Source organism: Megalobrama amblycephala, linkage group LG10, assembly GCF_018812025.1.
Source record: "Megalobrama amblycephala isolate DHTTF-2021 linkage group LG10, ASM1881202v1, whole genome shotgun sequence".
NCBI lineage: Eukaryota > Metazoa > Chordata > Actinopteri > Cypriniformes > Xenocyprididae > Megalobrama > Megalobrama amblycephala.
This window is the reverse complement of record NC_063053.1, coordinates 37,574,303-37,633,265: the sequence shown is the minus strand read 5'-3', so window position 1 is coordinate 37,633,265 and position 58,963 is coordinate 37,574,303. Positions and strand designations below refer to the sequence as shown.

The 58,963-nt window shown below is 38.4% G+C and overlaps 3 protein-coding genes across 3 annotated transcripts; 2 read left to right on the top strand and 1 right to left on the bottom strand.

The window, feature by feature from the left end:
* Window positions 1-9,185: 9,185 nt before the first annotated feature.
* foxg1d (forkhead box G1d) lies at window positions 9,186-11,917 on the bottom strand. The gene has a single exon (XM_048206022.1). The coding sequence runs from the start codon at window positions 11,590-11,592 to the stop codon at window positions 10,618-10,620; it is 975 nt and encodes a 324-aa protein (XP_048061979.1). The 5' UTR covers window positions 11,593-11,917; the 3' UTR covers window positions 9,186-10,617.
* Window positions 11,918-21,294: 9,377 nt separating this feature from the next.
* Window positions 21,295-46,222, top strand: LOC125277556 (inactive phospholipase D5). Its single transcript, XM_048206021.1, is given in 11 exon segments — window positions 21,295-21,537; window positions 31,031-31,167; window positions 37,767-37,944; window positions 38,121-38,229; window positions 40,689-40,747; window positions 40,749-40,817; window positions 42,049-42,246; window positions 42,906-43,042; window positions 43,202-43,370; window positions 45,105-45,195; window positions 45,290-46,222. Coding segments are annotated over 11 exon segments (1,368 nt in total). The 5' UTR covers window positions 21,295-21,531; the 3' UTR covers window positions 45,505-46,222.
* Window positions 46,223-50,099: 3,877 nt separating this feature from the next.
* Window positions 50,100-58,417, top strand: cfap36 (cilia and flagella associated protein 36). Its single transcript, XM_048206020.1, has 10 exons — window positions 50,100-50,352; window positions 50,434-50,498; window positions 50,575-50,673; window positions 52,387-52,501; window positions 52,910-52,997; window positions 53,674-53,830; window positions 55,883-55,964; window positions 56,054-56,166; window positions 56,618-56,755; window positions 58,030-58,417. The coding sequence occupies exons 1-10, from the start codon at window positions 50,250-50,252 to the stop codon at window positions 58,111-58,113; spliced, it is 1,044 nt and encodes a 347-aa protein (XP_048061977.1). The 5' UTR covers window positions 50,100-50,249; the 3' UTR covers window positions 58,114-58,417.
* The last annotated feature ends 546 nt before the right edge of the window (window positions 58,418-58,963 follow it).

The following is a 58,963-nucleotide window of genomic DNA, read 5'->3' as shown; positions in this document are numbered from 1 at the left end:
AACATGAACCTGCACTAATCAATATTTATATTGTGCCCTAATGCTGGTGAAATAATGGAAATGCATGTTTGGAGATTTAGAACAGATCGATGGTGATTTAGTGCTCTTTATAATAATTGGTAAATGCTGTGAAAATAGTTTTTTATGTTTCTGAAATGATTCTCTGTCTATAAAACCAAATAATTCTCCAAACAAATAAAAGGCTTCAGCATTTTGTTTCTCTCTGGTATGAATGATCATATTGTCTAATGTTGGTCTTTTCTTCTCTATTGTGACCTATATGGGCCATTCTACAGAATTGGTGCAAACTGCTGTCCCACAACCAAAAAACACATTTAAAAAGCATTTAATTATTCAAATTTTAGATGTTTACTAAGATCCTTCTATTATCTATTGAATCCCACAATAAAATGTAAACTATCAGTAACCTTATTTTATGTAAAATCATCATTTATTGGGTACTTTCAATTGGGATGTGTCTGTCCTGAACCCTAACCTCTAAATTTCAACTTTTTTTGCAATTTTTTCCATGGTTGTTTTTAATTTTTTTTTTTTTTTTTAAGTGGTTAAAAAATATTTTATGTACAAAAAATGTGTCTCTCATGTTCATGTCACTATCGAAACAGAGTGTGTTTTAGTGCATTGTCTGAGACTGATTTTAACACACTTCTACATTTCTGATCAGGAAATTTTCCAGTGTTCCTCCTCTCACAGCCTCTCTTTCACAGCAGATAGATCATCATTCTGAGTTAAATGTGTTCAAAAGCCTGAAAATCTGTGAGGAGCTTTAAGAACGTCACTAACAAACACCTTTTTCTGCAATTAAGCAAACTTTTTTTGAGTGTTATTCCATAAAATGTAGTTTTTGTGTGTAAAACTGTTCAGAACTGTGTTAGATAACCATGTGCTGATTATCATCTTTGAGCGGCTCAAAAGTGTCTAAAATTGTCATTACTGAAACTTCACCACATGTTTTGGTCGTGACTGTTTCGGTAGTGACATCATTGTTTTGGTAGTGACAAAAAGGAACACATAATCATTTATTTGGGGGAAATAAACAAAATTAGTGGAGTTATGAAAATCAATAGAATTTTAGTATGTTTTATTAATCAAATTATTAGTGTTTTATGTGAGTTAAATTGTGTCATGTGATGTGGTCACTACCAACACATTACTGTCACTACTGAAACATGGGATGATTTGTCAAAAATAAAGTATATTGAATGATCAGCTAAGATGTTATTATAATGTTTGGTTCAATGTTTATTCAAACTAATGAATCCTTCACTTTGAAATCAGTTTGATAAACTTTATGACTTTTACAAAGAAAGATTGGATTCAAAATACAACAAATCTCATTAATTACACTTGAAATATTGTTAAAATTGTAATTGTTATTGATTTACATGTGAAAACTTTTTTAGAAAATAGCAAAAAATATATTTACAAGGTAGACGTGAACAAAATCTTAATAGGTCAATGTGACCCTTCTTATTAAATTATTATTGTGTTTCGGTAGTGACAAATTTGGGGAGAGGAAAAATATTCCAAAACTTTCTGAAAATACAATATGAGAATTAACTGCACAGTTACTAGAAATGTGTATCTTGGATATTATACAATTTGCATTAATACAAAATTTGTGGAAAAAGACATTTTTTTCAAGACGTTTCCAACTCTGACTTTGAACCAGTTCTGCAGAATGATCCATATCAGAGTGAAAAGCTTCTCAAACAAGAACAAATGTAGGGCGGGGCTTGATTTTGTCTGTGGGGAATTGATTGGATGGTTGTGATTTGCTATTGGTGGATCTCATGTGAGTGACAGGTTGCCCCGCCCTCATCATCAGAGAAGAGAAGAGATGCTGCAAGAGGAAGATATTCTGATTCAAGATTATGAGGAACATGAATTTAATACAATAATGATGGGCACCCATAAATCATTTAGAATAAACACTGCAATATTCATAAAAATAAGAATGATCGATTATGACTTCATAGTGACTTTAAAAATACTATGATAAAATAAGCCTTTTTTACTGTAAAGCCGGTCAAGGGATAATGGACTGTTATAGTTTAGCAGCTTTCCTAGATAATGTTCAGGACAGGGTTAATGCAGCTCCACAATATCACTGTTCATTCTGTTTGTTGCAGTGATGGATGAACACAAACCTTGAATGACGCGCGAGTAACGGCAACATTACCAGATTACTGTCACAGAACACCGCTGTTTGCTTAACCTCCTGACTGGCGCTCGGGCAGGGGCAAAGGTTGAACACACAGTGCTGTCGTTACACTGATTACTTCACGATTCATCAGGCACACCAGAGACGCGCATCAGGCGCGCGCTTCACCACACTGAGCGGAAGGTGTTTTGTGCGTGAGAACTTCAGTAGAGTCAGTGCATCACCAATGAGAACATCTTTCATTCTGTCAACTGACTGACCACATGAGCCACGAGAGCTTCTCTGAAGAAGTTTCAGTTCTCTTGTCACATGTCGTCTGGAGGTATAAGTGAGAAGGCTTTCGGTCTATGAGCACTATTACTGCCTTCAGATGTGTAAAAGCACAACACTGGCACACAACAGCATCGGTCACACTGTGCTCTTATTCACAATAATGAAGCTGTCTTACAAGTTTATTTGATAGAAATCCCCCGTCAGGCGCTTCATATTGAACCTTTTTAGCGGTTCCTATCATGAGTTTATCATTTTATGTATTTAGTTTTAATTCAGTATTATGAATTAAGCAGCTCGTAAACATACTATCACTAGAAAATCCATTAAACATACAATTATGCAATGATTTAAGACATTTCTCCTTATACCTTTTCTTTAAAATTGAGTCAAGAACCCTAGTTCTACACAACCCCACTGAACTTTTACTGAAATAAACCTCAGAGTCGTTGAACAATTAAGATATCATTATCTGTCTCCATGTTTGGACAATATACAGTACAATGTTATCTACATGAAATGTGAAATAAAAATAATCTCTTCTCGAATTGTGTTGAAAGAATAAAAATATATTGGAGAGAAGGCTGTTTTCATTGCTCGTGTCAGGAAGAAAATACTGCAGTATTAAAGCACAAACAGAATATTAAAATCCACACAAACACACTGTATTAATGTTATAGGCTCAATTTTGCAGCGTTGTTATTGTGTATTGCTGTGTATATATAGTGTGTGATCTGTGTTGAATTGTATCAGTAAGTTGTTTATCAGTGGATACTGAAGTGAATTGTTGCAGTTTTTCATTCTTTGTGCATCTGTGTCTGTGACAAATTAATTTAATTTAGTACATAACTATTATTATTTAAATCTTTAGACTGATTTTGCAACACCATGAATTGCATATTTTAAATACTAGGTTTTAATTTATAAATTATAATATATCATATTTATAATAATTGTCATCACATTATAATAGCCTGAATGCATATTTCATTTTTGTGCTTCTTACACATTCAGAGAAAAGCTAAAAGCACAATATTGTATTATTTTAACATTTTATTCTGCATGTTTTTGATATTATAAAGAAACCTTTCTTTGTACAAATGAAATTTCTATTTACATAAATATGGAAATAGAACAAATTTCAGACTGCAGTATTTTGTTGATTATATTTCTAATGTGTAACATTAATTCTAACAAATGGTCATAAGATTTGAGATTTATCAGCACATTTCAGACCAAAATGTGTTTTGGGGGGAAAAAGGGAATTTTGCCCTAACTGCCTGAAATAATGATAATATACATGACTTCTGCACAAATGCTAATTTTAGGATTTTATTAGTCAAATGAGCAGTGCTATTATACATTTGAAAGATTATTTGATAATGGAATTTCTGTTTGTTAGAAATCATTAGTTGTAACAAATCATATGCATTGAAGGCAAGCACGTTTATGTTTATGATTATTTATTGCATTATATTTTAAGCCGAGTGATTTTCACACTGTAAATTCAAAATTCTTTTTTAGAATAATTATTGCATGACATGTGCACTTAATAACTCCTTATCTTGAGCAAAATAAGCAAGCTGACATACAGTACAATCTATATCTTTTATTTCGAATACAAATGTCATTTACGTAAGTCTTCTAGTCTGTCTACTAATAAAGTAGGCTATAGCTACTCATGAACGAGCCTATGATTAAATCTGGAAATAAAGCAAAATAACTGAGAAAAATGAGAATTAGACCTCAGATGCCATGTCCGTAATTGATAGCCAAAAAAAATAAAAATAAAAAATCTAGCATTAATTCGATCTCACCACCTGCATGACACAAATTTGCGGCATTACTTATTCGGGAAACATTCGTGACTAGCTAGCTGATTTCTTCAACAATACATCGTATCGTACTATATGGTAGTGAACAGCGAGTTACGTCATTGTACGGCACCCCAGATGAGCTGATGAACTCAGAGCCAGGAGAAGATAACCATAATTAGAAGTGACTTCTAGAGCCAGTGATCCATGCAGGTTATTAGTGTTGTCACGAAATGTTGCAGATGCTCCTGCGCATGCGCACTGTTCGACTGCACCCTTCCTCTTCTGACAAGGTCAGCTGTTACAGCGTTTCCCAAAAATTCACCACTGAACAGCCTGAAGAGAGCAAACAGAATAAAAAACCTGTGCAATGGAGTGAGTTTAGTGCCTTTAGATGGAGAACCAAAGATCAAAATGTCCTTTGCTGATCCTGGTCAGATTACACTGAAACAGATGGATCAGGCCTTCCAAGGTCTGTTTAGTCTTAGTTGTGTTTTCTTGAGAAAAATCTACTAAAGATACGCCTACTGCCAAGCATTTTCATTTTGAGAAACTGGCCCATTCACACCAATGACAGGAACTATAATGGCAGTTCTAAAAATCCTCCTAAACATAGACCTGAATAACAGCAGGGTTCACAGCCGGTGGTGTGCGGTGGAGCGTTAAAATGAGGAAGCAATTTTTAATATATGAAATGTAAATTTATGTCCCGGTATGTTATACTTCATTTTCCTGATTAAATAAACATTACATAAAAAAGAGACCAAATCTATTTTGTATTTTTACACTATGTAACATTCATCTCATCAAGTTTGTGTTTATGTGCATTTTAACATTTATTCCCAAATAATAACTAAAGGCAGTAATAATTTAGACAATATATATGATTTGTGAACTAAGTTCAGCTTTTCTTTTTAATAGTCAACTTATTTTCAGCAGTCATCAAGCCTGTCGCGTCAATTACGCTTTCTTTGTAACTTGAATACAAAAGGTCTGGCAGAAGATAGATATTTTACTTCATAACTTGTTAAATATGGATATATTTTTTACACAAATGCATCACTTCCCTTCAGAAGGCCTTTATTAACCCTCTGGAGCCGTGTGGAGTACGTTTATGATGGATGGATGTGGATGGAGACACTTTCTTCAGCTCATACTCATTGATCCACTCACTGCCATTATAAAGCTCGGATTTGTCAGGATATTTATTAATATTTCTCCAATTGTGTTTATCAGAAAGAAGAAAGTCATAAACACCTAGAATGGCTTTCGGGTGAGTAAAGCTTGGGGTCATTTTCGTTTTAAACTGAACTAATCCTTTAAGACTTTAAAATGTCACATTTTGTGATATTTGCGTTGTTATATTTTAGTAATATCCTCATCCAGTTTTTTGAGGAGACACTGCCTCCCTTGCCTCCTTAAAGGAAAGAATCACATAATTAGCATATAACAATAATGGCACAGATTTACTTGCAATCACTTTCAGAACAATTTTTCCAGCTGATGAACGATATAAACATTGACAGCCAATCAGAATCCATCCTGCTTTAACGAGCTCGAGCATTTAAAGCGACAGACAATAAAACTACAGCACACTTATAATAAACAGAACAATATCGTCCGCTGGTGTGGATGCTAATATAGTTATTGGACACTAACATTGTTAGTTATCTTTATAGTTCTTAAGGCCCGTTCACACCCAAAACCATAACTATAAAGATAACAATAACTATATTAGCGTTCACACCAGCAGACAATATTCTGAAGAGCTTCAATTTTGAGTCTGTCGCTTTAAATGCTTGAGCTTTAAAGCAGGATGGATTCTGATTGGCTGTCGATGTTTTTATAGTTCATCAGCTAGAAAAATCTTTCAGAAAGTGATTGCATCGTTTCTCGGTGCAGTTATCGTTATAGTTGTTGCGTGAACTCTGCTATTCTTTTGTCATAGATGCAAACTTCTCACCTTTCGGTGAAAATTGACCTTTTTGAGATCAAAATAGGTCACGAGATTCGCGCAGATCCGATGAGAAAGTGTTTGGAGGTGTCTGAGAGGACAGTCTTGGTGAATGAAATCATGAGAAACACACCTTCTCACTTCCAAAAAACCCTCCATGGTTTTGCACGCGCAACGCTCCTGCGACGAGTGAATGCAGGAGCACGACTGAGATCTCCGCTAGATCTGCCCGCAATAGGGGTGATTCTCTACAGAAACATTTTTTGTTGTTGTTGTTGTTGTTATCCACCTTATTTTTCAACGCAGAAGGAAGTTGTTTTCTGCGAATGTGAGAGACTTCCGATTTATTAGCCGCTATAGGAAAATAACGAGAAGAATATCAACGATGAAGCACATCTGCCACATTTTTGCAGACCCTGGCCAGATATAAACACTTATGTTGCGGCAGCGATAAAAATGAGTTGTTTCGCTTCAAATAAAGATTCTATTACATTGTTATGCCAGTAGGTGGCGACCAGTGACTGTTAAAATGTATTTGACAGAGATTCGTTCAAAAACTCTGGATGAAACAAGTCTTCATTCCGAAATTTCAAAAGATTTTTAACACTAAGGAATTTATTTAAAATAATACATATTTTTAATAGATTAATTTATCACATTTTAGACATTTATAATAGACTCACTTATAACATTAAATAGAACATTTTTTCAGAACCTCAAGTAAATTACATGTTATTTTGTTTAGTTGTCTAATGTTTTGTTTTCAGAACCGTAGGAGAACAGTGATCTGTATTTTTTTTTTTTTTAAATCCAGATTATCCAGAATCATAAATTAATCTTAAAAGAATATATAATATGTTTGGTATCTAACTTATACTATTAACACTGTTTCTAATATTAAAATGTGCTATCTTAAAGACTAGAATGAAGTCTTTATGCACATGAACAAGGCTTTGGGACAATCATGCATTAAATCCAGGATTCTGAAATGTTTTCTTATTTTAAAGACGCGGCATTTCGCATCCAGTGTGAAGTTCTGCAAACCACTTTATGTATATGTGCTCTCTATGACAGGCTCAAGACGTCATAATGTTATTACACGCGATGACGTGGATCATTAGGTGACTATAATCTGCTCTATGGATTGAAATTCATTTCAAGCAACTGACTGTCCTGCTATAAACTTCACCTGCCACTGGAGGAAGAGGAGGAGGATGAAGAACGCTATTTACAGTATATGTATTTATTAAGCCTTATTTATCCCAAAAAAACATATAGCAATTTGTAATAGTTAAATTTTTAAAACAATGGCAAATTTGCTGTTACTGTGCTTTTGCTAGTTGAACTGTAACTGTAAAAATTTGTACTGTACATTGGTTTTGAAAATCAAAATGCATGATGTAGTTTATGTGTCCAATTGTCTCTGGAAAAAACCCTTGGAAAAAGCCCCGGGCCGGGCGCTCCCGAATCTGATAATGCCGGGGAAATTTTTTAAATTAAAGTATCAATATATAGGCCTATACATAAATTATTATATAATATGATATATTGCCTTTAAACAATGTTGTGTTGCACCTAGACTTGGCCAAATGCAACCCAATGCATTTTCCCATTTTGGGTTTGTTAGAGTCGAAAATGTCATCATGGAAATATAAAACGGGAAATTAACAATTGGGTGATTAGATATTATGATTATATATTATTAGCCGTTTCTTTTTACGTTATTTTATATGTACTTAATTAAAAGACTGCTCATTGATTATTAGGCCTATTTAATTTAATAAATAGCCTATTTTTTATTGTATCTACAAAACGTTCTTTTTGGCTTCAGTTCATTCAGTTCAGTTCATTCATTCATTATATTACCATTTATTTAAAATGTTAAATTATTCTGAAATATATTTCACGGATTGCCAGACAAAACACAAACACGCGCTACTGAAATCACAGGCCTTCACCGACCTTGACTTTAATTATTTTATAGTAAACTATATTTTAATACCAAGATCTCATTACAAACATCCCTCATTGAAACCTTTTTGCACCATGTTGGCATATAGATCGAATATGTTCATATTTTTCGGAATTTCATTTCGTGTTAATTTTTTGCACAGACTATTTTTGTTCCATTTATGTTTGTCAACTACTTTTAAATACCTGAAATAAAAGGTCCTTTACTGTCTCTCACGTGTCTCTGTGATGCTCTGAAAACAGTCAAAGGAGCAGCGAGAAATACAAATGAATAAATAATTAAAAATAAATGAAATAAAATAAAACTGTCATCATTTACTCGCCTTCATTTCAAACCAAACCTGTAAGTCACACACATTAAGACAAAATATCATCTTTTGTGCTCCACAGAAAAAAAATATGTAATAATTAGTTTAATATCGTCGGTCTGTAAAACGAGAACAATTCTAACGTTTCTATGAAAATAGTTTTTTTGTTTGTTTGTTTGTTTTTTGTTTTTTTAATTTTTTACATTTTAGGTTGGGTTGCAAAACGAAATATCAAAACATTGATTTCAGTTTAGCGACAGACAGCTCGTTAAGTGCATGTTCTTAAACCAAACTAATGTAATTGATTTTACTCATTTATTATTGTAGTAGGCCTACTCTGGCTAGTGTTGTAAACCGGTCTTTGAGCTGTTTAATTCATGTAGCCACGTTAAGAAACATATTAATGATTAATCATAAATGATTGAGTGTGTGGTAATATATTCTGTGGTTATAGAAACAGATCTACACAAAGGACTACAAAAGACTAAAACTAACTCAATATGTCTTGTTTTATGTGAAAATGCAATCACAAGAATCATAGTGTGGGCTTGGTATTTTTAATGATTTCCGACTATGTAGCCTACTTATTAAGAAATTAGTTGATTTTGAGGTGTTTATTTATGTAGCAGTAAACAAATATTACAGCTAAAGGTTTCAAATGTTTTATTGTTGATCCACCACATATAAGCCAAAAAACGCAATGAGTTTTTCGCAAATTAAACAAACTTGTTCATATAGGCCTATTATACATTTTCAGTTTGAAAATAGAGACACTGTAAAGAATTCTGTTAAAACATTTATTGTTTATTAATTTAGTACAAATTCTTCATTTTTGTAAATACAAAAGCGTTTTTGTTCTGTCAGTGCTATAATGAAGAATCTCTTTTTTAAAAAGTGCAAAGATTTTAAAGCAACAACAGAATGGAGTAATAATGTCGGCTCAAACTGATTCCACACGTGAGCTTTATAGTCTTACTTTTATATTTGCGGCCCGTTTACAAAAAACAAACAGCACTTAAAACTTTCGTAAATTATCGTGAGCCTCAGACCACCAGCGAGCACCAGAAAGTGCTTTAGATGTTTGCATAGTAATTCAGCTCTGGATGTATAGCCTGTAGGTGAGTGTTTCGTTAATACTTTGTATTGTGTGTTGTTTAGCCTATAATGTATACGTCTGTTTATTGCACTGTATACCTATGTTAATTGGTTTGTTTTTTTAAGCTCTAAAATCATTTGACTAGCCTGCAACTAATGTTTAAATTGTGTAAGATTAGGCCTATATGTAAAATGTAATATTTTAACAAGCTGTGAGTGCAGTCTAGGTCCAAGGTTCTCCTTAATCTACAAATGTTTCATTTATTTGAAAAAGACGGATAAAGTACGGGTAAAAGACGTGCTAACATCACTATGGGACTGTTTAAACACTGATTGACATGCATGCCTCTGTGAGCGCCACATTATCGTACATCCCATATTTCATTATAGTGTGTGTTTGCAGACTGTATCAGAGCTGAAAAAATGAGGATGAATGAAAGCCTTAATGAGTGTCTCTCACAGACTCCGAGTTGAGTTTACTGTCGAGACCCGCAACATATATAATGTCAGTAGGACTGCATAATAATGGAACATGGATGAATACAATGGCATCAAATACATTTAAGAGATAAAATATAAATTAACTCGACTTCGAACACTATATAAATAGTTAAATCGCATTAACCTTTGGCAATTTTTCCACCAAAAGGTAAGAAAGCTGGCGCTTTCGAAGCACATAAAAATGAAAAACAAGTCAATTATATTCATAAAATTGTATATGGAAGCATTTAGTCTACATGGAAGCTTATTTCCGAAACGGAAAATGGGTTTATCTCACAATTCCGACTTTTTTCTCTCGCAATTCCGAGTTTGTCACACGATATGGCGAAAAATAAGTCAGAATTCTGAGATATAGGCTTCAACTCGGAACTGCGTCCGAATTGCGAAGTGGCTAAACTCGCAATTGCAAGAAATAAAGTCATAATTGTGAAATAAAGAGTCGCAATTACCTGTTTTTATTCAGTGGCGGAAACAAGCTTCCATAAATGTGATTTCATCGCATTCGACGAAATCATCAGTTTAAAATGAATCTGGGGAAACTCTGTCTTGATGGGACAAAACTCCAGGTAAGCCACTGGAAACAGCAGGTGAGAACGAAGAGAAAGATGTCCTTAGGGTGTCGGTGAGTAATGTCTGCTGAGAGCTGAAGGTGTTTTGCTGAAGGCCCGGGGGGTGCAAGTATCCTGACGGGACGGACAGTAACCCGACGGGAGACGAACTCATCCCGTAACCGCTAGAACTCCCCAGAATGGGTCGAGTCGCATCCCGGCTGCCCAAATGCTCTATTCCAGGGACGAAAGAACTGTAACCATGACCTTGATTCAGAAATCCGTGCGACGTCCCGTTGTAATGCGGGTGGTGTAAAGATAATAGAGGCGATATTTGCCAGTATAGAGGATTATTCGCTGTCTCGTTAATTCCCAAGCCCAATGGGGAGAATCGAAGTCCTCGCTTAATAGCCAGCTTTCCTCTGGAAGTCGCCGAGCGTCTCCGGAGTTTGCCCGTCGTACCGCCGATAAAAACATCATCGCTCGAAGGGTCCAACATCCAGTAGTTGCCTTTCCCCGGGTCGTCGTAATGTCTCGGCACTTTAACAAAGCATTTATTGAGACTTAAATTGTGTCGAATGGAATTCTGCCAGCCCTGCTTGTGCTCCCGGTAAAATGGAAAGTTCTTCATGATGAATTCGTAGATCCCGTTAAGCGTTAGTCTCTTCTCCGGGCTTTGTCTAATTGCCATCATAATCAGCGCGTTGTAGCTGAACGGCGGTTTGTCGAGCTTCACAGTTTTGTTGGGTTCTTCTGCATCTTTGACCTTCTCTGAGTCGGACACCATCCCGGTGGGCTCCGGAGATCGTTTCGGGTCGGTGCCCGACAGCGGTTTGTTCTTCTCTGGAAGTGCTGTGCCGTGTTTCTCACTTTTAGATGGAAGCAGTAGACTTTTGATACTGAATGAACTCAGTTTTTGCAGAGCTGTTGATTCTTTCTGATCCATGTCGCTTAATCAAACCGCAGCGTGAGTTTGTTTAAAAATAAAGGTCTGGCGCTGTCGGGACATCCTATGTAAGAAAAAGCACTTGGCGAGTAGAAGAGCCAGAACTGGAAACAGAAATTCGCTAATTAAGGAGGTTCCTAATGGGAGGAGCCTCGACTGGATGGTTTTAAGAGCCAGTTGATCCTGATCTGTTACGTGTTTCTACACTAGACGGAAGTAAATGCTGACCACAGTTTTATCACTGCATGCAAATCACGCACACATGAAACCCATAGATTTTTATAGCCTACTGTACAAACTGTATATTCTATTCCCCTACACTAAACCTTCCCATCACAGAAAACTGTCTGCAAAAAAAAAAAAAACATCAGTTTGTATGAATTATTATAAGCTGTTTTCCTCACGGGGACCAAAAATGTCACAACAAGGACAATGATTTTGAATATTGCCATCTTTGTGGGGGGGACATTGTCTCATCATAACTTAAAATATGCTGGGTTAAAAATGGACAAACCCAGTGGTTGGGTTAAATTTGTATAATGTCCAACATGGATGGGCAGTTTTATTTAACTCGACTATATTGTTTAAAATTACTTATTGAACCCAAAGTATGCTGAAAATTAAGATTTATTAATATGTTTAATAAATGAACACTTATTAATGTTTAATGAATAATAATTAAACAATAAATATTTATTAAATTGCAGTAATTATGCAGTAATTATGCATTTATTAAATTGCAGTAATTATATTTTTAATTTCCATCCTATTTTGGGTTCATTTTAAGTCAGACATATAATAATTTTTAAACAATAGTTAAATAAAACTACGATGTTGGCCAAACATTTAACCTAACCTCTGGGTCAAAACAACCCAATTGTGGAGTTTGTCCATTTTCAACCCAACTTGGATTGTTTTTAACCCAGCATTTTTCGGATTGTAGGGTTAGGACCACACACACACATACGCGGTCAGACACACACACACTCTCTCTCTCTCCCTCTCTCTCTCTCTCTCTCTCACACACACACACACACACACACACACACACACACACGCTCTCTCTCGCTCTCTCTCTCTCTCTCTCACACACACACACACACACACACACACACACACACAGTTTGTTTTGCTATCTTAGTGAGGACTCTCCATAGGCGTAATGGTTTTTATACTGTACAAACTGTCCATTCTCTCCCCCTACACTAACTCTACTCCTAAACCTACCCATCACAAAAAACTGTCTGCATTTTTACATTTTTAATAAAACATTGTTTAGTATGTTTTTAAAGCTATGTTAAATATGAGGTCTCATGAAATGTCCCCATATTTCATGTTTACTTTGTAATAGCAGTGTAATACCCATGTCATTATACACATTTGTGTCCTCATAAATCACAAAAATGCACGCGCGTACACACACACACACACACACACACACACACACACACACACTTCGGAAACACATGCGTAGTTTGCAGTGATGGGAAAAACGGCGTTATAAATAACGCGCGTTACTAACGCCGTTACTTTTTTCAGTAACGAGTAATCAGACGAATTACTTTTTCTCCCGTTACTGACAAAAAAAATGCCGCGTTACTATAATTGAGCTTACTGAAGCGGTTTTCATCCGAGTAAGCTCTCTCTCAGCCATAGGACCTGCAAAGTTTTTTTCTCTGGTGTGTGCTGCGGTAAGTCATACACAAATATAATTTTAAACTGATGATAATGTATGATGCGCTGTGTGTGTGTGTCTGTCAGAGCATGCGCGCGAAGCGCGAGCTCAAACCAGAATACCCTTTTTGATGCTTGATCGAAAATATGTGAAATGAGTTTTTTTCTAGTCGACTATTAGTTGACTATTCACATTTATATTAATTGAATTTCTTAAATACTGGAGAGAATAAACCATAATAAGGAGCGTTTACATAGGCTATATAGCACTCAAGGGCACGCATAATTGCCATAAAGAACCGGCAAAAGTAATGATTATGAGTGTGACAAAAACAGCAAGGAGACATTTTAATTGTTTATTAATAAAGTAATGTTTTCTGAATCAGTGTCGGCTGCAAAGATGAAGTTGACATTGCTGATTCTCACTGCTGATCATCTGCTCATATGGACGCGCCTATAGAGAGATAACGCACATTTCATTCGGATTAGGCTATATAATCAGAGTAGCCTCTTTCTTTTCGTGTTTAATTACTTCATTTTCGTTAAAGTAGATATTTCAAGCATTCTATAGATATATTTCTCATGTCTGCGAGGCAAGCAGCCTCTGAGTTTCGGTTCATTTAGCCTATAAGACACGCTCCAGTTCACGCGCCAGTGATCGCGCCCGCGCCTCCATGTCATGATTTTATTGTCTGCTATATTTGCTTGTTATATATTAAATCCAATCAATTGGTTGATGAAACATTGATTAAAATTAAGATACAATTTTTACAAAACGAAATTCACTTTAAAGAGAGGCTTTCTATAAAACAAAACTTAATGAAGTGTTTAAAATCATGTCTGACCCACTCCATGTCTCCCGATATATTTGCGCATCTTATGATGCATCTTATACTCACGCTGTTCACTTTTCATAATCGAATAAATGGATTTAAAACATAACATAGGACTATTTAAACATAAATATGAAACTACTTTCTTGAAACTAATATTTTAATGGCTACCAACACAGTAGCTACAGAGAAATTTAATGTCGTGAGCAAGAGCGGATCATGAGTCAGGAGTCGCATCAAGAATAATTTATTCTTAGACTTAAATGTAATATTGGGGGCATTCAATTTATTTGGCATATTTTTATTTTTTTATTTTTTTTAAAGTAACGCAATAGTTACTTTCCCTGATAATTAGTTACTTTTATAATGATGTAACTCAGTTACTAACTCCGTTACTATTTGTGAGAAGTAACTAACTATAACTAATTACTTTTTTAAAGTAACGTGCCCAACATTGTCTATCAGTGATCATAAACTTCTGGTTCCAGCGCCCCAATGTCAATAGATGCATCTGATTTGAATATGCATTCCTCCCAAATATAGGCAGAAACAGCATGTGAAAAGACTAGTGTCCAACGTCTGAAGTCACAGTGGGCAGAAGGTCCGACGTGCACATCTTTACTATCCCATGAGGCCACAGGAGAGGATTTGTGAACGACAGTGAAGCGACGCAACTGATGCTGGCAGGTCACATGATAATGAGAAAATGGTGGATGTACTGTAGTATGTACGGATTACATTCATATTAACACACATTCATAGTAAGCAGAATGCACATTTTTAATGGTGGCAAAATAAGTACTTATTCAAAAGAAGTACCTACTCAGAGAGTTTGTGATTTCGGACACAGCCGGTGGGTTTTTTGAATGTGTTTTGGGGTAAATGCCTGAAATATGCTCTGTGGTCAAGCTCAAATTTATGAGACATTTCACATTTTATTACTGAAAAATGTGAGTTTGGCAAGCAGTTTTTGATTTGATTTTGGTATTTTAAAATAATTAGAAGTTGGTCTTCATGCCTGAAATAGTTGCCCAGAGGCAAATAAGGCTGCCGAGTGAACAGACTTTTCTTGAAAGGGTTTGGCTCAAGCTACTTCAAGAAAAACAAAATCTTTCCAATCACCGCAGAGAGATGATGTTGTCAGAGCTGCAGGTCCAGATGCTTGAGCTGAAGTCATATAAACCACTGTGAGTCTTGAAAATAAGTTCACATGCATCTTTATGTGCATCTTCTCAGTGTTCTAGTGATTATGTTTGAGTACCAGACAAAACAAGGTGCCACTGGGAAACTGAAGTATCTTATGCAGAACTCACTCAATACAATCAAATCAAAACTGTTTAACTTGATCTGTTTCATTCCCAGGCACAATATCCACACGCCTCTTTCTCCTGCAGCTACTGCAATAATCACAGGAATGAAAGAGAAAGAGTTCAGTTAACATGAGCAGAGTGACATCTACTGGACACTCCAGGACATGAGCTAGGCCTACAATGAATACAACAATTTTATAATGTTAAAAATATGTTGTTGTTGTTGTTGTTGTTTTGTACAATTGTTTGATTACTCACTGATATATTAATTTCATTATCTTTATTCTGTGTCATAGAGTATCTCAACGCAAATCCACGTAATATATTCAAGGCTGTCTTCACATAAACACTTTTTTCACACCTAGAGTTGACAAGTTTTTGCTCCCTCTAGTGGACGAGTAAGCCTACAAGTAAGTATATAAATAAAATTACACCATTAAATGTTCAAAATTTCTACTGTTTGATTTTACGGACGTTTTATATCCTAGTTCTGTGTGCGTTTCGTTGCTTTAGTCCTTGACTCTGAGTACTGTCTGCATCCCTGAATCCACCTGCTGCCTCTTCAAATATTATTATTATCTGAATATTTCTGAAATCACGTCTGGCCCTCGGTATCATTTCACTTAGCTTTTATTATGTTTTACGCATGCGCAGTAAGATGACTGTTTAGACGCTTCCACGTGGACGAGCAAGTTCTGTAAAACGCTTGAAAACAAATTCACTCGTTGCCAGTAGGTGGCACTCATGGAACAGCAAAATTATAGCAGTTACAAGCAGGGACGCCTTTTAAACACGTTATTGCAGGCTTTAGGTTATATGGGGGAAAAAATGCCATCAAAACTTTCCTGGCCGAAATAAGAATTTATAGATATGATATAAACACCATAATTACACAAAACATTAATTATTCATCATCAGTTGTTCGATCGAAACTATCATTTGGCATAAAATGTGCATTATTTGGTGATTGCAAACTGCTTTAAAGGCGCAAGAACACGCAACAGCACTTTTTACGCGTTTTTATTTTGAAACATGCTATGCTCACATTTAACTAAACCATATCCTTTTAAAGCTGCAGTCTGTAATTTTTTTCTTGTTAAAAATGATCCAAAATCAATTTTTGAGCAAGTACATAACCAGCCAGTGTTCAAAACTGTCTTCTTACCTCAGCCTGATTCACAACGGTAAGCATGTAAAGTTTATTATAATGTTTTATTATTATAAACATTATAAATAATGTTTTATTATCTGTAAAGAGATGGACCACCGAAACAGAGTGGGCTTTACAAGCCTGTTTCGAATGGACTGATTGGAGTGTTTTTGAAGTTGCTGCCACCGATCTGGACGAGCTCACAGAGACTGTTACATCATATATCAGTTTCTGTGAGGATCTGTGCATTCCTACAAAGACTCATTTATCTTACAACAATGACAAACCCTGGTTCACTGCAAAACTCAGCCAGCTCCGTCAGGCCAAAGAAGATGCTCGCAGAAAAGGGGACAGAGTCTTGTACAAACAGGCCAAATACACACTGGAAAAGGAGATCAGAGTGGCAAAGAGGAATTATTCTGATAAACTTCGGAATCAGTTCTCTTCTAATGACACAGCTTCAGTGTGGAAAGGTCTGAAAGACATCACCAACTACAAGACAGCATCCCCCAGCTCTGTGGAGAATTAACAACTGGCAGACAATCTGAACGAGTTTTATTGCAGGTTTGAAAAATTCACCTGCCTGTCTGAAAACTTGCGCTGACCAGCTGGCCCCCATCTTCACACAGATCTTCAACAGATCACTGGAGCTGTGCGAAGTCCCCTCATGCTTCAAACGCTCCACCATCATCCCCGTCCCAAAGAAACCCAAAATTACTGGACTAAATGACTACAGACCTGTGGCTCTAACGTCTGTGGCCATGAAGTCATTTGAAAGACTGGTTCTGGCTTTTCTGAAGGACATCACTGGACCCTTACTGGACCCCCTGCAGTTTGCTTACCGAGCAAACAGGTCTGTGAATGATGCAGTCAATATGGGACTGCATTATGTTCTCCAGCATCTGGACAGACCAGGGTCTTATGTGAGGATCCTGTTTGTGGACTTCAGCTCTGCTTTTAACACCATTGTCCCATCACTCCTCCAGCCTAAACTAACTCAGCTCTCCGTGCCCACCTCTGTCTGTCAGTGGATCACCAGCTTCCTGACAGACAGGCAGCAGCTAGTGAGGCTGGGGAAATTCTCATCCAGCACCCTCACCATCAGCACCGGCGCCCCTCAGGGCTGTGTGCTCTCCCCACTGCTCTTCTCCCTCTACACCAACGACTGCACCTCTAAAGACCCCTCTGTCAAGCTCCTGAAGTTTGCGGATGACACCACACTGATCGGCCTCATCCAGGACGGTGACGAGTCTGCTTACAGACTGGAGGTTGAACAGCTGGCTGTCTGGTGCAGTCTTAACAACCTGGAGCTCAACACGCTCAAGACAGTGGAGATGATCGTGGACTTCAGGAGAAACCCCCCTGCTCTCCCCCCACTCACCATCATGAACAGCACTGTGACTGCAGTGGAGTCATTCAGGTTCCTGGGCACCACCATCTCCCAGGACCTGAAGTGGGACAACCACATCGAGTCCATTGTGAAAAAGGCCCAGCAGAGGTTGTACTTCCTTCGCCAGCTGAGGAAGTTCAACCTACCACAGGAGCTGCTGAAACAGTTCTACTCTGCCATCATTGAATCCATCCTCTGCACTTCAATTACCGTCTGGTTCAGCTCAGCTACCAAATCTGACCTCAGAAGACTACAGAGGGTAGTCCGGTCTGCTGAGCGAATCATTGGCACAACCCTCCCCACTCTCCAAGAACTGTACTTATCCAGAGTGAGAAAAAGGGCAAAGAAGATCACTCTGGACCCCTCACATCCAGCACACTCCCTCTTTGAACTGTTGCCATCCGGTCGACGCTACAGAGCCCTGAGCACCAGAACGACCAGACACAGGAACAGTTTCTTCCCTCAAGCAATCCATCTCATGAACACTTGACAAACACGGAACACACAACACTATTACATATTATTTACTTAAAACACTTATTTATATCTCAATTTGCACACATAATTGTACATACAATTGTCTATAATATATATTGTCTTTTGCTTTTTTTGCACTTTGTCTATCTTGTAAATTTGTATATTATTATTTTATTCTTTTTATTATGTGTCTTGTCTTGTCGCTGTTACTCTGTTGCACTGTGAAGCTTCTGTCACTAAAACAAATTCCTAGTATGTGTAAACAACATACCTGGCAATAAAGCTCTTTCTGATTCTGATTCTGATTCTGATTATAATGTTTTATAATAAGAGTGTTACTGGTGGGTTTCCGCGGGAAATTCGAGTTTGCCTTTGCGTCATTACATCACGTCTGTTTACATAAAGAAGGAGTCCCAGACAGACCATTTATAGCCTTTTCTCACTGCAGCTGGAATAATTGAATGTATTATTTGATGGCGGATTGTAATCCAGAAAGGTCCAAATGACAATCAGTGACAACTGGAGATTCACCCGTATTCAAAAGCAAAAGACTTTGGACTGCAGAGTGGCTACAGAAACTGAAATCTACAGGTAATGCTAATACATACTAGATCATGCAATGATGATGTTGTTAACATTAACAATTTGAGAACAAACAGTAATAATAATTTGCAGGGTTTGATGTGATATGATCTAAGCGATCGTTAGACATTGGCAGCACAATTTAATGCTTTTTTATTGTAATGCTTTTTTTTCCCTCAGTTGGTCAGAACAAAAGTGGCAGACGTTACTTACTTGTTCAGATGATATTTTCCAGTGAAAATTCTTGTTTTGGTCATACATCCAAGACGTAGAATCTGTTTCCGAAGTACAGTATCCACCGAAGTGATCACTGACGGCAAACGTTAGATTCATCCGCGCTGAGGAACCGTGCCGATGCACAACCCACGTACAGATGATAATTCCACAAATAACTGCAATTGCAGGTTTCAAACAGAGATGGCGACAAAGGGGAAAAACTTACAGAGAGCGGCTTTAAAGTTTAATTATCACATTTAAGCAATAACCTATTACAATTCCTGTTTTCTGTCCCCAGATTTAAAACCTCCTGAAATTAAAATTGAGACTTTGAATCAGCACCTCCGATGAAACACAGATGACTGGATGTAAAGCCTTCAGCTCATTACCATGGAAGCGGCTCTCAAACTGCTGACCCTACACTGTAAAAAAAATCCCGTTGTTTCTACGGAAAAATACCGGCAGCTGTGGTTACCAGAACAATACTGTAAAAATGACATCAAACCGTAAACAATTACGGAGTTCATGTGAATTTTACATTTAATCTGTTAAATTTACGGTAAAATACGTATTTCATTAACTGATATAATGTTATTACCAACAATGAAGTCTAATATCTGTTTTGTACCTTTTAATACACTGACAGTCACCAAACCAGTGGTGATGAGAGTCCATGAGATCAAAGTTATCAAACAGCTTTTCCACAAGCTGAGAAGGACAAATAACATAAAAGGTGCACACAGTGTCATTCACACACACACTAAACACCATCATGGTAACATGCATGAAATTTTAAAAATGCAATAAACATTAATTTAACAACATTAGAGTAACATAAAACCTAATGTCATAACTGATTAGAAAAAAATGAGAAAAATAAGAAGAAACAGAGTTATTTCAGAAAATATATCAAATGTGAAGTATCACAGGGAATTGTGGATGTCAAAACGGTTTTTCACTGTAACTTTTCAATGAATTGTTATTTTTCACTTCCAAAAACTGTGAATTTAACGTTATTACGTAAAATTACATTAAATGTACCGTTGATCTATTACAGTTATTCACCGTATATAGCGGAAACTTTCTGTAAACCAATCAACAGTTTTTCACCGCAGCATTTTTACAGTCTTTTACTGTTAAAATCACGGTCATTTTTTACAGTGTACAGAACACTAATGTCCGGTCTGGTTCCATTCACACAGCAGGGCTTAGTTCGCCGAAAATGCAGTTTCAAGTCCTGAAAATGTATGAGAGTTTGTTTATAGAATACTGTGATCACTGCTGCAAAGTCCCATAAATAATTATTCAAAAAATATAATTTCCATCCCCAGTGTAGGCCCCTGGAAGCCGTGCGTTAATGCGCTCCTGCACACAATTCTATCCATCCTTTATGTGTAAATATGATACTTCAGCATTATTTGTGCAAAATACCCCTTTTTTATGTGTGCTTGGACACCATCTTAGTTTTTCTAAAACGTATTGGCTACGACATCTCCCTCGGAGGTCAATGAAATGCAGCACTGTCTGTTAGTGGAAAACAGGATGATCAAAGGCAAAAATAGTAGAAAACAAACAAAAAAAACAAAACAGAAATATCCTACATGTTAGTATGTATTGCTGTTTTTTATGTTTTTCTCAGTCAGAACTTGTAGAAAGTTCAGAGTTTACAAGTTTGTAAGAGTCTCATCTCTCACAGAGCTCAACACAGATCAAACGGCGCCTCCTTCTGGAAGTACTAATGAATCGCATCACAGGACATAAAATGCTGAATAGATGTTTTGCTTTCAATCTGTCTCCAAATAATCATCTTGATTTGAAATCAGTTAATCGACGGCTTGGTTTTATGCCTTTTTATGTTGATACTAACTATTGTTTTAATTGCTGCATTTTCAGGGTAATTAGAGGAAGAATATTTTGCTTATATATATAGTTGTGTATGTGCTTTTCACAAATATTCAGTTTTTAGTTCAGCATTCCTTTTATCAGCTCTTGTGGTGGACTCATATCTGTGCGTGTGTGTAACTGATACTCTGATGTGTTTCTCAATGAGTGTTTCTCTGCTTGTGGGAGGGGTCGGACTGCAGCTGCGTTCTCATTGGCTGGACTGGTTGAAGAGGTGTATCTTGCACAGGAGGGATGGAGGGATCAGTCTCATGCTGAGGGTGGAGAGCTCACAACACTGGAGCTGCTGGAAAACTGTGCCTTTACAAAATCAATAAACAGCAGCAGGCGTTCAACTGCGTCAGTCCCTGATCAGAGACCCTGAGTTGAGCTTCACACGCTGTGCAGCGACACTCACAGTCCATCATGAAGGTGAGTCTTCACCCATTAATCAAGTGCATGTGGAGGTGGCATCTCTTCAGCATCAGATGCTCAGAAAGGGATGCAAAGAACTGATGAAGATTTTCATGTTGAAAGTATTGCTTTCACAAGAGAAAATAAATGATCTATGGTTTAATTAAAGGAGTAAAGCCGCTGGATGTGGTCTTCAGCATTACTCTCTGACACTTCAGCTCCTGTAATCTCCTGTGGGGTTTAATTAATTGTCCATTATGGTGAAGGTAAGTGTGAGTGATGGAGGGTTAGTTTGAGACGAGGTATTTCAGGCTCTGGCGCATGTCTAAGTTACAGTAGTTTCTTAAAGGTGCAGATTGAAGGATTTTACACAGACTGTGCCAATGCACCGCCGGTACAAAATACAGGAGAGCATGTTGTACTCGTGCAGGTTTCTCCAGGTAAGCAGAAGAGTTTTCTGGACATGTACTGTATTTGTGAAACATATACTGTAAAGGGTGAGACTTTCATACGCTCAGTGAATGACACGTACAGTAACTGCACTGAACTAGACTGTGAGATCTTCTCTCTCACGGCAGAACATATGCCTGATTTACTGATCAGATGATAAATCAGGTTACATCTACATCCAGCAAGAAAACAAGAGCAAGCAGGCAACAACTAACACTTTATGATGAGGACAACAGATCGGTCATAAAAGCATGTTTTCTCAACAGCTGGCTGTTTTGATCTTTCTAGTCATTTAGCTGCATGTTTTATTCAAACAGCTTTCAGCTTATTAAAGTTTTGCTCCACCAAGTTTATTGTTATCTTGCGACTGCTATAGTTCACGAGTGTCGGCGCTGGATTGGCTGTCGTCAGTCTTGACATTTAATTGGGGTCAGTAAACGCTGGTCTTTCCTGGGGCTCTGCTGAGATTTCTGCATTCATTTCAGGACAGGGACAGTATGTCAAATGTAATACCATTTTTTCCTGACCTTTGCCCAAGTGGTTTTATTTTTATGATGTAAACACACGTAATAGCAGCCGTTTCCTTTAAAAGCCAGTCGATCACTCTCATGCCTTTCTCTTGTTCAATCTATTGAAAATAAAGAAAAAAGTTGCATTAGTAACAGTTATGAATGGCTGATGTCACTGCGCATAGGAACAAGAATCATCGCCCTCTGCTATCGCACCTGAGATAAGTGATTTGAAAACAATATACACAACTGTCATTTATTGGCAAAACTTTGTGAAAAGGTGTACTTGTGCTTTGTGATGCTGTCAGATCCTGTACAGTTGGCACTGATTCATCTTTTAACAAAAGTTACTTTGGATTTACAAAAAATTCACAGTGAAGTGCATCAAAAAAAAAAAAAAAAGAATCCTCAGATGTGTTTTAAAATAAACCAGCAAAGCAGGAGGGCACACACCGTCCTCCGGTCATCTGTGAGCAGAATAGGTTTGGAGATAGAAAAGGAGAAAAAGACAAGAGCACTAGGGGGAGCTGTAATATAGCCACATATTTATCATAAAATAAATTTGAACCATATATCTACTGTTAGCATTACTAGTTTTTTATAACCTGTAATGATTAGGCTAATACATTATAAAAATATTCCTCTCCTCCCCTTAACCGTGCATCATCTCCCCCGTCTCCTCTCCATCTCTGTACCTCTCTGTTGGTGGCATTGTTATTTGGTGGCAAAATGTACATACGTCTGTTTACATCTACAACACTTTCATTACTGCACAGATTGGCTATTAGCAGTGAGCAGACAGTCAATCAATGTACTGGAGAAAACAGCAACCAGAAATGTAACAAAGTTGGGTCCCACTTTATATTAAGTGTCCTTAACTACTATGTACTTACATTTAAAGTAATAATTTAATGCATTGCTCTTATTGTGTACATACATGTTTTTACATTGTACTTATATTTTAAAAACACCTGCATGTAATTAGATCTGTAATTAATTTCTGTAATTAGATTTATAATTACACTGTTGTCCCAACCCTTACACCTACCCATACCACCAAACCTGTCCCTAACCTTACCCGTATTCCACCTCAACAGCAGCAAAAGTGTTTTGCAATTCAATATGAACCCAATAAGTACATTGTACTTATTTTTAAATGTAAGTACATAGTAGTTAAGGCCACTTAATATAAAGTGGGACCCAAAGTTGCTTGTCAGATTTTCCAACCATATTTTTTAAAATAAGCCCAAAAAAAAACGTGCAAACCGCGACCCCTGATTTTTTTTTTTTTTTTACGTGACTTACCGCAAAAAGAAGCCCGAAGTGGTGTATTATAAACGGACTTGGATACTCTGCTCGTAGGTCGACAGGAAGAGAGTTCTGTAGCTTGGGACGGAAATGACTAAAGACTGACCCGCTAATATTTATCTGTGTTTTTGGTACAACCAACAAGTTACTATTGGATGTTTGGAGTGATCTTGCTGGAGTATATTTATTTAGCAAATTATAAAGATATATTGGGACAGTAGCATCAAGACATTTAAAAACTAATAAGAGGATCTTTCATTCAATCCTGAATGACAGGCAGCCAGTGAAGGGATCTGAGTAATGTGATTTCTAGTTTTATTCTGAACTCTTTGTAAGTGTTTAACAGAGCTCTTTGGTAACCCAGAAAAACCCCTATTGCAGTAGTCAAGTCTAGATGTAGCAAATGCATGTACGTTTGGAGATGTTTCTGAAGTGACAATATGCTGTTTTAGTAACATCACTGTCAAACATGATTTGAAGTTCTTGGCCTTATTACTTCTGGATTTTAATGATAGAGAGTCAAGATATGGAGCAATAGACCCTACCTGCGCCATTACAGATAACAAGTAGCTCTGTCTTATCTTTGTTTAGCTGTAGAAAGTTCTGTGACATCCACAGTGTTATGCTCTCTATGCTGTCCAGTAGGGTGGAAATTTAATTGTGGGCATCTGATGCAAGTGAAAGATAGAGTTCATCTGCATACTGGTGAAAGGAAATATTGTACTGATTAATTACACCAGCTAAAGGAAGCATGTATAGGTTAAATAAGAGAGGACCCAACATTGAGCCTTGAGGAACACCACAGGATATGATGTAATGGCTGGAGCTGTAGGCACCCAGTGTAACATAGTATTCCCTGCTGCTTAAGATCTGAACCAGTCTCAGACAGGACCTGACAGACCGACCCAGTTCTGAAGTCAATTGAGTCGAATCGCAGAGCAAACACACAACAAAAATGATGGGAAAAGAGCAGTTAAGAAAGCATCTGATCGTAGAGATGTGGATATGTTTACATTAGCTCTGATATTCAGCACTCCAGTCAAGTGAAGTCACGCTTATTTATGTTGTGATTTATACAACACAGATTGTTTCAAAGCAGCTTAAGTATTAAACAGGAAAAACCAGCGTCAGTGTTGCAATGTTCTTAAATTTCAGGAATCAGAATTTCAATTATAATTTTTATTTCACCTATAAAGCAGCTCATCAGTGTGTTCATGTTTTCACTCGTGTCTGACCTCAACGGACCGTGTGAAGAAATGAGCACACACCCTCCTATTACGTAATCATAGACCAATTGTCACGGTGCCCACAGAAACAAGACGTTAGGATCCAAGTGCAGCAGTTTTAATAAAAGGGAAATCCAAAGTCGTAGTCCAGAACAGCCAAGGGTCAAAATCCAAGGAAAACAGTCCACACGAGAAAAACAGAAAACCAGGGATACAAAAGTGCACGTAACATTAAACAACGAACCACCACCAAGGACAGACACAACTCAGTATAAATAGACAGACACTAATAACATAATACAGTCCAGCTGGGTGCAATGAAGTGATGACGAGTCCAGGCAGTGTGTTATGGGATATGTAGTGTATGAAACAGGTGGAAATAAGAGTCCGGGATGGAGTGCCCTCTAGTGGCTGATAGGGCACTCTCACTGGTGATCATGACACCAATGGCAGTTAGAAGGTGTTTTCCACAAGAGTCACTTTGATGAACTGCTGAAAGGAATTCAAAACAAACATTGTTTTGGCCAGATTTAGTGTGAAATGATGTCACGCCAGTTCTTTCTTCGATTACGCTTGAAATATATCAGGGCCTTAACCCAACAGTAACCCTTCCTGGTCTATGACTACCTTTGTTTGTGGGTGGGCCAAAGTAGCCAAAATGTGTGACATGGTGATGTGGGAAAGGAACTAATGGAAGGACTATAAACAAGGTGTTTCCGGTGCAGCGTTTTCTTTAACTCACTTTCTTGTGAACTTTGCATATCATGTACATGCCAAAATAGCTATATTATACACTAAAGGACAGATAAAGATAAAAATGCATAATTGGTGTTAGGGCTGGGCGATACAGCTAAAAAAATTATCACAATATAATGTTCCATATTGATTGGTATCAATAATTATTTTTTTTATTAAAAAAATTTTTTTGAATTCAACCAAATAACGTAATTTACTAGAGGTTCTGACAAAACATTAATTGCTGCAGTCTATTTTAAAATTTTAAATATATTTGAATTAATTATTTTTTTTAAATCTGTTTGGATGTATGATTCAATGACTCGCTCATAAATTCTCGTTTCATTAGTGGATGAATCAGTGTATTTGAAAGAATCTGTTGAATGTTGATTCAACGTCAAATAAATTTTTGAACACTCGTTTGTCGCCAGCTGGTGCTGAAACAATGTAATCGATAAATGCGTGGTTTTCAGCACCAAGTCTCTTTCAAAAGCTGATTTGCTCTATTTTTATCGATAACATAGACATTAGTGTTTTATCTGAACTATAAACTTTTATCTCAGTAATTCTGTGATCATTTAAATATTTGTTACACAGAAATAAAGATACTGTGTGACTGTAAACACTGTTTGTGCAGCTGTTAATACCGACATGACAACTGCTCTAATTGATTAGCCCTTTCAGTTCCTTGTTTTATACCTCCTTATGTATTTATACCCTTTGTTTAGTTTGGCTCTTTGTCCGTGCTCGTGTATGTAAGGTTTGGTTGGTGCACTCCTGCATTTTATTCTGTGTTCTAGATTGTTTTTGTTTCCATGTAATATACTGCTTTGCCAGTAGATCCACACTTCATCTCTCCTTGCCTGCAACCCAACAGTGACAAAGGAACAGACCCACAAATGGATCTAGCAGCAGTATAGATCCTCCTCCTCACCCAGTGTGAATGTTCCCTCGAGGACCGCATGTGGGCCGAACCCCAACAATTCCTTCAGTGTGTTTTTCCATGTCAGGGTCAATGCCTTGACAAAATTTTGCCTGAGAATGGCCATCATGGACCCAGAGCTGGCTTACATGCCTGTCATGGACCCAGAGTGTGCCACAGACCCCCAGCCAGAGAAGCTATCCGTCCTGGAGCCAGCGCCCACCGGTCTGGTATTCCTGGAGTTGCCTCCCACCCTTGTGCCCTCCCTGGAATTTCTTGCTTCTCCGTTAGTGCCATCCGGCTTACAGGATTCCCTGGTTCTGTCTGCGATCCTCCCTCTTCCACTGATCCTGCCCAGCATTGACCCGCTTGTTCTCTCCAGTCCCCTGGCTCCTCCTCATCCTCCTGGTCAGCCATCTACCGGCGTGACCATGGTCTCCTGGTCGACCATGTCCACCACGGTCTTCTGATTTAGAGCCCAATAGTTCTAACCCCCTGGCTCCACCTGGACCCTTCGGGCTCATAACTCCAACATTACTCTCTGATCTTGGCTTCACCGGGATTCCTCATCCTTCTGACTCTGCCTTGGTTTGTCGATCCTCTGGCTCCTCCTGAGTCCTCCATCCCTCCAGCTTCTCCATGGTTCTCAGACCCACTGGCTCCTCCTCAGTCTTCTGATGCCCCCAACTCCGCCTTGGTCCTCTGAGCCTGCAATTTTGCTCTGGTCCTTCATTCCTCTGGCTCCACCTTGGACTCCACCTCCTCTGCATCAGTCTCCCGATCTACCCTTAAACAAACTCTGTGTAGCGGCAGAGCTCTTGGACATGTGGCAGTAAGAACCGGGTTGCTTGTAATGCTCTCCTGTTCAAGGTTAATGCATGCAAAGACACTACTTAGATGCCTCATTAGCTTCATGAACACTAGGATGAGATCAGAATTATGGAGCACTGAACTCCACATCATCGCTCAAGGCCTTGAGGCTGTTCTGCATGAGCAATGCAGCAGTGTGCCACTACACACAGAAAATATGCTGAAGGCAAAGAACTGAGTCTTATTTGGTCTCTGATATTAGTAAATATTTATATTCTTTCCTCTGTGTTTTAAAACAAGCTTAGCAAACACGCTAAAGACAATAACCAAAAACAAAAAACAATTTACATGCTGGGCTAGATTTGTTGGGGATGAAATGCTTTTTATGAATTTTAACTTAATATATCAGTCGATTTATTTCTTTATGATGGATTATTTATGTTTTTGTCATGTTTGTAGTGAAATGATCCCCCGTGTCTGTAAATAGGCTAGCTGATTGTGTGTATCTTCTCCTCAACATGAACTAATTCTATGACGTGTATAATGTGATAATATGTTACTGAATGTGAAATTGTCACAGAGAGGGCGAGTAAAAATATGTTCCACAGCGGTGATTCTGTGATGTGGGCACCGGAGTTTGTGGCCTTGCGACGGAGTTCAGCTGGATCCCATGTCTGGCTAATGCAGGTTTAATTGACTTATTGATCATGAGCTTCCAGCTTACAATCAATAACCTGCTTTGAGACAGACGGTCTCCTTTTACCAAGCCCGTCCCTTATTGAATCGTACAGTGCTCTGGTTGTGTTGGGTGGGAGGTCAGATTATTTTGTAAAGTAAGTGTTAAACTGAGATTTCCTTTTGTAGCAGCCTCAGCTCTGTAGGTCTCAGGAAAACCTGATATGGATTTAAGACTGGATTAATTCCATTCCTCTGCTCTGATAGGACACGAGAAAACACTTCCATAATCATAGAGCATTTCTTCTCAGGATTGTGGAGATCTCTAAATGTCTAAAGGGGACCATCAAAACTGACATTCACTCCTTTAGATCCTATTCCTCCTTGATTTCTGAAAGACTTGATTGTCATTACAGGTCCTAGTATGTCCAAACAGCTCTTTAATTAATGGTGTTGTCTTAAACAAGCAGTGGTTGTCAAATATACTGTTAGATAATGACACCCTGGACAAATTTCACTGAGTATTTAGAGCCGGTCACAGCACACAGAGCGCTCTTAAAATTTGTAAATTATTTAGTAGCTGTTGACACTGAGCTGGCTGTAATTTCACGTTAGATCTTAGCGTCACATTCTACACTGTTGATCACTCAATTCCCAGTTATTCGAAGGACTGCACTAAAATGATTTGATTCTTATTTACACGACAGAACATTCTTTGCTCATCTTATAATACAGTATATCCTCTGTCAAGGTACTATTTTTGGGTCCTAGTCTGACCATAAGGTCTTAGAAACTAATTATGAACTTTGGGGAACATTTGGTTTGTTAATAGGATTTTGTTTTCTTATATACAGTATATCCATCTGTTGGAATGTTCATTGTATGTTATTATATATCACTGTTTTCCTCAGTGTAAATACATGCTAATTTGAGCTTGGGTTGGTCTTCTCTCCACTTTATTTATGCAGCCTTGTTTAGTGTCACATAATTTTGGTGCCCAAATATGAACCATCCAAGTTTTTTCATTTCCATTCGGTTATTTCAAAGTCACTTAATCAGTGCTGTTGTTATGCCCATCTGTGTATTTTTTTTATCATATCAGTATCATGACTGCAACTGATAGCTTATGTTCAGTGAGTAAGTTTACTATTTACTTATCCATAAACTTACCCGGGGTATGTCACATAACCTGCTTTCTGGAATACCCCCTGAACTGCCTGTTGATAAATGACATTTCACTACACGACTGCATGATTATGTCACTTCAAATTGGGTAATCGGTGTCCCGATGTGTATTGATCAGGATCCTGACCAGCGCCTCCATGTACATGATAACATTCAGAACTGAGGGAGATGATTGAGACAATCTCTTTGTCTAAATCATTCTTTCCCTGTTGAAAAATCCAGCATAAACCAGCATGAATTCCAATCTGGTCCAGGCTGGTTTATGTTGGGATAGTGCTGGTCTAACTGGTGGAGTGTGAGTAGGCCAGCTGTCTGAATGCAAGCAGTGTTTTGGGGACAAGCATTGTTTTTGCTTGCATATTTCTATTTTTAACACATTAGTGATGTAAAGGAAAAACAATATAAGATTAAAACATGATTTACTGAAATATATAATTACAACTTTTGTAATTTGTTATTCCCTCTGTTGACAGTAGAATTGAAAATTTTAATTGCTTTAGTAATGATTATATTAGTAATAAATATCTTCTAAAGCTTGTGTACATTGCAAAACAAAAACGTTTGAAGACAAATAAGATAATCATAAGCAGTTTGTTCAATTACAGGAGTTATGAGAAGAGCTCTTGTTAAGAAAGAGCTATTGATAATAAAGCTCAGAATTGAAAGTTGCTGTTTTTAAAGACTTTAATGGTCATTTAGGAACTCCTTTGTCAAAATCCAGCTTTCAGTCACTGATCCAAAAAAGTGTACATAGTAAAAGGTATGTCATTGCAGTCAGGAGCATGAGATATGGTAGTCAGATGCTGAAAGAAAATTAATTCAGCCAAAGTCAAGGGCCAAGTGCCCAACTAAAAGTCACATTACAGAACACTAATCACCATAATGGTGACTTCAAACAAACTTCAACAACTTTTAACATAAACGCAAGCTTTGTTGTGGTCATATCACAACATATGCTGGTCCACCAGCACACCAGCATCCCATGATGGGGACGAGCAGACCAACAACTAGCATCCCATGCTGGTGATCAGCACTGCTGGATTTTGCAGTAGGGTTCACCGATCTAAGTCTTCTCTGTCCAATCAGGTTACACCTTCCACTGAATTTTTGCTCCTGTCTCACATGTCCAAGGAAACTTGTATGACTTTCATCCCATGGAACACGAGTGTTATCAAAATGAAAGTGCATGGTGAATGATCACTGGCTGTCAAAGTTTTGCTTGTTTTCATTTTGTGATTTGAACCCAAGTTCCCTTGCAATGAAAACTGCATGGCTGGACTCTTACACCACTCACACACATTCACACTAACCATCTTAAAGAGGACCTATTCTGCTTTTCTCCATGTTCATCTGTTTTTAGTGTGTAATGTTGCTGTTTGATCATGAAAAAGTCCCTCCAGTTATTCTCTGTGTCAGTGTGAAATGCCTCCATTGTAATCTTGAGTTTTCTTCACAATATTCCTCATTTAAATAATTCACACGCAGAATAAACTGCAGTATAATTAAGCACAACCATAGATTTGCAGTATAATGAAGTATAATCACAGTACAACTGCAGTACATTGAAGTTCAACAGCAGTTGTATTGCAGCTATACTGCGATATTGCAGCTTTTTCGTGTCCAAAAAACTGCTCATGTCTAAACTCTACCTCTGAATGAGTGTCTTTGCTTCTTCCTCTTGTTTCTTGCAGTCTCAGCACAAATGCATTGTGATCTTTGCGCTGGTGTGCTGCTGTGCTGTCCTGATAGCATTAATATTCTCTGCTGTAGATGTGTGGGGCGATGATGAGGACGGCATCACTGAAGACTCGTGTAGCCGCACCTGCCGGTAAGCAAAACTCACCCCTCCGACCTGACAAATGACAACGAGTCTGGCTAAATAGTCTGAAAAAGTGGATTGATGCATTTAATCTAAGGCCGCTTTTACACTGCAGCTCTTGATGCCCAATTATGATTTGTTGACTATATTCGATTTTTTTGACAACCATCTTCTTTTAAAAGTGATCCATTTCCGATATCTGGTGTGCAGTGGTGTTCTGAAATGAGGAGGCACATTTTTTATTTATTTATGAATCAATGTAAATTCATGTGCATTTTTCTTAACGTTGACGCATCTTCCTTGTTAAATGAACGTTACATTAGAAAAGAAAAAAAAAGAAACCAAATACAATTCTATTTTGTAATTTTACATTAACAATGTATTGTAACAAATGTGCTATTTAACAAAACCAAGTCAATCTCATCGAGTTAGTGTTTTAAGCATTTCTACATTCATTCCAAAATAATAACTAAAGGCAATAATAATTTAAACAATATATTTTATTTGTGTATTGCGGTTTTTCTTTTTAATAGTCAGCTTAGGATATTTTGGATCATCAGTTATGCTCTGTAAACACCGTCTGTCATAGACATGAACTGTATTTTTAATTTCATCAAGCTGATTGCACTAAAAACCCCGAAGTCATCATGTTTTCAGTCCATTTCAAGTTTGATTTTGACGTGACATAAAGCGGTGATATCTAACTGTGATCTGTTTACTTACTTTTCAATTAGTCTCTCCATTGACACCATCATTTGTTCATTCAAACTGACGCGTGGAACGTGCACGTCAACAAGAGGCGGGGTTTATCGCACAAACCAATCATATTCAATAATAACCAATTACATCCAATCATAGCGCGATGGAGACGTTGCCTCCTCTCATGTGACTTTCCCCTATTCATTCTCAATTACCCCCCACAAAACCCACCTCACGTTGGGGGTCTGATTATTTTCTATGGTTTTCTATGAGAGCAAAGGGAGGCATTACTCCTGCTGTAACTTTACCGGGTGTGCTGTTGGGCAGTGTTCCTTAAGAAATACGAGTGACTTGCGCTCTTTTTAATGTCATAATTTGTAATATTTGTGTTGTATGTAATATAGATTATTTGATGGATTATAAAATAGGACTTTTTGCATTGCAAATCTCATCCAAATCTCCGTCCAAAGTCAGCCATGCAAAATGTCACGATCGGGTTGAAGATGAATCACAAATAAAGTCTCTAATATATAATCCACAGGGTAAACACAGATGAAGGCAAGTAATTCGCAACAACACGTATACACTGATGAGACCAGACGGCTCACTAATGAAACAGAAATGTTATACAGGGAACAAGCAAAGGGAACTAATTAGGCCACAGCTGAACAGAATGACTAATCAAATGAGTAACCATAGTAACTACTGACGAACTCAGACAGGCAGGAAAACAGCAATGATGGAAAACAAACTCAAAACTCAACGTAGATCTGGTCTCCCTTTATGCCCAGTAATCTTTAATGTCACGCGCAGGGCTTCATTTGTGGAACCGGATCCAGCACCTCCGAAATCCAATCATCACCTCATTTGGGGGAAACCCATCTCATACACCACTGTCAGAGATTTATGTTATGACATATGTACATATGTTCAGGAAAATTAAGTATAATAACGATAATGTTGTTAATAACATGCCACTGTTCATGACAAGCAACATATCATATAGAGGATATATATAAACTTCAATGCACTTCTGTTGTGTGGGAAGCAGTTTTCTAAAACTTATACATGCAAGTCGCTGTGGATATTTTCACATTTGAGTTTTCTTTAAATCTCTGCATGCAGAGCTGGTTTTTTGAAGTTAGCACGATTATGAGGTATTACGCATTATATCTGGAGTGTTATTTCTGTTGTTGGACACGCTGTTGCTGAGAGGACACACAGAAGAACTGATGAATTATGGGGGTTTAAACGGCCGCTACGGCAGCCTCAGTAAACACCTGCAACGGTCACTAAATACTATGATTGGAGTTTAAACATTAAAAAATGTTAGTCAGACCTTTTGTTGGGCTTTAATGCCATGGTGTTTTACATGCACAACCCGTCACAACACATCATCAGTATGCAAAAAAACAGTTTACACACAACTTTTCTAAATATACTCATAAGTTCTGTTACCTTTCCCTACCTCCTGAAAATATGTGATCTGAACATTTATTTTAAATGAAATTATTTTTCCCTTTCACTTAAGCAAAATCATCCACAATGTCATTGAAGTCCAGCGTTCTCTTTAAATCTGTTATCAACTTTCACAGGGACACAAGACGCCTCTGTGTCATTTTTGTTTCCAGTTTGCTTTTAATACATCCCAGTTTAGGAAACGGAAGGTTTAGAAAGATGCACGGTTCAACACAAACATCAGGAAAGAGAGACTGAAGAACAACATCCAAGACTGTCACGTCAGCTTTATTTACAGTGTGGTGACTCCAGAAGTTCTGCTGTGGTCAGCAAATTCACATCATTCTTCTGAAATTTCAAACGGACTGCAACTGAGGGAAAAATTCTTCACTTTTCTTTGGCATGTCACTTCTGCTCTAGCTTGTGTATTCATCTAACGCATACTTGAAACTTGGCATTGTGAACTGCAAACTCACTGGTGTTCCTCACCCGTAAGTCTGTCACAGAAAAGTGTGTGTTAAATGACTGTATGTAAATGTGGTGGTGTGAAACACCTGCATAATTCACCTCTGGCTCTCCATCACAAAGATTACAAAGACTTTAATGGGAAGGTATTTTTAAAAATGCATTGGAATAGATCCAATGGCAAGATGTCTATCAAGTGTTGGTAGACATCTTGCACATACCTAGTGTTTTCTATACCCAATGAAAAAACATTATGTATGAATAGTAAATATACAATTATAAATATATACATAAATATGCATATACAGTATGTTCCACAGAAGAAATGTTTGGTATGGCATATTCAATGCATTGTCATAAAACTGACCTCTGCAATTCACCAAATCTAATCCAAGGCTATGAACCATCAATGTAACCGTATCGGCTAGACTTTCAACTGTATGACTTATGATGGACTCTTAACATTGTTCATTCTCAGTGAAAATCTTATAATAAGAAAGGTCAGCTTGAATATTATTAGTGGCAGATTTATTAACAGCGCAAACCCTCTTTTGTCATTAAAAAATGTGAAAAATTAAACAGCTTGGAAAATTAGCGATGAAAAGGCATGGACAGTTATTTGTGCGGATGAGGTTATTGCATATACATTTGTAGGATATTCCGTTTCAGACGCTAAATTTATGGTAGGAGTGTATTTAAATGAATCATGCAACATGAGTTACTGTGCTAGTCAGTTTACTGCCATTTGTGTCATTATTTAATGCCCAAAAAAGCATGTCTTAAGCCATTTTACACTTGACATGCTTCAATAGTTGCTGTAGGAGGAGGAACAGCAGAAAACAGAGAATCTTCTCCTTTCCTGTTCATTTATGTGCAATGGCAGAGGAAGATGTTATCCGAACATATCGTTTGCCAAGCCACATTATTTTTAATGTGCTTCGCCTGTGTTGTTGGTTGATTAGCCGCACCTGATTATCAGTGGCTCTGCTTATTTGCGACTCTATGTTAATTTGCTGACTCTTGGTAGATTATGTTGGTAATTATGGAAATGAGCTGCTGCATCTGTGTTGTAGAACCTGATTTCACCAAGCACAACATGTTCCTGGATCAACATCTTTGTTGATCCTGGAACATCATTCCAGTCAACCAATCAGATTTGAGGGACAAGTTTACAGGTTAGGCTTACAACCAGGGTTTGGTGCTTCTATATCAGTAGTTATTCAGCTATCATTTCCCTCTGATTTTAGGGATACGTTATAGGTAGGGTTAGGTTTGGGTAGGGATATGGTTATGATTACATTTTCAGACAGGAATGTTATTCCATGTGCAACATAATATGTTGACCCAGGAACGCGTCTAACTTGGTCAATTCAGGACGTGCATCTGCGTTCTTTCATTTATGGGACTGCCGTCTCATGCTAATTTGCCCCGTTTAGGCTGGCCACACTCTTCAAGATTTTAAGCCCAATTCTGAGCCCGATTTGCACCCCCAAACGGTCGGGGGGAGGTGTGGCCCGATTCATACCAGAAACGGTCGTTGCCAATGGCATCATTCAGAGCCCGAGTCTGCGCAGTAGTGAGCCTGAGGCGGAGCCGCCGTATCAAGGTCCTGCCCTCAATCGTAAACACAGCTGTCAATCATGACGTTACACCATGTTTTTATAGTATCAAATAACTAACTTATTGGGAAAAACGAACACTTGAACATACATCTCTGTGATAAGAACTACCTAAAATTACCTAAAAACTACCTTAAAATTAAAACCATCTTTGGTGTAATTTGATTTTTTTAGTTTTTGCTCATCCCATTCAATTACACGAAGAGGGCGTGGTTTATGAACCATACTGCAGCCAGCCACCAGGGGGCGATGAAAATGCGTTGACTTCACTTTTCAGGACGTGTGTGGCACACTTGGTCTGAAGTCATAACTTTGTAAAGATTTGAATGGAATTCATCAAAGCAGTCTAGTTTTGTCACGGAATGCACAGAGACAAGAAGGTAAGATCCATGTGCAGCATTTAATGGGGTAATCCAGAACGTAATCCACAGACAGGCAAGGGTCAAAATCCATAAAGACAGTCCATATAAAAACCAAAACAGAGAACAGGAAAACCATACATGAAAACACCATAACCAAAGCAGAAAACAAACTGGGTATAAATACTAATGATGAAACACAAAACAGCTGGGTGCAATGAATGGGATAATGAGTCCGGGAAGTGGGTTATGGAGAAATGAAGTCCAAGGGGTGAAAACAAGAGTCCGGGTTGGAGTGCCCTCTAGTGGCTGATTAGGGCACTCCCACTAATGATCATGACAAGTTTGCCTGTATTTGCTGTTAAAATTGTCACTGATGCACCACTAGGGGCACCAAACGAAATCACAAACATAATATTAATAGCTGATGTATTTCAAAAAAGGCCTGAGACTGTGAGCTACACTCACGGCACACAATTCTTTTTTATCTTGTGTGGTCTTAATTATAAGGGTTTGTAAAGATGTGAGTTAGAGAGAGTATTGATTCTGAGCTATTTAGTGGTGGACAGGGTGCGGGTAATGTGACCTTTTAAGATATTCTGTTACACAGACTCAATATACTGTAACATGAGAGGAACCGTGATCAAATCTACATGATTTAGCAGCAGAAAAGACATTAGCAGAGGCTTCTTCTCATCTGAGGACCCTTCCAGTACGAGACAGAAGTAAAACCCCTCTGGAGCCTCTAATGATGCTTTAAGTGTTGGAGTGATGTGGTAATGCTCAGGAGAGACCGCAGTAAATCTCCTTTCCTGAAGTGAACCTGGGACCTTGAACAGCCAACATGCTTAACCATCAGACCGCCGCAACTCTCCTGTGAATTCTGCTCGTTCTGTTTGCATTAGCATCTATTCTCTGCGATTACTTTGCATTTGGGAAAGATTTGGATAACATTGTGCATTGTTTTTTTCTGAAATTGACAGCCATGGTCATGAATTTTATATGAATTTGTTTTCATTATGCAGGGAAATCTGTAATTCAGTTCTATAGTACTTTTAATAAACAAATTCACACTGTTTCATGTAACCATTGTGCTTTAAATTTGATTCAAATCAGATTTTAATTTAGAGATAATGAAACTGAGGCATTGGTGTCATTTAGGAGGACATGTTGACTTTACAGGGGCTCCACCTTTCCTTGGATCTCCCACCGGATTTTGCCAAATAGCGAATGAGGCAACTGATTTCTTCACTTCTCAAGCCCACGTACGTGACCTGGGCACTTGCTTAAGGCAATGCTGGCAAGCCACCATAATACATACAGTTATGTATGTATGGGTGTATTCATTATCATTGTTCACTCTGTTACTGTATCATTGCATTTATTTCCATTAGTGTACAGTATATGCCGACCTCTGTTGTGTTTGTAGGCCTGCTGTGTCTTGTCATCAAGGTGTTTTGTTTCTCATATTGATCTGTGTATTCCATGTCTTTGTGATCTGACTGTCTGTTGCAGCCAGATAAAGATTTATTGTGCTGAATCACTGTCAGGATGATAAATAAACATGTGACTTTGTAATCTAGTCAAATCTAGGAGGTGTTGCAATGAAATTTTGTACGCATAGTGGCAATCCATTATCCACACCTGTCTGATGGGTCCAAACGCTCCTTCAGATCCCAAAAGCAAACAGTGCTCATATACACCTACATTACTACCAAAAAACATGTTCCTGATTCAAATGAGATAGTATTGAGATAGTATTCTAGTATTCTCATTTGGAGGTTTGGACCCAGAAACAGTGTTATCACAATTATTGACAACCAGATATTATAGCCCACACCCACATAACCCTGTGCAAAATAAAATAACAAAAACATCTGACAAATATTAGCACGTATTGTTGCAAATCTCCATACCTGGGTAAACGGCTACATCTCATAATTAGAGGGAAAGTTATGCAGTACTACAATATGCCTTCAGTTGAATGTAGATTCTCTTGCGTTCTCAGTTTTGTGCTTGTGGAGAACATTCCAGAAGATCTGTCTATTCCATACAAGGACACAGTTCCACTGACCGCTGGTCTTCACGAGCTGCTGGATCGAGCGCGTCGATCCGTTGAGATTGTGTCACCATGGTGGGCACTGAACTCCACCAAGTCTGAATCAGAACTTCCTCAGGCCAAACAGGTAACAATCAACATACTGCAGTTTCAAAACCTTTACTGATTACGTCTATGAACTTTCCTGGTGATGCAGATAATTGTACAATGACTGAATGTAGAACATTGAGTTTCTCCTAAAGAAGTTGGATTAGTCCCAACATGACCTGATTTAAATGTAGCTGTTTCTTCTGTCATCCTCAGGGTCAGATCTTATTCCGTCAGCTGATGAGTTTGCGGTCTCGGTCGGTCAGTTTGAGAGTGGCCAGTGGACTGACTGATTCCCCAGAACTCAAGGCACTCGCTCAGAGAGGTAAGTATATCATGTTATTTGGCAGCCACTGTCTAGCAAAACAATCTCGTAAGACTCTCTCTGTTTGGACCCAAGAAGCAAAGGCACAGGAATTTGATCAATTTAATTGTCATGACAACTCTCGGGAGATTGGTATGGTAATGGAAATTGGCAAATGAGACAGCCTGCGCCATCTGTTTCATGCCAGAACTAGGTAATAACTCTACATGAATAGGAAACACTTTAATTAGTAAACCTACAATCAAGTCCAAAGGACATAAAATACTGCAAAGAAACCAAGAGAAGTTTAAGAGAGGAACAAAAATGAGTACCAATTGTTTTTGAGTCTGCTTCCGGGGTTTCCACATCTCAGAATCCTGCTCAGATTCTCTCTGGCCCTCATCTACTCAAGATAGACAGGTCAAACAACAGGCTTTGAAACCCTAGAAAGGACTACTGGAGGCTTGGGAGAAGTAACTGACTTGGGAAAGATAACTAGGACTCAGAGGAGACACTGTGAGAGGGAACACTTGATGTTTTGGAGAATAACTGGAATCTTAGGAATAGACCCCAGGGACTTGAGGAAGAGGGCATTGATGGAGAGTCTGGAGGGTAGGAGAGTCAGGAAGATCATTGGAGTCATGAATCAAAGTGGAGTCATGACATCAAGTTCTAATGATAAATGGCTTCCCAACCTTTCTAGATGGGAGTATGACAGGCAGGGGAGAAGAGTGTGTACCGAAAGGCCAAGAGCTATGCTGTGATGCAGCTGTAAACGGCATCTAAATGCCTTTAGATTGAAGACTGTCATTTTTGAGCTAAGTGACCAGTTGACATAAAAGACCCCACCAAGGTTGCTCAGTTGTACTGGGCTCGTAACCAACCTGGTCTCATAGGAGAGAAGTACCCGTGGGCACGTTTTCGCGAGACACAAAATTACGTACCGACGAGTACGTCTCGCTGCAGTTTCCGACAGAAACGAACGCTAGAGGCCGGTAAAACGTCGATAAGCACTTTTTCACGTCTCCTCGCGCAATATCATGTCACGATTCAAAACGCTTCTTACCGGAGTGCCCGATTTGTAAACAAACGTACTTTGGACTTTCCGGCTCTATGCGTTTCGCTTTTTTTGGCCATAACAAGCTTGCTCGGTAGCTCAGCCGATACGGAGTTGGACTTACGACGAGGAGTCGATTTCCCCCCTGCCTGGGTATGAATTCCGTGAAAGGCGACTGACAGCAAAAAAAAAAAAGAGAGAGCTCAAAGAAAGATCTAAACGAGCTGAAAAACGGATCGCGGACGCTTCTTACATCACGTTTGCTTTTGTTAACACTATCAGGTAGGTTTAGGCATAGTGTCAGTGGGAAGTTATTTTAAAATGCAACGGAGCGCAAATGTCAAATCAAGAACCGCGGCGATTCGTTATAAAAACAACGTCATAAAAACGTACTGCATTCACCCTATTATCTGCTCCGGCAAAAAAAAAAAAAAAGGAACACACTTTTAGCGCCACTGAGTGGACATTTCGCAGCGAAACTGCAGCGATATGTGCTCATTGGTACGTATTTTGCGACTCGCGAAAACGTGCCCACGGATATGTTTTCGTCATGAGACCAGGTTGCTCGTAACATATTTTGAGTGTGGCCACCATCGTACTGAGGAGGAGATTCAGGAGGACATTGACTTGGGATGGTTGTGGAGATTCAGAATCACGTTAAAAGTAATTTCTTTCTTGTGCAACATTTCAAAGAAGTCAAAGAAACTGACAGGTGCTAATGGAAGGTGTTGGTTATTTGACTAGGATCACAGTGTGACAGAAAAATTGGTTTATTTGAATATTTGGAATGGGAAACCAGGACAAACTGAGCCAAGGTACTTTGGGACTGGGGGAAAGAATCACATTTACCTCCTTAAATGTAACAAAGGCGTCGGTTGAGTGAGAAGCAGTGCTGTTGGTTTAAACAGCTTATGAGTGCGGTGAGGTTAGCAAATGAAAAGCTGAAACCACAGCAGGAACAGGAACCAGAACATCAGCTGGTGAAACAGGCTCAGGAAGAACTGGAAGCTTCTCAGTGGATTTCCATGAATCAAATTGAGATGGAAAGATGGGTCATATCAACCGCATTGAAACACTCAGACCTGCTGGATGTCTGTCACATGACTGTTCTCTTCTGGGTCTGTGCATTTGATTGGTCAGTAATACTTGTGCATTTTGCCAGGTTCAATATAACTATGTGATTATTGGGTCTATGACAATGGCTTATCCAGTAATTAATTAAAAAATGCATTAAAAGTCATTAAAGTATAACTGTTTAGTCATGAAATAGTCTGTATTTTGTGTCATGTGATTCATTCAGGTCATGAAATTAGGCAGGTTACACTAGGCGCCGCATACGTATATCACTCGCAGCCATGAAATGAACACATGCACTTGATGGCACCTTGTGTGAAAAATCTGAGAACGTTCTTTGACCAATCAGGTGCAGACGTGCGTTACCTGAACATGACAGCCCTCACTAGAGGCCAGCTGAACTCCTCCATTCTGGGTGGTGGACAGGCAGCACGTGTACGTGGGAAGTGCCATCATGGACTGGAGGTCACTCTCTACGGTAAAGAAGAACTCTATAAATGTACCTGTGTTTATCTGGACACCAATAGTCTGGATATTAAAGCAATATAAACCTGAATAAGGCCTTTGTTTTGTTTTGATGTCAAATATTGTTGATTATGCAGTAATTGGAACATAACCCTGTTAATGGACTCTTGCACAACTACTTCCTCATTCTATATTATGTCATTAATTACCACACTCGTAAGACCTTTGTTCATCTTCGGAACACAAATTAAGATATTTTTGATGAAGTCTAAGAGCTTTCTGTCCCTCCATTGGGAGTGACGCAATTTATGCACTCAAGGTTCAGAACAGGAAAGACATTATTAAAGTAATCCATGTGACTCCAGTAGCTTAACCTCAATTTAATGAAGATAAACGAAGGTCTTACGGGTGTGGAACCACATGAGGGACAGTAATTAATGACAGAAATTTCACTTTTGGGTGAACTAATGCTTTAAAAACGAGTACGTTTTTTGAATTCATTCCACTTCTACATGTTGCTTTACTAAGTTTATTTAGTCCACCTGATTATTATGTTGACTTGCCAAGCTTCTTCTTCTGAGTCATCAGTATCTCCTCCTAGAGCTTTAAAGCTAACCATCAAACTCCTCTCAGACCTTCAGACGGTTCTGACTCGGGCTGCTGTATTTTTTCAACTAATCTGACTTACAATTTTTGTTAAATGGACAATCAAAGCTATGAAAAGTCCCATGGACTTTCACTGTGGGGTCAAAAGTTTTATACAATAGACATCCACTAGGTATCTATCACTAGCAAAGCCTAGCAACTAGATTAGGACATGCTAGCAACAATGCTAAATCATGTTAGCAACATGCTAATTAATGCTAGTAATGTGTTAAAACATACTAGCAGTGTGCTAAAACATGCTAGCAACATGCTAATTCATGTTGACATGTTAAAGCATGCTAATATGCTAATTCATGCTAACAACATGCTAATTCATGGTAACAATTTATTAAAAACAGCTACAAAATGTAAAACAATGCTAGACGCATGTTAAGACATGCTAACAATATGATAAAACATGCTAGGAAGCTTATAACACTTTCAAACATTCAGACAAGGCCTTGTCAAGCCAACATAAAAGTTTGTCCCAACGAACTCTATTTTTCTAGTTTGTATGCTGGAGTTGTGTAATATGTCATGTTCTTCATCATGTTTAGTGATATTTCAGTGGTCTGGAGAGTGACGTGTTATTTTTACAGATGAAGGAGTTTGGCATCATCATTCATGACTGCAGCTGTCTGGCGTTGGACCTGCACCGGATATTCAGCCTGTACTGTCAACTGCAACACAAAGACTTTCTGCCCTCAATATGGTCCAAGAGACTGTACGCACTGAATAACAGAGACAAGAACCTGCTGCTGTCTCTGAACGACTCTAAAGCAGAAGCGTACATTTCTGTGAGTTGATTTAGAGGTGTTTCGATTTTTCATTTCTGGAGGAAGCCAGAAAAAATCCCAGTGCATGGAAATGATCCTTCATCTGATTATCTTCACTGTAATGATGTTTTATCTGTTTGTGACTACAGGCACCCTGCAGTATAAATAGAGCGGAGAGAGACGGGGTTAGAAAAGCAAGATTAATGATGTTTGTTTTCTGCACTGTTTATGGAAGAGAGATTTGCTATTACAGATTTACAGACACAGGTCTTCATTGATTAAAGGTTGCATTGCCTTTAATATCCTGTTCAATCAATGAAGTCCTCGAAGAAAATGAACAAGAAGGTTCTGCTACTGCTTCACTCTTGATCAAATACCTCACTGTGACGTGTGATTTATCTCAAACTAGGAGAGAATGATAAATCATAGCTGCTCTCCTGGTCATGAACTGAACACGGCAGTGTTCACGTGTTTGGTGGCGATTCTTTGGTGGCTTTAGCTCAGTGTTGATCATAGTTTTCCTGAGCAGAGATTTTTCTAACCTCACTGTATGTAAATTACTGCAAATATTAGGAGTGAATAAAGTTGACTACACTGGGTTACACCATTGAAGGAGAGAGAGGAGAAATAGATCCTTAAATCTGTCAATCATGATTGCATTTATGTTTTTGTTGTGCTAGAGTTCTCCAGATGATTTCTGCCCAAAACACCGAACGAAAGACACCGAGGCCATTAAAAGAGTCATTCAGGAGGCCGAGACATTTATCTACATCTCCATAACCGACTATTTACCAATGATGAACCGCAGCCAACCCAAGTGAGTCCTGTTAAACAACGGCTGACCAACACATCTGCTATAATATAATGAAACATTTGTGACATAAATCAAAAGCTACTGTTGAACGAGCATGCAGGAGGATCAGATTTAGTTCTCATGGGATCGTACCATCATTCATCGCAGTATGTACTTTCACAGGTACTGGTCACTCATTGACAACATGCTCCGAGAAGCCTTGATCCTGAGCAGAAACCTCAGGGTTCGTCTGTTAGTAAGCTGCGGGGAGCAGACTGAGCCGCTGACGCTGAACTTCCTCTGGTCTCTGAAAGCGCTGTGTGTAGAGTCGCTCAACTGCTCCGTGGAGGTGGTGAGTGTGCATTCATCACAGATTACCAGAGATTTGCATGGCAAAGGCTTGCTCACGCTATTATCTTAATTTATTATGAAATCATTGTTTTACATTACACACCAGTCTTCAAACCTGACAGGTGGAGAGTCCAACAGCACTGTTTGCTTGGGGTTGAACGACCTCAGTTTTTTTAAGTCGACTGTTATGTGATTAAAGTCGAGTTGATGTCGACTAATCGCTGATGATGTCATTAATAAAAACACAAGAGATGCGAATGCTTTTCCACATGCCACAATTTGCAACTACAGGCTAATGTTTGTGAACAGACTTTAAGAAACTTAAAGGGTTAGTTCACCCAAAAATTAAAATTCTGCCATTAATTACTCACCCTCATGTCGTTCCAAACCCGTAAGAACACAAATTAAGATATTAAGATATTTTTATTTTTTATCCTCTATTGAAAGCAACAAAATTACCTTTTTCAAGGTCCAGAAAGGTACTAAAGACATCGTTAAAACAGTCATGTGACTGCAGTGGTTCAACCTTAACGTTATGAAGAGACGAGAATACTTTTTGTGCGCAAAAACAAAACAAAAATAACGACTTTATTCAACAATCTCTTCTCTTCTGTGTCATTCTCATTCGTTGTTTGCGTCCAGCTCTTCCAGGTTCGACTCATTATTGGCCGGCTCCTGCGTCAGCGTCACACGCATGCATCGTGTTGATCATGTGACCAGCTTCAGCCAATACTGACGTAAACACGGAAGCGTTGAACTGCGTCAATTTCATAACAATGACAAGGAAGAGGAAAAATTGCTGAATAAAGTTATTTTTGTTTTGTTTTTGCGCACAGAAAGTATTCTCGTCTCTTCATAACGTTAAGGTTGAACCACTGCAGTCACATGACTGTTTTAACGATGTCTTTAGTTCCTTTCTGGACCTTGAAAGTGTTGATTATATTGCTGTCTATGGATGAGTCTCTCAGATTTCATCAAAAATATCTTAATTTGTGTTCCGAAGATGAACGAAGGTCTTACGGGTGTGGAACGACACGAGGAAGAGTAATTAATGACAGAAATTTTATTTTTGGGCAACCCTTTAAACCGAGAAAAATTGCTGCCCACAAGGCTGTTGCTCCTATAACAAGTAATTTTTATCAGATATTTTGACTGTGGGTTGTTTTATGTCTTACAGTTTTCTGCTTGTTTTAAATCAGATAAGCGATTTACAATGACTCATTCAGCAGGTTACACCTTCATGCCAGTAGGTGGCGACAAGAGTCTTTATGATTGACTCTTTAAATCAAACAATTCATTCATAATGCTGATTCATTGAGGAACCAAACAAGAACAGATCACCACTGGGGTGCGTCTCAAGTCGGTTAATTAAACTTCCGTTTAGGGAACATCATGAGCATCGATGCACCCTGGTTTTCACGGTGCATTGTGGGACTTTTTAGGGAGCGAACGGTTCAGTGCACTAGCAGGATTTTGCGATCAGTGAATGAGTGACTACTGACGTCTGAACTAGAGAGCTGATTGAGACGCACCCTGAGATATAAAGGTCCTGGAAGGCAATGGAAGTTTTTTGAACAGAATTTGTTACAGTCCATTTTGTCATGAACTGTATGGCCAGATAAAACATTCATCAAGCAATCTAATCGGGATCAGTGTTGTTTCATAAGCAATAAACGTCCGCTATGGCAGGACTCCTGTCACTGAAAACACATGTACTGTTCTGCTGTTCTTGTAGAAGTTCTTCATTCCCCGGGAGCAGAGCGATGGACGTCTCTACAGAATCAACCACAGCAGATTCGTGGTGACAGACAGCTCTGTGTATTTAGGTGAGAACATGTGTTAATGTCATATTCAGTGAACTGAGAAAAGGGGGAAAGAGGTGTTTAACACTTCTTCTAAACCATGTTTCTGGGCTCTTAGGGAATTCAAACTGGGTGGGCAACGAGTTTGTCTTCAACGCGGGTGTTGGTGTGGTGATCAGACAGCGTCCGCAGGAGAACAACACCGCCTCTGTAGTTGAACGGATGAAAGCTGTCTTCGAAAGAGACTGGCATTCCCATTACACTAAAACTCTAGATCCGAACAACATCCCAGCATGCAGCATGCATACAGTCAAAGAAAACATCCGTGTTTGAAAATGACATGCACAATCTATACTTTTCAATGCATATTTGTTGGCTGTTTCTTTTCCTTTGTACCATGCACTTTGAGTTCAACAAAGCAAGGCATTTCATGCCATCAGAACAGTTTTTGTAAGGTAATATCTATTCCACTGTACTGTTTGGCCATTTTTTCCACCTCGTATGAAGATGCATTTTAGCGATGCGATCACAAGTGTCCTGATCAGACTCACAGCTGCTATCTGTCCTTCTCATTGGCCTCTTTCCTCTGTCACTTGGAAGACACGTGACGTGGGTTTGTCCGTTAGATCGTATTTAATCATCTTAATACCAGGTGGAAACAGGGCCTTTGTGTTGAGATGTTTGTCTCTGAGTGAGTGTTTTACTCTGAAAACTGTTTCTACCTTTAACTATTAAAAATGTTTTATCAATTTGACTATCACTTTGTAGCTTAAAAATCTACTATGCATTATCAAGCAGTGTATTTAAAATTATTACATTTTTAAAGGCAGGTTTACAAAATCTTTCTACAGATTTTCTTATCCCATCTTGTTTTTTAGCTGATTCAGAGTTTATGCAAGATCAATTTAAAGTCAGATATTATCAAAGCTTTATCATGTTGATTTCATGCATGTTGAAACATATGCTGGTAAATTAGCAGTTGATTTATTTGCACTTTGTATTTTAAGAACATCATGAATGTACTTCAGTGAACATGTATTTTCTTTTATATTTTGTGTTAGAAACAATAAAAGGAAATATTATATTAAAAATGCTTTTTTAATTTTTGAAATGTACAGTATTGTGATGTTTACAGCAATGTCTGATGCTTCACAACAATAACTGTTCTGAGGCCTTTATTTATATCTTTTGCTTTAGTGTGTCAGTAGGGTTCCAAACATTCTTTTTGCTTATATTGAAGTTTGAGTATTAACAAATAGTAAAGGCCCATTACTCACAGCAGAAGTTATTTTTTGTTCTTCGCTTAGGCATAAAAAAAGATCGAAATACATTCATGTCTACCGTAAGGTAGTGTTCATGTTTTCACATCTGACCTCAACCGACTGAACAGGAAATGAGGAAATGAACCAGAGAAGATTTACAAATGAAGAAGGCGGAGCCTCAGATTTACACCTCAAAGAAGGCGGAGCCTCAGACTTATACATCAAAGAAGGTGGAGCCTCAGATTTACACCTGTCAAGTCAAGTCACCTTTATTTATATAGCACTTTTTACAATGCAGATCGTGTCAAAGCAGCTTTACATTGATAACTGGTACATTATTTTGGCTGCACAGCAGCTCTTAAAGAATAGTGTCAATGCAGATCAAAGCACTGTTGAATATCAAATGTCAAGTCAAATGTCAAGTGTCCCCGACTAAGCAAGCTAAAAGGCGACAGCGGCAAGGAACCCAAACTCAAAATCGATCAAAAGTTGCCTGTGTTAGTCTGGATAAAGCATTTTATTTATTTTAATTTGATTTGATAATTACACAACATTTTCATGGTTAAGTCACTATTGTTCAGTTCGGCACTGTTTTACACTATTTAATAGAAATTTAAGATTTCATAGAAATCTAATTTAAGAAACAGCTGGATGTGACGTGCAGCAGGATCCAGATGTGGATGAGTGTTTAATGTTAAAAACAATAATAAAATTGAACAAAGAACAAAGGAAAGAATGTAAACTGATCCTCAAACCCTCGCTCATGAAGACTCATCAGTTCTGCACGAATCATATAAATTACATATTTGACATTGAATATTTTTGTGTTTTTTGCAGTGCAAGTTGCATTCAGAATCCATTTGGCTCAACAACAAAAACACGCCGTCATGATGCTTCTGGACATTAAACGATTGTGATGAAACAGGTTACTTTATTTTTTAAAGATATTTAGTAGATTTTTCATTTCCACCTCTTTCCCACTCGTTCTGGTTCTGATGAAGACTGTAGAACAGGGTTTGGAGGGAATGTGACCAGTGGACACTGGATTTTCCAAGGATAGAAGTGTTTCTGGGACTTCTAGAGCTCATTTGTCACAGGCTCAGATGTTTTCATTGTTCTTGTAGAAGATCTGAGCTGTGTGTCGTTGCATGTGTTTGTTGTGTTGTAAAGCTGGACGAACAGAAGGTTTGCACAAGACCTTAGTGACGTATGACAGATGGAAATACTTGTGCTTCACACAGAGAAGAAGCTGGAAGAACAATGCCTGAGCAGACTCGTGTGATCCACTCTTTACTGTGTAAAGAAACGGAATGAACATTTGCTCTTGTCTTTTCTTCTCTATAGTGCCGTATATCCGAGTGAAATGCTTCTCAAACAAGAACAAATGTAGGGCGGGGCTTGATTTTGTCTGTGGGGAATTGATTGGATGGTTGTGGTTTGCTATTGGTGGATCTCATGTGAGTGACAGGTTGCCCCGCCCTCATCATCAGAGAAGAGAAGAGATGCTGCAAGAGGAAGATATTCTGATTCAAGATTACCAGAACATGAATTTAACACAATAATGATGTGCACTGATAAATCATGTAGAATAAACACTGCAATATTCTATAAAAGGGTCATTCCTGGGATTCTGCAATTTTTCATCCAGGATTTTATTTTATTTTTTAAACTACATATAATTAATTTTCTAAAAACCCCACATCATTAGGCACATATTAAACCTCCAACACATCATATTTCCCACCTCAGGCATTAAAGACCTTTTATTATTTTCATTTTTTTTTTTTTTTGTTTGTTTTATTTAATTTAAACACCTTTTATTCTACTGCTCATGTGTCCCTCGTAACAATTTAATAACTACAAATGTAACATGGGACTGAAGTTAAAAGTAGACAAATTGTGTCTGTGGTCTCTTTATTTTTATAAAAAAAAAGTTCTCAATTTAGATGTTGAACAAAAAACACAATTTTATTGTGTTAGTCCATGTCAGGTGGAAATCAGCAATAAATGCCTTCATTTTTAACTCTCTTCCCTATTTTTTCCAAAATCCCAGTTGAGAATAGTGTGACGGGGTTGAACACTGAGAGACTGAAACACTGTAGCCGGTGCCTTCAGTTTTCTATCTTCTAATTGTCACAGACACGTCAGGTTCCAACCTCAACAAATCACAGCGCACACCATCTCCAGAGTACTGATCACCGCCACCTGCACCTCATCACCTCACTCATCAGCAGCAACATAAAGAGCACACACACACAGCACTCCATGTCCGGTCTCGTTCGCATATACTTCCTGTTATGCTTACCTCAAGGACTCCTCTTCGTATACTCCAGTGTGTCTCCTTCCCTCTGTGTGCCTCGTCTACTGTGTGGGTGTGCTCCAGTCAGCTCCAAGTGTCTCCAGTGATCTCCAAGCTCCAGCGTAGATCTCCCTGCAATGAAAAGGACAGTAACTATTCCTTATATCACCCTCTGAACATCATCTACATCCATTCTACTCACCTGTTTGATATCTCATGCTCTACTGTGGTCAATAAACTACCGATACCTGTATACATCTGTCTGCCTCCTGTGTACCGTAACACTAATGTTCTCTCTCTCATATTGTGCTCTTCTCTCTTTCTGCTGCTGATGGGACTGACATTTCTGACAATGTTTATGTCAGTTATTCTATTTTTAACAAAACTATGAGTTTTCATGATTTTGGTAAGTTTATCTTTACTGAAACCATAATATTATTTTATTTTTAATTAAAATTATTCATAAATGAAGGAAAAACTCAACCCTGTCAGCCCCGAAGCAATAATGAGAAATATACAGATATGTGATGGGGTTGAGTTTCTTTTCACTGCTCCTCTTGAGGTGAAGGAGATGGCAGCAATGAAACAAGTATATTGTACATACTTATGAATTAAAATAAAATTTTGGAAAATTATAATTTTCCATCTTAATTGTATGTGACGGGGTTGAGTTGTTCAGCGTGACTGTCCCTCACTGACTATAATACACCTCAAAAATATGAAAACTATTATTCTACTTACCATCTTCTGCAGCACTGTTAAAGAGACCTGAATGATGTCATTTCTGGTTAATGATGTCACATATGACTGGAGTCTATGGAGTTAATATTGTGCCATAATTAAACAAATCCAGCATTTTGCAAACAAACACGATCTGCTTTGCAAAGGAAAACTCGACTCGCAAACACACAAAGTGACGTGCAAATACAAAGGTCAGTTTGAGCGGAAACAAATATATGTATTGGGTTTTACAAATATAAATAAATGAGCCTACTTCATATTTAACAAACCATCCTACAAATGGCACGTAACCTTTGAACAAATACCAAATCTAGTGCATACGAACACAAACCTGTCTGTTAAGACACTTGTCTTTTTATGAGGACTCTCACAAATGCAGTTGAGTAACATCCTCTTCCAAAACAGCAGATGGCGCTTTGCTATGGGTCAATTCACGAGAGAAGCCCCGAAACATGCGTTTATAATAATAATAATAATAATAATAAACTTTATTTCATCGCACCTTTAAAAGTTGCATCTCCCCGTGTCACGGTCACTTTAAATGCGCTCCAGCTCCGGAGGCGGCGCTACAGCGACATCAGCTGGCTCTCGAGCCGCCGAAGAAGGGGAAGAAGCTGTGACGCCCGCAGTGACGCCATCGGTTGCTATGGTCGCAGATTATGTTGCACATCACATCCGGGGTGCTCGCGTTTGTTTCTAACACAGTCTCTTGACGGGCGCGCTCTGATGTGTCCAGCATGTCCCGGGTGATGTGAGCGCGAGCGCGAGCGCGGATCATGGCGGATGACAGCGAGTGGGTGCTGGAGAGCGTCGCGGGGTTCCTGAGCAGCCCGGACTGGCTCATCCCACTGGCCGAATTCATGGAGAACAAATGCTCAGGTGTGAAACACTGTCACGAGTCTGCGCTCCAGCAGCAGCACCTGCATAATAACACCTGTGCCTGTCCTGTGTGTGTTTCAGTGTTCGATGATGAGGACGAGAACAAGCTGACCTACACGGAGATCCATCAGCAGTACAAGCAGCTGGTGAGAGCGGCTCTGACGCGCGTTAATGCCGCGGCTTGATCGCGCGCCGACTGACGCTGCTGTGATTGATTGACAGGTGGAGCGGCTGCTGGAGAACCACATGCAGGAGGTGGGCATCAGTGAGCAGCAGTTCCTGCGCGCCTGCGCGTCCTTCAGCAGCTCCAGAACTCTGCAGGTAAATCACATCACATCTCTGGATTACTGGCGTTATAATGCGCCTCAGATTATTACTGCGCCTTCACTGACTGCTTCTCTCTTCTGACCACAGTAATCAATCAAATCTCTCTTGTAAAGTCATAGAAAGGCTTTCTTTTGCTGTTAGAGCAGATGGAAAAGCAAAAATGGAGTTTGTTGTGTTTTCCATTCTTCACTGTAGAAGTTCACACAATCTGAGGCTCTTCTTTCATTGACACTGATGATGGACTTTATGCACTTTCATAACGCTTTATTTCTGTTGTTCAGAATGAAAGCGTCCGCCTGAGTCAGCAGTGTTTGGACTCAGAGTCATGTGACACATGCAGGTTAAAGCAGTTGATGGAGATTAGATAACTGACCTGGAAACTGAAGACAGTCGGTCCAGCTGCAGTATTAAATGCAAACATACGCAGTAGAAGATTTTGAATCGGTTCACGGCGGAGCTGAACTGATCTGAGCTCAATAATGTTTTAGAGCTGCTTTACCTCAGAATTAGTCTCATATTTGATGAAGTTTGCATCATTGATTCTGATATTTTCCTGTTTGTTAGTGTGAAGCTGAATCTGTATTAGAAATAAAGCTGGCTTGACATTTACACTTTACCATTATTTCACCATTTTGAAGTTTACATCTCTAGCCTCGGCACCAAATATCTTTTTTAAAATTGAGATTTAAAGGATTAGTTCACTTCAGGATTTAAATGTTCCTGATAATTTACTCTCCTCCATGTCATCCAAGATGTTCATGTCTTTCTTTCTTCAGTGGAAAAGAAATGAAGGAAAACATTCAGGATTTTTCTCCATATAGTGGACTTCACTGGGGTTCAACGGGTTGAAGGTCCAAATGTCAGTTTCAGTGCAGCTTCAAAGAGCTCTACATGATCCCAGACGAGGAATAAGAGTCTGATCTAGAGAAACCATCGGACATTTTCTAAAAGAAATGAAAAATTATATACTTTTTAACCACAAATGCTCATTTTCTCCTCCAACTTCAAAATCGTCCGACATCGTTGTTTTACCTTTTTTTGTAAAGGTCGTTTGACTCAGTCTTTGTAAACACTGGATCGGTACTTCCACCTACGTCACGCGTGACCTTTCCAACATGATTACGTAATGCGTGGAGCATCACAGAGCAGTGCAAGATGAGCATTTGTGGTTAAAAAGTATATAATTTTTCATTTCTTTTAGAAAATGTCCGATGGTTTCTCTAGATCAGACTCTTATTCCTCGTCTGGGATCATGTAGAGCTCTTTGAAGCTGCACTGAAACTGACATTTGGACCTTAAACCCGTTGAACCCCAGTGAAGTCCACTATATGGAGAAAAATCCTGGAATGTTTTCCTCAAAAACCTTCATTTCTTTTCCACTGAAGAAAGAAAGACATGAACATCTTGGATGACATGGAGGAGAGTAAATTATCAGGACATTTAACTCTGAACTGAACTAATCCTTTAAGTTTGTGATTTATTTAATGATGTTATAGTGGGTTTTTGATGAAGTTTGTAAGCATTAAACATGTTTCTTTTGAAACATGTATTTGTCAGGAATGTTATTTTTGATTTCTCAGATCAGAGATTTTTTACCTTCCTTTTGCAGTCCATATATAGTCCTTCATTCAGTGTGTGGATTTCTGTTCTGTTCGGCTCCTGTAATGTGATGACATGATGGCTTACTGCGTCTTCTTCTTCAAACAGGCAGTTTTCCAGCCAGTTCTTGCTACAGATGATTTTCAGATGTTCCGCTCTCTGATGGTCCAGAAGAACATGGAGCTTCAGCTGCAGGCTCTGCATGTCATCAAGGAGAGAAACGGTACTTACGCCACAAACGTGTGTCAAGCACATAGAAAACCAGCTCAGGTGTTCACACCTGCTGTCAAAGCAAATCTAATGCATTATAACTAAACTCGAAATTGCAAGATTATAAACTCAAAAAAGGTAGTATTGCAAGATATAAACTCGGAATTGAGAAAAAAGACAAAATTGGGAGAAAAACGTCAGAATTGTGAGATATAAACTCGGAATTGAGAAAGTCAGAATCAACACTTTACTATATATTCACATAGAAAACAGCTGCTTTACACTGTAATAATATTTCACTGTTTTACTGTATTTTTGATCAAAGAAACGCAGCTTTAGTGAGCAGAAGAGACTCTTTCAGAAACATTACAAATCATAACTTTCCCTGACGTTTGAGTGTGTGTGTGTGTGTGTGTTTCAGGCGGGCTGCCCGAGTGTCTGACCAACGGTGTGGACGTCATGAATGAACTCGAGCAGCAGGAAATGAAGATTCTTCAGGAGGTTCTCAGGTAAGTTCACCTCATTAGTGAAGTCTCATTAGTCGCCTCATCAGACCAGCAGGTTATGTAACGAGAGCAGATATGACACGCGTCCGTTCGTAAACACTCGTTAACACGCTCGTTAACTTTGATCAAACGTGTTCCAGGACGGCCGTGTTGAAAATCTTTAAAATAGGCGTTTTGAAGTCATAAAGAGCGGAGGAGTCGTTCACGGCACACATGACGTGTCCCAGATAAAGCGTCCTCAGCGCGAGGTTACGTCAGCTGCAGTAAAGGGATTGATAGCGCTGTCAGAGAGCCAAGTGTATAAAGCCACGGAGAGACCACTAACGTTAAGAGGCTTAGCGTTTCACTAATAGAGTCCCACTGAAAAAGAACGGCTCGATATTCTTAGTCTGCAGCGTTTCTGTTCCAGCGCCGGCCTGCCGCTCCCGACTCCAGCGCGGGTCAGTCCCGGAGATTCTGCTTCTATTAATTAAGATGCTGACCTTAATGAATGCCATTAAGAGATCAGGGTTAGCTCACAGATCACAGCGCTCCGCACAAACCTGCGTTCACAAGCAGAAACTGTTTGAATGTGACGTAACTTGAGCAGAAAAGCGTGTGCCGGGGCGTGTGAGTCTGTGGAGAAGCTCGGAGAAGAACTAATAAATGAGGTCCAGGTGTTGTCGATTTATTCCTGCAGGAGGTCGAAGGAGGAGTACGATCTGGAGATGATGGCTCACCGGACACAGGAGAAGGAGGAGCCGGCCTCCACGTCCAGCAGTCTGTCGGACACTCCTCCGGGAAACACGTGTGAGCCTCAGATGGCCTGTGACTCCGGGACACGGAAAACCAGCGCAGTACGTGACAGTCGCTGTGACTCTGACATCATTCATATACGAGGGGTTTTACTTCACCGTAACATTGTGTATTACCGTAGAGTTATTTTTTGCTGGAAAGTAGTAAGTAAAATTGATTTTAGGACTGAATATATGATATATGCCACGCTACACGGCTTACAGCGCTGCGTCATGCGCACGACGCTGCAAAAGACACAAGACGTGAGTGCAAAGGTCATTCACATCCGTCTAGAGCATGATCACATAGAAAGATGGAAAAGTAGCGCAAAGGAATGGAAAAACGTGTGAATTTTCATAATTATGAGATGAAAAATTTAAATTATGACAGCCAAAACTGATATACTGTGTCACAATTATGAGAAGAAAAATAGAATTTGACATGCTAAGAGAAATTGACAGTAATTATTATGAGAGAAAAAGTTGAAAATGAGTCAAAATTGACATACCAAGTCATAATTATGAGATGAGAATTAAAATTGAGTCTAAATTGACATACAAAATCATAATTATGAGATTAAAAATTGAAATTATGAGTCAAAATTGACATACTAAGTCATAATTATGAGATGAAAAATTGAAATTATGACAGCCAAAACTATATACTATGTCACAATTATGAGAAGAAAAGTAGAATTTGACAAGCTAAGAGAGAAAAAGTTGAAAATGAGTCAAAATTGACATACCAAGTCATAATTATGAGATAAAAAGTTGAAAATGAGTCAAAATTGACATACAAAGTCATAATAATGAAGAAAAGTTGAAATTGACATACCAAGTCATAACTATGAGATTAAAAATTGAAATTATGAGTCTAAATTGACATACAAAGTCATAATAATGAAGAAAAGTTGAAATTGACATACCAAGTCATAACTATGAGATTAAAAATTGAAATTATGAGTCTAAATTGACATACAAAGTCATAATAATGAAGAAAAGTTGAAATTGACAGTCATAATTATGAGAGAAAAAGTTGAAAATGAGTCAAAATTGACATACCAAGTCATAATTATGAGATGAGAATTGAAATTGAGTCAAAATTGACATACAAAGTCATAATTATGAGATAAAAAGTTGAAAATGAGTCAAAATTGACATACAAAGTCATAATAATGAAGAAAAGTTGAAATTGACATACCAAGTCATAACTATGAGATTAAAAATTGAAATTATGAGTCTAAATTGACATACTAAATCATAATTATGAGATGAAAAATTGAAATTGACATACCAAGTCATAACTATGAGATTAAAAATTGAAATTATGAGTCTAAATTGACATACAAAGTCATAATAATGAAGAAAAGTTGAAATTGACATACCAAGTCATAACTATGAGATTAAAAATTGAAATTATGAGTCTAAATTGACATACTAAGTCATAATTATGAGATGAAAAATTGAAATTATGACAGCCAAAACTATATACTATGTCACAATTATGAGAAGAAAAGTAGAATTTGACATGCTAAGAGATGAAAAGTTGAAATTGACAGTCATAATTATGAGAGAAAAAGTTGAAAATGAGTCAAAATTGACATACCAAGTCATAATTATGAGATGAGAATTGAAATTGAGTCAAAATTGACATACAAAGTCATAATTATGAGATAAAAAGTTGAAAATGAGTCAAAATTGACATACAAAGTCATAATAATGAAGAAAAGTTGAAATTGACATACCAAGTCATAACTATGAGATTAAAAATTGAAATTATGAGTCTAAATTGACATACAAAGTCATAATAATGAGATGAAAATTTGAAAATATGTTTATCTTATAATTGTGAGTTAGTCATTATTTCAACTTCTTATCTCATAATTTTGCCTTTTTAACTTGGTGTCTCATAATTATGAGGTTTTTAATGTCATAATTCAGATTCACCAAGAATGATTTTTGTTTTTTCTCTCATGTGGCGGAAACGTGCTTCCATAGTGATATGATCAGGAGCTGTAGTTTAGCTTCTGCTGTTGTGAAGGTGCCGCTGAATTGAGCCGTTAGCAGCAGGAGAAACGCATCTCAGACACTGAACGCTCTTTGTGCCGTCCACAGACCAACGGCGTGACAGAAGCTACAGAGCTGAAGTTAAAGCAGTCTGAGTCTGCAGCCGTCAAGAGTTCAGCCACAGCGTCACGTGAGTCTGTTCCCATCAGCACTTGCTCTCGCTGCAGAGAATATCACTGCTGTTTTCCCTCGTGAAGTGAGTGTGTGTGTGTTTCACAGGTAAAGCCCTTCCTGCTGTGAGGGCACCGGTCAAGGGTTCAGTGTCTGCCAATCACAAGAGTCCAGAGAGACGGAGAGACGAGGACACACAGAGAGACTCCAAACCGCTCGCGGTGAGACACACGCGTCACCAGCTCATTCACGGTGTCCTAACCAGCCGCAGCGTGTGATAGGAGGCGTCTTTTCCATGCTAGTCCGTGTTTTTGTTGTTGTTGTCCTAACCAGCCGTGACACGTGATGATTCTATTTTAGAAAGAGTTTCTATTTCTGTGTCATTGATCTGCTGGAACAAACATGAGCATTATGATCTCAGTTACTGATCATGTGCCTTATTTAATGTTAAAAGTGTCTAATGTGAGTTTGAATATCATTTTAGATCTTGATAATAAACTAAGCAAGAGCATTCAAAATGTGAACAAACAATTCTATGACGTGCGCTTGCAGAGAGACTCCGCCCACACGCTCTTCTGATTGGCTGTGATGTTTGATTGATTTCTCATAGTCGTGTCGTGTCTGAACAGTGTTAGTCTCTCTCTGTGTGTGTGTGTGTGTGTGTGTGTGTAGGATGAGGTGGCGTTACAGCAGCGCTCAGAGTATCTGAAGCAGCAGAGAGACAAACTCCAGGCCCTGAAGAGAGATCAGACGCTGAAGAGCCCCGCTGACGCTCCTCCTGCGGCCCCGGAGCCCAGAGCCTCCTCACAGGTGCCCACACACTCATTCACCTCCATCACACACCAGCAGAGTCACTTCCTGAGTTTAACACCTGAAATACAAATACCTGATTTTTGGGAGTTTAGTCCTCGTGGACAATAATTATTTTCTAAAATGTTGATTTCAGGATTCAAATAGAGCTTTTATGATCACATTTTAGTTTTTAGCAGTTAATCTCACCTAATTAAAGGATTAGTTCACTTTCAAATTAAAATGTCCTGATAATTTACTCTCTTCCATGTCATCCAAGATGTTCATGTCTTTCTTTCTTTAGTTGAAAAGAAATGAAGGTTTTTGATGAAAACATTCCAGGATTATTCTATAATCCTTCCTTATTCTACTTACAGAACGAACGCGGCGCCAGATCCGTTTTTTCCATAAGTAGAATAGGGAAGGCGTACACTGCAAAAAATGCTGTTCTTACTTAGAGTTTTTGTCTTGTTTCTAGTCAAAATATCTTAAAGTTCTTAAATCAAGAAGCATTTTCTTGACAAGTAAAAATTATTTTCTTGTTTTCAGGAAAAATAAGTCAAAATTAAGTACGTTTTTCCTTAAAACAAGCAAAATAATCTTATTTCAAACCAAGAATAAGCTATATAATGTTGTTTTCAATTTGGACTAAGATTATTTTGCTTACCCCATTGGCAGATTATTTTGCTTGTTTTAAAGAAAAACGTACTTAATTTTGACTTATTTTTCCTGAAAACAAGAAAATAATTTTTACTTGTCAAGAAAATGCTTCTTGATTTAAGAACTTTAAGATATTTTGACTAGAAACAAGACAAAAACTCTAAGTAAGAACAGCATTTTTTGCAGTGTAGGACATACAGTGTAAGCTTTTTGAAGAATATGGAAAGCGGAAACGAGTGCAAGGCGATCATTTGTGTTTATAAAGCATATACATTTGGATTTCTTTCAAAAATGTCCGATGGTTTCTCTAGATAAGACTCTTATTCCTCATCTGGGATCATGTAGAGCTCTTTGAAGCTGCACTGAAACTGACATTTGGACCTTCAACCTGTTGAACCCCAGTGAAGTCCACTATATGGAGAAAAATCCTGGAATGTTTTCCTCATTTCTTTTCGACTGAAGAAAGAAAGACTTGAACATCTTGGATGACATGGAGGAGAGTAAATCATCAGGACATTTTCATTCTGAAGTGAACTAATCCTTTAATAACAGAGATCTGGATGTAATTTCTCTGCTGGTTTTCGATGTTCCTCCATTCAAATGCTCAGTTTCTCCCTTCTTTTCCATATTCCAAGGAAATCTCTGTCGAGGAGAAGAAGAAGTTGCAGAAACGAAAACACCTGGCAGAGAAACTCAAAGAGGAAGTCATCAAGAAATAAAGCTCAAAACGGACTGTAAAGACGCGGATCACTTTTGTATATTATTTCATTTATATTTTTGTATGTACCTGTAGCTCTGTTAGATGTGATCTCATGTTACTTTATATGAACAGACTCGTGACGTCGCTCAATCTGGCATGATCCGTTTATTACTGCTGATGTTTAAATCTTTACTTGCTGAAATATTGTTATGCATTACAGAAACACTCACATACTCTTAAGCATATGCTCATATTTCTCTGTTATTATACGATCTGTGGACAGATGTTTATGAAATGACCCAATAAAGTATCATTTTTAGTCATTGGAGAGAAAGTTTTTTTTTTTATTCATTTATTTTTTCCCAATTAAGTACATATTCTGAGTTTGTTACAGGCATTATATCACATTATGACAGGGACAGTAACATCAGTCCAGCCTCAGCGCAGTGATAAAGGTCATAATGCAGTCCAGAGACACATGATGTCTGCTGTAAGGGGCCAAATTATCTAAAATATTCTCTTTTTTTATGCATCTACAAATTTTCACAGAATTTAGTCAGAAATCAGTTATTGAGGCAGTATAAGGACCCTTCGCACGCTGAGGCCATCACTAATGATTCATGTTCATCTTCAGGCTTCTCTCATTTGAGTTTGACGTCCTTTAGCAGAAAAGATACTAAAGCATCAGCAGCAGATTTGCTCAGACAGATTCTGTGATGGAAGTCTTTCAGTCAGTGTGAATATAGTCAGATCCGCCGTGGTTTAGTGATCACAGGCCACATGTTCCTTCACGAGTTTCTTCGTCTCAAGCACTGATGGGCTGGAGCTTTGCATACAGAAGAAGGTGGAGGTGGAGAAGAGTTCTGGAG

What these genes read in the sequence shown, in the direction of transcription:
- foxg1d (XM_048206022.1), bottom strand. Translation starts at nt 11,592, where the DNA reads ATGGATCAGAAAGAATCAACAGCTCTGCAAAAACTGAGTTCATTCAGT.
- cfap36 (XM_048206020.1), top strand. Translation starts at nt 50,250, where the DNA reads ATGGCGGATGACAGCGAGTGGGTGCTGGAGAGCGTCGCGGGGTTCCTG. An exon ending in ATCAGCAGTACAAGCAGCTG is followed by an intron (nt 50,499 to 50,574) that starts GTGAGAGCGGCT and finishes ATTGATTGACAG; the next exon opens with GTGGAGCGGCTGCTGGAGAA. An exon ending in TGTCATCAAGGAGAGAAACG is followed by an intron (nt 52,502 to 52,909) that starts GTACTTACGCCA and finishes TGTGTGTTTCAG; the next exon opens with GCGGGCTGCCCGAGTGTCTG.